Here is a 60,948-nt window from a genome sequence, read left to right as displayed (position 1 = left end):
ACTGCTATCTAGTATTCATACTCTAGAAAAAACAGGAGATACTGGAATTTTTTCTGACGAGTTATCTTCTCCCACCTCTTTCCTCCCTACCAGTAGATTACTTCTGAATACGAAAGCCACCAGGATGCCACTCTAATTATGTTTACATCAGTTTTATTTATCTCTGATATGGGGATTGCTTTTGCTAGTAACTTTTGCTCATGCTGTTATTGCTGAAAAGAAGGAAAAAAAAAAACCCTTGTGTGCTTACATTTCTCAGAAGGGGTCTTATATGTGAAATTTAAGTATAGAGAAGAGACTATGCCTTTTTATTGTTGGCAAGTACGTAGTATTGCTGGTTCTCCCAACACTACACAGATACCACAACCATTTCCTAGTCTACTTAAAACACCAATATTGAGACAGTTATTGAGGTATTACAGTTTTATTTAATTTCTTTGAAGCAGTATACTTTTATTAAGCATCAAAAATATTTCACACATACAAAACCAACTCCATACACTAAAACCAAAATATGGACTTTCAAAAAGGAGGTGCTGTGGTTCTGTTTGTTTTACCAGAAGATACAATCTATGCTTGATGAAATCAACTTCCATTATAAAGTTGCTAAAAAGTGATGAGCCATCACAATTTAATGGGAAATGAACTTGTTTTTAGAAAGCAGATTTTTTTTTAAAAAATATCTGCAGAGATAACCATACACAAGGCATAAATTTTACACAGTCATTCAAACGTTTTATAAAGAGATCTGAAAAAATACCTAAAATAGTAACTTTTATTCAGTATAAAATTTCAATAATAAAATATTGCTCATAATAAATATGTAATTTCATGAACACTATCCTCCTTGTAAAGCTCTCTTGGATATTGTTTGACCTGGCAGATTTACAGGCATCAGGTTGTTCTTTGTTATTAAACCCACATTTCAGTATCACTAAGACACGACACCTGCTTCAGGGGACATTACTCTAGAAGTAGTTTTTCCACACAACTGGCAAACAATAACCACCATCAGCAGATTTTAACATTTAAACACTTGCATTTGTTAAATGAAACAAATTGTACGTAACAGCTTTTGGATTCTATTTTGAAGGAAAAAAAAGTCACCATTTCCCCCAAAGCGTCTAGAAGTCTGCGTAGCTTCATTTGATTAAAGTTAATACTAATAAGATCCTCCTATTTATATGGAGACATGCGATTTCATTCCTGATCTTCCCACCTGTAAACATGGCAATTTGGAACAGTTCTTAAGCAGCTGCTCAATAGCTATGTGGCGGACGTTGAGTTCTGAGGCCAACGAATCTTTTTCTTGTACTTGTCGAGTCAGTTCCTCAAAAACATCTGCAAGAAGGTTAACATCAGCTTAACAGGTTAACATCAGCTTAAACAACAATTTAAAGGGACAGTCAGGTCTAGGAGCCAAGTTGCAAAAGCACAGTGTTAAACTTGGGTTTTGGTATGTGCGCATGTGAAGTTATCACACTGTATAATGGAGAGCATTCAAAGATTTATAGCTGCAAATACTCCTTGGTATTCAACCTCTTCTAGTGAGGGTAAGAGAATCCCATTTAACTGATCTATAATTTTATTTAAAGTTAAGATAGATGAGCTTGTTACTTCAAAATATAAGTTGGAACTCTTACACAAATACCTTACCAGCAAGTGAAGCAGCACATCCTTCAGGCACTGTAAGCTTTTGTCATCAATGAGTAAATACATTATAAATGTCAGCGTGTCTCCCCCTGCTCTGGGATTGAAGCTTACACAATGACATTTTCTGTACTATAGGAAAGTATTTAAAAGCGATCTCTCACCCTGGATTTGCTTGAGGAGTTTTTCATTCAGCCGCTCTACCTCTTCAAGAGTCATCATAGTCACTGCAACATAAAAACAGTTCCATCACTACAACCAGGTATAACAGAAAAGCTTCAACGAAGTTTCTCATTCCTCAAGAGTTTTTTGTACTCTCAAGGTTAATAGCTGTGTTAATGTTGATTAGCAGAAGTCTGTCAGTGTTTGGACTTTGTATTGTGATGAATGCACTAACACAAATGTATATTTTAATATTAAACTGTGTTGTGGTATGAAAGTTGAGGAGGTAAGTAAGTATTCAATGTTAGAAAGTGCTAGAATTAAAGCTGCAGGAGTGGATATGCAGTGTGACAGGATAACATTAGTCCCCCGCTACATCACCACTGAGAAAAATACATTGGGGCTTCCACAATTAGATGTCGATCTGCTCTTTGAATGACTGGCATAAATAGGAAGTGCTGTGAAGTCTGTGACCCTGCAGAAACTGCCTCTGGCCATCATGTCTGAAGGGCAGAAAGCTCCTGCCCTCTCTTAAGGGTAACGCACACAAATAGACCAAATGCACTTTTTCAAATCTTCAGGACCTCAGAACAAATCCAACTATTTTCTTTTGCCCCGATCCCACATGCACCAGCCCGCCCCTCTGAAGTGCCAAAAGATACTCCAGAAGAGTATTAGTTTCCTATTTTCTGTTCAGCTTCACGAAATTTTTTCCACATTTCTTCTCCTCTATGTAGCTTGGTTTCCTCCAGAGAGAGGGCATTAACAATAAGGGAAGAGTTTTCAAAAATCAGTGGCACCACACTCAGTTCCAACTGAAGTCAATGGAAGGAGAGTTAGGACAAAGCTTTATACTTTTTTGGGGGGGGGGGGGGGGGAATAGCCACTAACAAAAACACCCCCCACCTTCCCTCCAAATCTTGTGTTGTCACAAGTGTAGGACAGGTTAGATAGGGGCTGGTGCTGCTCAGATTTCCCAGGCAGCAGAGTACAAGTGACAATTCTGGTTATTAGCACAGATGCCCATAGTGTGCTGCACAGAAGCAGCACAAACGTGAACATTTTGGGAAGTTTCTAAGGTGCTGCAGGTTGGTATAGCTGAGCGGCGGCATAAGGAATCACTTAAAGTTGTGCCACCATGAGGCACCAATTTACAGTAAACCCTCGAGAAGCGCGATTCTGATTTACGCTTAACTCATGTTAACACAAGTTAAGTGAAAATTGAAACCGCACTCCCGCCACTCCAAGCCCCCGGCTCCCACAGCTCAGGAGCCCGGGGAGCACACAGTTGCTTGCTGCATGGTTTCTCACAGCGGGAAGAAGCTGAGGGGCTGCATGGCTGTCCCCCACCCGGTCCCCCAGCCAAGGGAAGCAGACAGCTGGAACAGGAGCTGCCCGATCCCCCAGCCAGGGGAATTCCAGGGATCTCCCCAATGCCCTCCCTCCCCATTTAGGTGAAATCTGATTTAGGCGGAAATCGAGGGATTACTGTGCACTGACTGCTTATTCAGAAGATTAAAAGAAATCTAGCACTTTTTGAAGTCAAAGTTAAAAATGACCCTAGGATGAATTTAAACCAACTTAAGAGGATGTTTTTCTTGCCCCATTTTTAGTTATTGGTATCAACTTTCTCTGGTTACAGCAGCAGCATGAAGTTGTAAGGAGTATCAGATGTGGCTATTTTATTATTCACAAAGATCATCATAAAATGGAAAGACAGGAGTATGGGAGCTTCACGTCTCTTCTCCAGCAGCCAGTGAAAAGGGAGATCGCATCTCAGGTCAGGAGCCTTTGGACAAGGGAGAAGATTCCTCTCCATTACTTACCGACAGTTTCAAACTCTAGTTCTGGGTCACAGCTCAAGTGCTGAATTAAGCTGCCCCAGCTACACAATAACTGATTGACAGGGAGGTAATGAAAAGCCATCAGAGGGCTTCCTTTTGACCACCAGAAGCTGATGTGGCACAAGAAATGGCAGCTGGCTCATTGGCCAAAGATGACAGCCATGAAAAAGGAGGGGGGGGGGGAGGGGGCAAAGGCTTGTCTTTCTCATAAGGGCCCTGTCTGCAGGGCCACGTGCAGGAGCACTAGATGTGGAAGGTACAGATAAAGCACAGCACATATGGTTAGCAGGAATCTGAATAGGATGGAAGGGTGTACGGACAAACAGAGACTGGATCAGATGTGTCCAAATAGGAGAGGCTAGCAGCTAAATAGGTGTTCATGTGGGAGACTTACCAACTCCTTAAATCCTATCTCCCCCACCCCCAAAAAACTCCATCCTGTTCTACATTTCTCCTCCCCGCCCCCATTTACTCTGAACAACCCCCAGGTTCATTCTCAAGCTGCTGCCCAGCAATCACTTCCTCTCCCTCAGCTCCTCTGTTATGCCTGACTTCCCCCAAGCCTTTGCATTGCTTGTGAGGGGTGCTGGAACTGGGTTTCTGTAGTCTAGATTAAACTAACTGTGTAATACGTCACAAATGAGTGCAGGGAAGTGGTTAAGCTCTTCCTGATGTAATGTGAGACAACGGGAGTGGAGTGACTTTTTTGAATTGAGAAAAAATGAAGTCTAAGGGGTCTTTGTCTGCTGGGAAGGCAGAGAGAAGATGGAAGAAGAAGGATGTCTCCCAGGCAACTGAAATGAATCCCATAAATATCCTGACTATCTCAAAGTCAGCCATAGAGGTGTAAGTAGAATGGAAATGAGCGTACAAGTGTGATCAGGTTATGGTTACTTTGAGTTTGGTTGGACTGGCTATGTTGTTGCTGCTGATTAATGACTTAAGCTGAATCCCACAGAAATATTTTCTGTGTTGCAAGCCCATGATTTATTTTCTCTTACTTACTGAATAAACTTCTCTTTTTTTTTTTTTTTTAAAGCTAATGATCTGATACCCATGTTTTGTGAAGGGTCTGTGTGTACCTGCCTTGTCAAGTTACAGCTTGCTTTGTTCTCAAGCCCGCTGTAGGGGAAGAATGAGTCTGGAGTTCACCCTGCAGGCAGATATTCCCCACTGTGTCTGCCTGGGTTAAAGGGAGTTCCCTAAGACTGGGGTAGTGGCAGCTACCCTCCAGGGGATTTGCGACCTTGAGAAGTTTTGAAGTAAAGCCTTTGTCCAGGCAAGGTGTTTAAGTTCTTGCAGGCCCCCACTTTGGTACTTGGAGTGCCAGAGTGGGCAAGGAGCCCTGACATATGCTAGTAAGAAATCTATTTGTCAAGAACAATTGGATTTTTTGTTGTGTATTGTTACTGACATACTTGCTGACAGGTATTTTAAAATAAATTATCAATGTAACTATTTTTGACAAGTATGCAGAAATTGAAAAAGTGCACAGAATTTTAGGCACAGAATTCCACCAGGAATAATTTTAAAAAACTTACTAACCAGATGCAGACAAAAGAATCCTTAAGCAGACCCAACCCCTCCTTCCCCATTTTTGGGTTTACCCTCTGCACTAGCTAGAATCCAATGGCTGAAAAGTTTTTATTGCCATAGTCAGATTTAAAAAAAACAGCCTAGTAATGCCCATAACAAAAATATATCACACTGCAGCAAAAAACAAACCACCTAGGAGAAAAAAGTTAGTTCAGAATGACAGTATTACAATTCAGTCCATATCTGAAATAACGGTTGCTTGGCCCCTATTTATGAATTCACAAAAAAAAAAATAGGACCAGTAGTAGGAGTGCAGACAGACTTCACTATATTGCTAGCAGGAGGGCTAGCCATGCTCTGAGACCAGTGCAATCTAATTTTGACAGATACAAGTACCCACTAAATTGGCACATGCAATTTCAGAACTGATTACTTACAAACCGACAGAAAATTGAGTATGAAAATTGTTTTTAGGACTTTTAGTTTTAACTTGCTTACAGTTTAAATGTTCTCTTAAGCCTCCTTCTGCCATAGCCATCAGGAAGTAATTCATTTTTTTAAAATACACCTTTGCTTCATTTCAGCAGTATGTGGATAGACATGTAAAAGTCAGAATGACTTCCTTCAGCCGGACGACAGGCCAGATCAAGCTGTACCTAATTCTTTATCTGCTGTCAGTCATACTTCGGCATTAAGTGAACCAGGAGTCCAAAACAAGTGGGACAAAGGTTATTTAATTATTTTAAATGTTACTTCAGTTTATATTGATGATGCCATAGCACAGCAATTAGGATTATATACTTGAACATATGTCTGAAATTCAGAACTTTATGAATATGGCAATTAATTTATTCTTATTTAACAGTGTGGAGAATACTTTCAGTTTTAAGAGGAAGTTTTTGTTTGGATATCTTGAGGAGCAGTAGTCCAAAGAAACTGGAGTCTTCCTTTATATCCATCTTTTGAAACGATGACATTTCTCTGTGCCCCCTCCTTCCACCTTGAATTCTTTCTACCTTTGTTCCTTCAGTTGTCTTTCACACACGCTGCTGTTCTCTTCTTTCCTCATACTGGCCCAGCATCTTCTGAAAAACCCTCCCCACTATTTAGGTGCATCTGGCATATCAGCTCCTACCAAGCATCCCCTTATAGATCCCTTCACAGCAGTCCTACTGGGCAATCCAAGCTTCTCACATACTGTAACCCTGAAGGGGTTTCCCGCTTCCAAAGCTGGAATAGAATCCTGCCACTGCCCCAGTCTCAGGGTCCTGGTACATCCTCAGGGCACAGACAAACTTGGTACCCACTTTGATTAGCAGAACCTGCTATCCAGCTGCCTAGCCCCTTTACACAGTCTGTTGGTTTAGAGGCCATCCCACAATCCATATAAAATGTGTGAAGATGCTGGCTTACAGTTCAGCTCTCAGGAGAAACGTCATGATTAGGAACGCTTAACACATACCAGATTGAACCTCTCTAATCCAGCACCTTCAGGACCTGACCAGTGCTTAATAGGGGAATTTGACACACCATGAGAGGTCAATGCTGGCAATGCTACAGCTAGACAACATGCCCACTGTTTACTGGGCTCTTAGACACGTGAAGGTAAATTACAGGTAAACCAACAACATCACAGAACACTGAGAGCCAGGCCTAGCAGCTGTAAACGAACTGTACAGGACCACAAAAAACTTGATCTCACAGATGAAAAGGGGACACTCAGCTAACTGAAGTCATGCTGGACCACGGATGCTGCCGAAGAGAGTGTGCTGGACCACAGAGGATCAGCCTGTACTAGTAGGTATGCTTGCACTGATTCTAGCATTCCTTGCTCTTAAGGAATATGGATCACTCCTACATGCAGTGTCCCTCACTAGCTCGCTCTTCTGTGAGGGGAAGGAGAAGGGTAATCAGCTATGTTGCATCAAGAAAGCAGGAGCCACCTGCCTTTGCAACAGCTTCCCCTCATGCTAACTCACAGTGGAAAGAAGGAGACCTAGCTATAGCTATGTACACATGCGCACACACTTTTACCATAACCTTAATCTCATGCTACAATTTCCTAAAATAATCTGCAATTCAGAAGTGGTACAGAACCAAGTACTGTTGCTTGTCCTCAATGAAAGCAGTACTTTGACTGGGAAATATTGCCCTGCACTACTACTTGGTAGTAGTACTCCTCCCTGCCCAGCCCCCAACATGTTCCGCTTAGACTGAAAAAGCAGGATCAATAGGTACCAGAGGGATCTGTATGCAGCCTTCCATGCAGAAGGGGCATATGAACTATCCCTTCCCTCTTTTTGTTTTCTGTATTTGTAATGTCTCCAGAGTCAGCTCAATAACCGATGGAAGCAGACAGGGGAATAATTCTCCATACAGCTTAATTTTAGGATTCAAATGACATGGGAAAAAGATCACAGAGTGAGTGAAAAATGACTCATTTTAGGAAGCAGAACTCCAAAGGACATTTTCTTCAGTTCCTTTCTTCCAAGGGTGCTTTCAGGTACTTCTGGTTGTTTAAATGGATGTGGAAAGGATAGCTTGCAGTAACAAGGGCTGGATGGCAGCAATGCTTTAAGGTTACACTTCAGTCATGGATATTTTTTTAGGAAAAGTCATGGACAGGTCATGAGCAATAAACAAAACCCATGGCCCATGACCTACGCACCTATGATTCACTCAGGGGTACTCTCAGTACCTTGGGGACAGGATGGGATGCTGATGGCGGCGACACAGCCTGGGCGGGGGGTGGGGAACAGCACCAAGTGCTGTTGCAGTCCAGCAATGGCTATTCTGGCCGCCCCCTGGGCTGCGGGCTTACCCACTGTTACTCTGGCTGTCCCTGTGACCACTGCTGGGGGATACTGAGCAGTGGCTGCTCCAACCACCCCAAAGCTGCTGTTCCAATGGTCCCAGGGTCACATGCTTGGGCATTTTATGGTTGGGTTAAGATTTGCAGGGATATAAAGTGAACACCTCACTCCAACTCACTTGGTTGTGTAGACTCCTAAAAGCTAGTTTTTATAGATGTAAATCAACTTTCAGCATATTAGATACCTAAGCTAATATGCACGAGAACTTAACTATTAGACCATAGATGGTTTTTCAGAGTAAACAGAGCATGAGACATAGAAGTGTACCCACCCAATACCCCTCTACTTACATTCTTCCCTGCTGTAACGGGGACATGGTCTTTGAACACTGACATCTGAATCACTTTTAGCTTTTTCCGTCTTTGGAGCTTGACTGCAACTAGACCACAAAACACTCTTGCAACAGAACGTAGTTCCTCTTTCTTGCAACATGTCAAGTCTGAAATCAGTTGATTCTCTTCGTTCCAAAATACTTTGCGAACAATCTGAAATACTCCCAGAACCTCCACCTATCCATTTTGCAGAGTACCTGGGTACTTGGGAGTCAAATTGTGGAAGCAATTTCCTATCTGTCTGATGTTTGAAGTCAAAGAGCTGGTGCTGAGAAGTTTTTGTGCTCTCAGAATCAGAATCCAAATCTTTGTTTTGCGCATACTGAATAATCCAGTTAATTTTTTTGCTCAAGATACTTTTTACTTCTGCATAGGTGCTTTTGGAGAGTTTTGAACGTGGGCAGTCCTGATTTGCTATTAGATGGAATTTTTCAAAGCAGTCTCTATGGCCTCTTAATGATCTTGTGTGCAGGAGATTGGACTTTGGTACTCCTGTAAAGATAGAAATGACAGTGACTTTGTAAACTGTTATTCCAGAATACCTTGTATACTTAGAAAGCAAATGTTTATACTTATATTTTAGAATTTAAATTTGTGGTTCATATACAGGGGACTCGCATGCAAAACGTGTTGGCAGTTTTTCATTTAAGGGGAGCTGAAGACAACCAAGGCTTCAATGACCACAAAAAGGCCACAGGTATATGCTGCATCAATACTTAAGTACCATACAATTATACTTGCTGGTTTTGTTTTGGAGAGACAAGGTGGATGACGTATCTGTTACTGGACCAACTTCTGCAGATGAGAGACAGGACTTCCATCTACACAAAACACTTCTATGAATAGTTTAAATGAGAAGGCAGGAGAAATCTTATTACCTGTTTGTCTTTGATGAATGGAAAGGCTGAGTGCTGTACATCAGTGTTGGTGAAACTATGTTCCACGGAACACTGGTGTTCCCTGAACAACCCACAGGTGTGCCACCAGCGCATGGAAAAATACACTGATGGTATATATTTTCTGTTATAACCAGATATACTCATCCCTCGCTATACAAGCACACTTGGTTCCCAACTTTCTGCTCGTAGGCAAAAACTCATAAGAGGGACATTAAATTACCATTAAAATGTGTAAAAGTGTCTGATTGGCTTCTAATGCTCCAAACGTGGGGAAGAAGTGGCAGCAGGTGGCACTGCTTCTGAAAGGTAAGTAAACCTTGGATGGGGGGGGTGCGCATTGGAGAAGGTTAAAGGCTGGGGTCAGTTTGGGGGCATGAACAGGAGGGAGGGTTAAAACTTGCAGGTGGCTCCAGTGGATGAGATGGTGGCTTGTTCTTCGGGGCTGCAGCAGAGGTACCTGGGGGAAGGTGCAGCGGGCTAGGTTGAGCAGGGAGCTGGGGGAATGTTGGGATTCGGCAGGGTGGGAGGGTTGCAACAGGAGGAGTGTTGGGATTGGGGCCAGGTGGGGCTGTGGATCTCCCCACACCCCAGCCAGGGACCCCACAGCTGGCTCAGCTCCAGCTGTGAGGCTGTGGGTCTCCCCTGTGCCCTGGCCAGGGACCTCGTGGCTGGCTTGTATGAGCAGGGGAAGTTCACTCGCGTAGTGAACAGCAGTAAGTATCTGCCTTCTCGTTTTAGCGAGTACTCATAAGTAAAGTACTCATTAAACAAGGGATGAGTGTACAATGTTACTACTTTATTGCTATGATACCTGATTAAATTGCTTCATTTTGTTTTTTGCTATATATGTTGCTGTTTGTTTTGTTTGGGTTTTTTTTGGTCTGACAACAATTTTTAATAAAAAATTCATAGGTTTCAAAAAGTTTAAGAAACACTGGTCTACCTGGATTTCTAAAGAACCTAACATTTTACTCACTAAGTTTCTTGCCCTACCAGTTGCAAAGATAACCTTCCAAACAAGGAAACCAGAGAACAATACAGTGGCTTCACTCTGAGTCCCTCTACAGCCTGCTGGAGATTCACAAGTTGCAGGAGAATTAAAATTAACACGACTCAGAGTGGTTTTATTTCTGATTTTAAATTCAGTGGACAGCACACAAAAATTCAGAGTAGTCACCCACTGGTTGATTGCGATCAAATGACTGATTCTGAAAAAGACTTTCCCAGATGATCATCTCCGGTGGTGCAGAGGGGCTACCTACCTGCTGCAGCCCCACTCTTCTCCCAGAAGCAGCCAGCATGCCCCCAGGATCTTAAGGGAGTAAGAAGGGTGCAAGAGGTCTCCACGCACTGCTCCTGCCTGCAAGCACTACCATCTGCACAGAGGGGCAAGTCACAGAGCCAGGTGCAGCTGGGGTTGCCCAAGGGAAGGGCCAGCCGCTTCAAGAGTCAGGTTCTTTGAATGGCTCTGCAGCATTAAGACAGAAGTAGCACAAGTACAATTGGCCCACCAGTGCTGTACAGTATTTCTCTTCCATCACTCTGTTCTCCTTCCCAAACCCCTTTCCCATCCCTGAGCTCCCTCCTACAGTCAGCAGCCTGTACACCCTCTCCTGTAAACCAACAGTCTGCCCCCGCCCAGAGCCTCCTACTGCACCCAAACTTCCTCTCATAGTTTGGGCCCCTCATCTACTCCTGCACCTGGACCAGCCTGCAGCCCCTCCCATAATGTGGAACCCTTTGCCCCACACCCACTCCCAAACCCTCTGGGGGGAGTGGGGGAAATCTATGATTAAAATAAAAGTATTTAAATTGGTTTTGACTTTTTTGAACCACCAATACTAAATGTCTCATTTAAAAATAAGTTACAATTAAATCCCACCACAGACATACTACACACACATACTTAGTCTCATAAATGAATGAATGGCTGTACTCTGTCCAACTTAACTACAACAGGTTGAACCTCTAAAAATCATGACTCTTTGGTCTGGCAACATCCATGATACGGCACACAACCATGGATACTCCTGGGCCAGAGAGCCCCAGTGGTCAGGATACAGCAAACAGGAGGCACTGGGGTCGGGAGCCCTGCTGGAATGGCAGCAACAGGGCGGCACAAGGCCTTCCCTCAATGGCAGGCCCAGTCCCCTTACTGGGCCTTGCAACAGCAGGTTGGGCAGCCTGAATGGGGCAGTGGCTGAGTCTGGCTGGAACAGAAAATGGAGCTACTTGGAGGCAGCAGCAGCCAGGGATGGGGCTCTGGCCACTAGGGCATGGAACAGATGGGCCTGGGGGACAGAACTGAGTGCCCTGGTCCAGAAACCTCCCTCAATTGGGGCCAGTCAGGTCCTCAGGGTGCCAGAAAGGGGGTATTCAAGCTGTAGCTCTTGCTTTTTGAAAGCTCTGGGCTTCCAATTTCTGTTTCTCAGCAGATTAAAAAGCAACATGTGCAAAGACAGACCAGCTGCACTGGACTGTTTTAGTATTATGTTTATGTGGTGGTGGATGTCGGCCAAGCTTGGCAGAGGAGTTAATTAAGACGTTCCATTAGACAGAAAAATTACACAAAAAGGACAAAGACAACACAGAAAGGAAGAGTGGGGAGGACTGGAAAGAAAAAGTGAAGACATTCAGCACACACATAACTTCCTATATTCCTCTATAACTTTGCCACAGAAAAACTGTCATGTCTTCTGGGCTTAATAGACCCTATCTGGGATTATTTGGAAGAAATTCAATTTCTGGGTAAAGAAAGGAAACATGTCAACATGTAATCAGTGCAAGAAGATACAGGGCCTGAAGAATAAAACAACATAAGGAAAGTTGCTTATTGGGGAGAAATTATGTGGATAAAAATGTGGACCGAGTTGAATGGATCAACTGGTTAGTAACCTGAAGAATGATGAAAGGTGAATTATTTAAGACTCTCTTTATGCCCTTGAGTGTTAAGCATGACTTGAAAAGTAAATTCCCAAGCTATGTGTTGTGTTGTATGTTACTAGAAGAAAAAGTTTATCTTAGCTACTCCTTAAGGGTCATTTAATTAGTTAACTAGGTTTAGAATCTCAAGTATACAATACAGAGAACTGCAGTAAAAGAAATCTGGGAGTTGCCAATGACCACTGAGTGTTATTTTCTTATTTTATATTACATAATAAGTCCCTTATTTTGGAACACTGTGGCCACAGATCATGACGGGGATGCCATAAGTTTATTCCCCATTAAACTTCAGCATAACTCAGTTTTTCCATGGGAACCCCCATTCTATACTTATTTTCTCAAAAAAACACCACAAAACACCACACAGTGCCAGTAAGTTCAATGGGGCTTACTCCAAAATTAAGTGCCTCTAAGCACAGTCTCAGTTTTAGCTTTTTGGTAACTTGATTTAAATAGCCTTGAATTAAATCAATCCACTCTGCCCCAAACCCTGCTGGGTGAAGTCTGTGAGGGTGGGATGGATGGACTGAATAGGGCAGAGTTTGGAGCAAAAGGGCAGGTCCGATCCTGGATAGCCCTTAAACTCAAAAACATGATCTTGGGCATAAAAAGGCTGGAGACCACTGCTGAAGAGTGTTGGTCCCATATTGTGCTTGAGCAAGCAGGTAGCACTGAAACTGTTTATGGGGAGAAAGGAACCAAAAAAAAAAATAGCAAACAAGGGAGGGGGGGAAAAAAAAAAAAAAAGCAAGGGAGATCTCTTTGTTCTCATTGCAGCAGCCAAGAGAATCCAGTGGAGGAGACAAAACTACTCACCTCCCAGGAGCTACCTCGGTTAAAAGATCTCATCAGCCACCTACTGATAGGAAATATATATAATTGGAGATACACATCTCCTAGAACTGGAAGGGACCTCTGCAGGTCATCTAGTCCAGTCCCCTGCACTCTCACCAAGCACCATCCCTGATATCTATTTGCCCCAATCCCTAAATGGCCTCCTCAAGGATGGAACTCACAACCCTGGGTTCAGCAGGCCAGTGCTCAAACCACTGACCTATCCCTCCCCCCAAGATGGACCTTCCAAGTAAGATCCAAGGACAGAAACCTACCCAGCAGTTACAGGTTTGCTTTCTCATCAACACACTGCCTTAACTCTGCACTTACATCTTTTCACCCTCCATGTTTCATATCTATAATTAGCTAGTATGTGACAAAGATTTCCCCACCGCCCCCCCACCTCCCAGAGCTCTGGCTTACCCACTCTATAGATTTCAAAGAGTACTTGCAAAAGGCTCTCAAAGCAAATGGTGAAGATAAATATATACACATTTCTAGTGCAAAGCAGAGAAAGGGAAAATCTTTTCTTTTCATGGCTTTCCAGTATAACTTAAATATAACAAATCTGCTTAACTCAAGCAGCAACAAGCCTTTGCCTCAAGCCATTAGATCTTTAAACCATCAGGGAATAAAAAGATCCATAAATCAGAGTTACGGTGAATACATTACTTAAAAGCCTTCACAGACTTGAGACTGACTCAATGCCATCTACCTCCCCCGCCTCTTTTCAGCATTAAATGAAATGCCACTGCTATCATTTTATGCTTATAAAAATCTTCAAGTCTCTCATATCTTTAAGTGAAAGAATTACACAAGCTACTGTATTATTATAAGACTTTATCCAACAGTGCTACACAGAAAAGAAGCTACTAATGGTTTAGATAGGAAGAACAATGCACAATAAAGACTGTTCCTTTTGTTGGCTGAACCAATAAAAAAAATAAAAATCAGTAAGAAGGATGCCCTCAAGATCACGTGGGGAAAAATGGGGGGGGGGGCAACAGAGTATTTTATCATTAAGTTAAGAATAAATGCAAATTTCTGTATTCAATGTTGCTAAATGACTTAAAATTTTTGCTTAGTGTCCATACATAGCAATTGTAATATGGAATGAACAGTATAAAGAGTTGTGCCAATACTTACACTACACATTTGTTTCCTCTCATGTAAAATGCGAAAGTCATTAGTTGACAGAGGATTAATTTGTTGCCCCACTCACATTTAGTTTCTTCACTATGACCTGGTCTATATTAGATCTGTGTGTCTATTTCACACCCCCCCCAACTGCAATAATTGCATGGCTGGAGTCTAAAATAGATTTGTTATTGTCCACACAGCAGGTGATCTATGGGAGAAACACTTGTCAACTTCCTTTAATCCTCATGTCTTCCAAGAGCACTGGGGTTGATTGTGGTGTCACAGCAGCTCAATTTAGCATGTCCCCTCTAGGGGTGCCAAATTTAACCCGGGAAGAGCAAGCACCAGTGCATCAGTCTCCCTGTAAGCGTAAACGTACCCTAAGATTACTCAGGGGCTCTCTGAAAAAAATCCATACAACATGCTCCATCAGTCAAAAAGGCAAACAGAATGTTAGGAATCATTAAAAAAAAAATGAGCTAGAGAATCTCTTATTGCCTCTATATAAATCCATGGTACGCCCATACCTTGAATTTTGTGTACAGATGAGGTAATCACATCTTAAGGAAGCTATACAAGAGACCCTCAACTTATGTGGAGGCTGCATTATTGTGCAACCTTACATAAGTCAAATTCTGGGTAACTTGGGGAGCCACGAAACTGACCAGCGCAGCAGTGCTGGTCAGCTTCCATGCTCCTGTCAGTGGCAGGCAGTGGAGAGCCTGGCTCTGGGCTGCCCACTGCTGACAGGAGAAGGGAAACAGACCAACACTATGCCCTAGACTGCCACCCTTGACAGGAGCTGAGAAACTGACTATGCGCTGGTCAGCATAGTCAGTTTCCTGGCTCCTGAGTGGCAGGCAGCCCAGAGCCAGGCACGAGTTCCCCACCACTCAGTCACGTTAACCTGAGATACATGCACCTCGAGTGTGCATATCTCAGGGTTCTACTGTATTGGCACTGGAAAAGGTTCAGAAAAGGGCAACAAAAATTAGGGATTTGGAATGGATACCACATGAATAAAGATTAAGACGACTGGGCTTTTTCAGCTTAGACTAAGAGGGGATGTAACAGAGGTATATAACATCATGACTGGTGTGGAAAAGTGAATAAAGAACTAGGGGTCACTTTACAGCCAACATTCATCAAAAAAAGAATATATTAAAATGTTGGCAGATCCACTAAAATTTCTTTGGCTATGTCTAGACAAGAGGGATTTGTCGGCAATCAACAAAACCCGCAGAGCCTCCAGATTCTCAAGGGCGTTCTGTCAACAGATAACAATGGCCACTATCACCAAACTTCAGCCGGAGTTCTATGCACATAACAATTGGCAGAATCTGTCAGAGAGCCAAAAGGTGCATCATAACTTTCTACTTATAAAACTGTGGTTGAGAATTATGCATCTTAACTCAGCGAACAGTGAACATAAACAGAGGAACAAAGAGAGGTTTAGTTTATTTTTGATTCAACTGACAGAGCAAGGATTTTTAAAATAAATCAACATTTTCTTTTTTGTAAGAAACACAGGGTCTGCAAAATAATGACAGAAAACGTACTGAGCAAAGTGAGTTTCAGTAAGATAACTTTTTTCAATATTCGACAGTTAATTGCAACAAATACTATTAAGACGCGATTCCGTACAATAGACGCTCACTGCCTCATTTCTTAAGTTGCCAACAAAACAGTAATACAACCCAGGGCAAAGTATTTTTATACATGCTCTGGGGTGACATTTTAAAATCCTAATCAGTAACTCATTCATAGACATGAAACCCAATAGTGTCAAATTCAGTTGTGAAACAGTTTGAAGGTATATCTATACTACAAGCAGTACAGCACCAGAAGGGTTATTTTCCATCACTGTAGTAAACATACCCCTCTGAGAACAGTAGCTAGGTCAATGGAACAATTCTTCCATCAACCTACTCGTGTCTAGTGCAGGGGTGGGGCTATGGACTTCAAAGCCCGAATCTGGCAACTTACCTATTCAATAAATGGGGGATGGAAAGGTGCCTTAGAATGGCACTTATAAAATTCAGTCCCCTAGCTGGATCCCCACTTAAATTAGCCAATGGGAAATCTCAAAGTAAGTCCATGCACTAAGCTTTCAGCCTATGTCCAGGCTACAGAGAGGTGTTTTCATTTGTTTCAAATTCTTAGCAGTGGACCCTCCTTTAGCATTAAGCTGTTTTTGTAAGAAGCTGAGGAAGAGTAGGAAGACTTCACTAATAAAAACCCTCACGAATATTGAGACCCTACTGTATTTTAAATACGCCAAAAATGGAGAGGGTAAAACCTAGGCAGTAACAGATCACATACCACAGTGATGATTAAGCCCACTAATATTCTAAACAAATAGAGCTCTCAGGCACATTTGCAGGCATTTCAATCAATTAATTGGAATGTCAGGGAGTAATTCAAAGTACTAAATCCATTCAACAGGTACAAATACCTAAACAGGGTGCTCTTGAGCACCAAAGCTATTTGACATGCCTATATGACAAAGTTTCAGCCATCAGCAGTTTGCTTTGCTCAGCTTCTGTTGCCTTTTATTTTGTCAGGTAGCTGTTCAGACATTTTGGTCTTTCCACTCTATCAATTTAAATTAGTGTAACAGAATAAACTACTGCTATTACCTTTAGATCCCAGCAAGCTTCTAATGTGACTTCCCAATTCTAATTGCATTTACAACTGTGATCATCATCAGTAACTGGAAAGGAGAGAACTTCAGTCATAAAACGTACTTTCCAGATATATGAACACTCTAAAGCTCACTAATCCTGCAAATGAAGGGCTGTATTATAGTGTTGCTTAATTAAAAATGTTTACTATAAGGCTTCTGTGTTTGGCACTTATCTCCACTGGAAAACTAAATTTACAGGTATAAATTAAAAATGGAAATCCAGTTAATCCCTTTAAGGATGTCCACACTTAAAACGCACTACTTTAATGGAATCTGTATGAAAATTTGTCAGTTAAACTAGTACAATTTAGCATGTAGTCCAGGTCTAAGATCTAAAGAGCAGGGAAAGGGAGTACAAGACTTTTTGCTATCAGAGTAACATGCTGGTGCCTGTCCTACCCCAAATTCCACTGGTTCAGGATTACAGGGTGGCCTTACTTATCCACACAAAAGCGTAAGACTGAACAAAACTGTTCTATGGTCTTCTGGATACACTGGGACAGTGCTGGGACATCTGTATTACCATCCTATTAATCCAATGCTTTGGAGCACCCGATCCTTGCTACCTGGACAATTAAATAACTGCAAGAGTTCCTGCGACTGTTTTTCTGTCCCATAGCTGCTGAGAAGTTTCAGTCATTTAGATGGTCTGCTTCCACCTTCCCTGGGAGATCTAGTCCTCGCTCTGCCGCCATGGCTTTCATAATATTAACCCTAAATCCTCCTCCAAAATGTACACAATTCTAGCATTACCCACTATTAGAAGCTATACATTATCCTGACCCTCATTTTTGTCTTGAGTAAGAAGGGGCAGGAAGAGAATGAGTGCAACTAAAAAAAAAAACCCACTATGTTCTCAGATCTCTCCTTGATAATGAAAATCCGGGGAGCTAACACTATGGAGCAGTTGTGTGTGTGCCAGTTTAACGGCTCTTTCAGTCAACCACCTTTGCGCAGCAGAACCTCAGAAATTCAAGCACCCTGGGAATGGAGGTTGTTCCTAACTCTGAATTTTTTCCTAATTCTTACAGAACATTATGGTTATTCTCTCAAAAGTTTACAACTTAATACTGACATACCACTTTGAAACTGAAGAAAAAGGGTATTTTTTTTTACCTTCTCTATTTAAATGAAAAACTGTTTAGCTTAATACTTTCCCTTTTCTTTTAATAGTTTACACATGCAACTGTACTGTACTCCCACTGCCTTTTTTCCTATCTTTGCTACAACCATCTGACTGCATACCTATAGTTCTAAACCAGGTATGTGGTTGACTGGTCAGTTTCTAACTCTGGTGTATAACTTGCATTCTATATCACTTTCCCAGAATACCGCTGCTCCAGCCACATAGTACAAGATCAGCAATTCAAAGGTCACAGTTGGAATTGTGGCAACTAGAGGTTGTCCTTAAAGGAGTCCCACTAACACATGTGAAACAACATGAAGCACAACATTTACAATTCTAAGAGAACAGTTAAGAATCTGTAGGTCTTCACTCCTTGACACTATTATCTTTAGTTTCACGAAAATACGAAAATTAAGCAGCATCAGTAGTGTATTTTACTACCCGTCCTACTTCATCCGAGCTGCTAGCATTAGAGCCAGAACACACAGCTGTAAGTCAAATTTGTATTCTGTTTAAGTTTTTGTCCCCCACAGAGTAATGGTAATCAAAATTGGCTGACATACTATAAACTTATTGCTCTGGCCAGCAGCACTGTAGCAAATTTGATGTACAGAAATAGAGTCATGGATTACTCTACAAGATTTTTCTATCTCAATGAGAGTCCAAGGGAGGAAAGAGATCTGTGATTTCACAGATTAATACTAATTATTCACAACTTTTGTGAAGAAAACATGTCAAACTGATGACACATTGTAACTTTGCAAAATTCTGAGGCTATATAACTATTTGCCTTTACACATACCTAGTTGAGGGTGGTCTATATAAGGCTAGTTGTTTGTATTCATATCCTGAAAAGTTACTGATGGTATGACCCAAATTAAGTTTATCAGCATGAAGCACTTAAAAAGCATATCAGAATTTACTAGCACCAACGAATGGCACATTTCTTCTGGATTGCTTGTAAAATCTATACCTTCAGTATTTTCAGTTTGCTATTTATAACCTCAGCAAACATATACAACCATCTCTGAAAAGTTTTTATTCATTCATTAAATAATGTTATACATGAGGTGTAAATACGAAAGTTTCAAGCATTAGTATCTTGCTTTTCATGCCTGTTTAACCAGCCTTCTATAAAACACTATGGTTATCTGTTTTTTGCAGTGTATTATGTGCTGATTGCCATCTTCTTTTGGCTACTACCTTTCCCTGACATTTTATTTAAGTGAGAGGTATAATTCCTCCATGGCATGTGAAATGATTTTCTTAACTGAGGCCTCAGAGCCCTGAAAGTTTGCTACCTCTAACTTCCTAAGAGGTATGGGGGTTATTTACTCCCCACACACGACAAAAAAGCCCTATGTGTATTTTCCACGTCTATGAAATAGCTTAAAGAAGCCTAAATGTATATGCCTGAAAGCCAGCCATTACTCACTCATTCTCTTGTATTCCTGGGCTGGTGGTAAAGTTGTATGCCTAAAAAAATTTTATGAACTGTACGTACAAGGAAGACAACATTCTGTGGTTAAGTAACGAATTTCAGTCTGAAACTGTCAGATTTTATATTTTATCATGTAACTTCATATAGCTTTTATTGTAAGAGGTTTCAGATGTTTAATAGACTTGTCACACATTCAAAAGTATACATTAACAGGATTTTAAACTAGTGTGTCTTGGAACTTGGACTATCAAGCAATTAAATATTAATCATAATTTACTGTGCTGTTAAACAGAATACCATTTATTAAAGTATTTTTGGAGGTTTTCTAAATTAAGGCTATGGTTTCTATTTCAGGATAGATCTGTATCCTGAAATAGGAACTCAGCAGCCAAACACTAGAACAGTATTTCATTCCTACTAAAATGATGAGGGGTAGTGAGAAGATTGAAATAGGCACTTATTTCAAGCTCCGGTGCCATGTAGGTTGCACTAAGCTTGAAATAAGTTCCCTCGAAATAACTTATGCAATTTGCATCATGCAAACTGCTTAAGTTATTTTGAGATATGGCTACATAGCCTCAGTGTATTATTTCAATTACAAAAGACATAAAACATTTAGTATTTTTATTACAAATTCTTGCAGTTATATTTCTTATGTTTTTACAGTGCACTACAGTAACTGTAGGAAGTCGATCTCTATCAGAAAAGGTGAATTTACAAATATAGTATGAAGGGGCATTCAAATGTTTAGTATACCTGACACGTAAATACCTTTTAATGCTGGCTATAAAAGTGCAGTGCGAATGCCTGTTCTCACTTTCAGTTTACATTGTAAAATAAGCAGACAGTATTATCTCCCATAAATGTAAACAAATTTACTGGTCTCAGTGTTTGGCTCAACAAGAAGTAGGAATGAGTGGACTTGTAGCTCAGTTTTACAATGTTATGTTTTTTCAGTGCAACTAAGTAATTTTTTTTAAAAAAATCTACTTTTGTTAAGTTACGTTTTCACAATAAACACTTGTCTGAGGTGAACTGAAAACACACCCTTACAATCATTTTTACAATGCAAACTACTCAAACTATGGAGGGAGAACTGTATACTTTCTATTGTTGTAATAAAATAAATATTTGAAAATGTAAAAAACCCCAAAGTATAATAAATTTCAACCAGTACTCTATTGTTTAAAAACAGTTGATTTTTTTTTAATTGTGTGAATTAACTGTGATTGGCAACCCTACTTGGAGCAGTTATTTTCCCTTCCACCAAAATATTTCAAATGATATGAACAGACAATGGACTACCTGGCTCGCAAGAAGTAAAAGCTTTCTGAGTTACACCAGAACCAATGAGTCTTAATTTTTTTTTTTAAAAACACAACAAAAAAAAAAAAAAAGGCATCCAACTCAGAGAAAAAACACTGAAGAATCCTTTACTCGCAAGCTTGAGCTCTTAATAAACACATGCACACATCTTAAACTTCTCATATTAGAAGGCTCCCACAAGCATGTACCAAAGAAGCACAGTAGAGCTCAATAGCATTTATCATAGGTGCGGCCAGGTTTTCCATGGTCCAATAAAGTTTGCTTACAGCCACCAGTCCTGGCTCTCTGTTCTGTGCTGTTCTTTAGCTATACTTTACACTTAAATACCTTCTAAGAGCCCAGTAAGCAGTGAAATGTTGGTAATGTTGCTACACAATGCTGGTTCAGCAAATTCTCTGATTCAGCACTGTTCAGATCCCGAGGGTGCCAGACTAGAGAGGTTTGACCTGTAAAGTAGAGGCTCCAAACTAGTTTATAGAAGATGCGTGTCTGGATGGGAGCAACTCAGATTATGCAAGGTTTCCAGCAAAATTCGAGATCTAAACTAATTAATGTGTAATATGGAAAACAGCTTAAATAAGCCAGGAAATCACATGGTGTACTTCAGTTCTACAAACTTCCCCAAGGAATTTTTGTTGGTTGTGGGGGTAGGGGAGGAAAGCTAGCTAAACTATCTACCCCTTTTGAATTAGAAACAGGAAATGCATTTAAGCTCACTCCAATCCACAAATCTTCTAATGTTTAATATAGTTGTGAAAAAGCACTTAACTTTTTGAACTGTAACTTACTAGGCATGTTGAACAATGTCTACAAAAACTAAGGTCATTTCTGTTCCCTGGGTATTGAAAGTCCTCTCCTGTATGCCTTCAAAAAGAAGAAGAAGAAAAAAAAAAAAAAAAAAAAAAAAACCACAAGAGCTCAGCCCCACACACCAAAGTTAACTTCTAATTTGACTAAATGTCAAACACAAAATTCAGAGTTTGCAAAAAGGTTTAATTAAAAATGCCTTATACATAGCTAAAACACACCTCCTTCCACCTCACCCCAGAAGTTTCCAATACAGTACAAAGATTCTCTTACAGTGCACATTCACATAGAAGAACTAGAAACTGAATCAGACTGCACAAACAGTAACCATCGATGAAATCCTGGTTCCACTGAAGTCATGGCAAAACTCCCCTTGTGTTCGTATGCATTTATATAGCACCTAGTCAATGGTCAGAGTCTGACTTGGTTCTTTGACAATTAAATGAATACAAATATACACCAATATTGTTTAGACAAAGCATGAATTTATATTTCACTCAAAGGCTAAATTCCTACTGATCCAAAGAATTTTTTAAAATGAGCAAAGTGCCAGTCAATATGAACAAGAACAGCAATAGAGCAGGGATTGGACGTGGAAGAATGTAATTTGTCTGCTCAGTCACAAAACATTGTAGAGGAAACATTTAAAATTTTAATTCAGATAGCCTTGTGGTTACATCCTGCCACCTGAGCTGAATGTCCAAACACGATAAGGAACATTTAACTCCTAAAAACAACCTCAGAGAAACAGAAATTGAAACACACAAACTGTAACACCGATCCAGGAAACAACCTAATAAGATATGACAGACGGGAATGTTCGCAAACTAAGAGCTAGACAAAACACCAAATTTTTTAATTCTATGTAACTGGCCCAAAGGATGCAATAATTACCCATACAAAATGGACTTCTACAGTTGTTTGCAATCTCACTGAAATTAGAGGTGGTCTGCATGAGCATAACCATCATCTATAATCATTCAATGGAAAGATCACAGCTTACAGTAACTAAAAAGTCAGATTACCTAACTGTACTTTCTGCAACATTTCTTCTACATGTCAGAAGTTCTACAATCTTTACTCTCAAAACAAAAGAGCAGTCCTGTAGCACTTTAAAGACTAACAAAATATCAGGTGATGAGCTTTCTTGGGACAAACCCACTTCTTCAGATCAAAGCCATACCAGTACAGACTCAATATTTAAGACACAGAACTAAAAATAGTAATCAAGGTTGACAAATCAGAAAAATATTATCAAGGTGAGCGAGTCAGAGAGCAGAGGGGCAGAAGTGGGGGGAGGGGGTGTCAATTAGATAAAGCAAAGTATGTAAAAAAAGCCCCTATAACGAGCTAGAAAATTGCCACCACAGTTCAAACCATGTGTTAATGTGTAATTTGAATATAAGAGAGTCCAGCAGCCTCTCTTTCCAAACTGCTGTGAAAATTCCTCTTCACTAAAAGCACAGCTCTCTTTCCGTTACTAATCTGTACTCTGGTTTTCACATTGTTTCAAATCTCATGCCAAAGATGTTTAGTTTTTGCTTAAGATGTCTGGAATTGACACACAGTTTTAGGAACACGCTGTCCAATACTTCCCAGGTAAGAAAACATTTCTGATCTTAAAGGAGAGCAAGTCAAGAGAGAAAGCTTGGGTCCTCTGTGGAAAAAAGGAAAACAAAAACATTTCCCAAGAGGGTTGCAGTGAAGCTAACCCAGTATTGGTGGACACTAGAAACGTTTATTACCTTGAGAAGATACTAAGCCTGATTACATATGAACAAATTATTCTACCTGAAAACAAAAAAGCCAGTTGTATTTTTAGATGTTTCAATACATGTAAAATGCTTAGCTAAAGATACTTTCGTATCTTAAGTTAAATCAAACACACACAATAGTTAAAACTGATAGCTTTGAAAGCTATTTGGTTTCTAAAGAACTATAAAAGTGGTTGCTTACTTCAAATGCCAGACTGCTAGCATTCACACACAGGAAAAAAAAAAAAACCTAATAAACTAGGCGTTTACAAAACTTCAGTGTTCTATGTCATCCAGCCGAAATAAAGAAAGAGCAGCTGGAAATTTGAGTCATGCCATTTGATGTACCGCATCTCAATTTATGATAATTCAGTGCAAAAAAATCAGCAATTACAAACAAGTGATTTCTTGTGCACTTGATGGATGACAGAATGATATGAATGTAAGCTTAGTAAAAAAAATTCCTGACGTATTTTGTTTTTACAAAAGTTTGTGGGTTACCGAATGCGTTCCGCTTCTTAAGTCTTGAGGAACCAAAGACCACTTCTATTTGTCTCTCCATGCCAAATAGTAAAGTGTTTTGTAAGTCATTGTTTTCAGACAGGACTGGGCAATAATTCTCAACAGGGCCACTCCATGAATTTTGGTGCTGGTCGCAGGCTGCCTATGGGCTCCTGGAAAGGGTAGAGCTGGGGGCTAGAGAGAGAGAGTAAGAGCATATGAAAGAGAAACTGCGTATGAGAAACACTGACAAAGACTGAGCGTGTGCTACAGTGTACGTGTGTTGCACGGACTGGGCGCGACAGTGACACAGAATGTGTGTGCTGGCTGCTGCTGGGTTTCTGAGAGAAGCCAGCCACTCTCTCTATGGGAAATCTGTCCTGCTCTGTTATCTTCTTTCCTGGCACTCCTGAGTCACTTACCATCAACGCTTTAGACTGGAGCAGCACCTTCTGTATGTTTCCCTTTCCCCAATCCCTGCTCTGCACAGATGGGGCTACAGGGGCAGGGAAACACCCTGACTTCAGCCCTTCCTTCTCACTTCCACCCCCGCTGCACAACTAGCAGGAGAATCCTAGGACAGCTCAGCTGCAGAAAGAACAAGTTGGCGGGAAGAACAGGTGAACACATGCAGCGGGCTTTAAGTGTGGCACTTTCTGCTAATCAGGCAGGCTGGAGAGAAATGCTTGGCAGGCTGGAGCCCACCACTGCTCTAAGACATGGTAATGGAAGTCACTTAATACATCAAAATTAAAGAGGTACTGGGCTGTGCCTCAGGATTATCAGCATTCATTTCCTGGCTCAGCAACAGAAACTTTCTACTTCATGTCTCAGTTTTCTATCTGTAAACAGGCAGAGCACTTCCCAAATTCATAGGTATATACGGAAAGCAAAAAGACAGTAGTTATTAAGTCCTCAGATTCTATGGTAATAAAGGCATCAATTAAAGAAATATTTCTGTATTATAAGTATATGACTCTAAACACAGCACATTTACTTTAAAAACAGCTTAAAGCAGCTATTTTCTTTAAGCTTGCCAAAAAACAAATATTAAAAATAAAGGCTATATAACAAAAGACTTTTGTGCCACAATTTTAATACTGCCAACGCTATGCATTTATTTTTAGTGATTTTGAATTCTGTTATAATTATTAAATCTGAGCATTTTTATAAAGCTGTATTTATGCTCTACTGTGTCAAACTCAGGCTCACCTGCTCAAAACAAAGCATGGAAACCCAAATACATACAGTAATCTCACAATAAAAAGGCAGAACTATTTTTATATCAAGGCTTTTGCCAGCAAGATGCAAGAGTCTGAATCTCAAAGCCATTTATGTTCAGAAGTCATGGAGAGCCACTTCACTAACAAAAACATTTAACTGCAAATAAAAACATAGTATTTTGTGGCTTTTGGTACCATAGGATTAGGTGTTTTTAATGCTAAAGTGTTAGCATTAAAATGTAACGGGAATAGAAATCTGAAAATCAGTTACTCAAAAACTACGTAAAATCAAATTTTAAAGTACACTTAATGGATCCCCTTAATTCAAAATAACTGTCCCATTTCACCATCAAAGATGAAGCTACAGTAGGAAACCCTTTCTATGCAAAAAGGGAAGGCAGATGGTGCAGTACTACTGAAATAACAAAACACAAATGCTTGACTACACATCTTAAACCTTTTTACTGAATGAGTGACAAAGTTAAAGATTATTTTAATTATTACAAAAATGAATTAGAAAGTCAGAATGTGCAAGTGACAGACTAACCATTTTCTGCCTTCAATGAAACAAGAGTACAACCACCACTCTTTAGTAGCATATACACATTACAACTTCAGTTAAAACTGGAAACAAAGTGCATATATATGTAATTACAAACAGCAAGCACTGACACCAGCTTCACTCTTTTGCTTTTTAATGAAGCTTGAGGAACAGCAAAGACACTGGAGATCTTTGTTTCAACTACAATTTTGCTTCCTGATCCTCCCCGAAAACCCTCTCGGCCTTTGGAAGCTTGGCCAAAAATTCAGCAGGATTTCTTTGCAATACAGAAATTTGTGAAGCAGCATCTGACTAATTTCAGGTAATGTTCTATGCAGACTAGAACCAGACTGATTTAGGGTAAACTGCAGGACCCACGAAGCTACTGCCAGATCTTAAAAAAAAACCTTCAAACACCTCAGCAACTGTCTGCAGATTTTAAAAAAAAAGAATTCCAAAACCCTAGCTGATGGAAGACAATGTCTTCCAACATAACAATACCCCATCTTGCTCAGTGTCCTAATAAGTTATTTGTAACATCAATGTGTTAAACTATCACCCAGATGGAAAGTGGAAGGAAGGCGAATGGCTGTATGGAAGTGCGTGCACAGTCCTTCATGAGTGGAGAATGGGAAATCAGGTACAGGAGAGCAGAAAGAGCTCCTCACGTGGAGAAAGGAAGAAAATGAGCATTTACTACACAGAACCCTTGCTATCTGGGGAAGAGGAAATAGGAACAAACCACCTGTCACAGTGGGAAGAAAGGAGAACACAGAACTTCTGGTGGGGGTAAGAGACTGGAGAGATGCAGGGAGTCCCTAAAAACAAGATCAGGAGTATCCTAGTCAGAATATGGGATTCTTCAGCGTATACAAGCTGTGATGTTTGTGACCCGTGACCCACTACCCCTCCTTCTTGTTAAAATGCCATCAGTTAATTCTTTCCTGTTATCAGGATAAATGCTAAAAGGAGAAGATGCTGCCACACACTACAGCCTCTGTACTCCAGGGCCGTGTCTACACTAGCCCCAAACTTCGAAATGACCATTTCAAAGTTTACTAATGAAGCGCTGAAACACATATTCAGCACTTCATTAGCATGCGGGTGGCCACAGCACTTCAAAATTGACACCTCGCCGCCGTGCGGCTCATCCCAACGGGGCTCCTTTTTGAAAGGACCCCGCCTACTTCGAAGTCCCCTTATTCCCATCTGCTCATAGGAATAAGGGGACTTCGAAGTAGGCAGGGTCTTTTCGAAAAGGAGCCCCATTGGACAAGACGCGCGGCAGCGAGGTATGTCAATTTCAAAGTGCCGCGGCCACCCGCATGGTAATGAGGCGCTGAATATGTTTTTCAGCACTTCATTAGTAAACTTCGAAATGGCCATTTGCATGGCCATTTTGAAGTTTGGGGCTCATGTAGACACGGCCCAGGTGTCCCTAATCCAAGAATGCTCATGGTCCAGACCCTGGCAGATGGAGGAGGAAACAGCTGTGTGTGTTGCTGCTGCCCCCACCCCCTCCCCAGCTGAGGGGGTGGTAGGGCAGCTATGTTCTTTCCTGGCGGCTTTTCAAGGAGTGCAGAGCTAGTGTGACCCCCAGGAGAAGGGTGCTAGGTAAGCACCCCATCCCCCTCACACTCAGACCCTGCAGCACCCTCCCTGGCCCAGCAAGTTCTTTAACTTGGGACACCTTATTTCCCAGGGTTGCCAGATTAATGAAGTTCAAGTATATTTTGAACACCAGGAAGACCACACCAATTTCATACACTGTACACTACAGAACTTGTTCCTTTTCAATTACTCATGGTTGATATAGGCCAGATGCACATTAGACTTCTACTGGCATAGGCGTATTGGTCATCAGTGAGGAGCACTGTGATCCCCAACACCACTGTGCCAGCAGAACCCCACACTGTAGAAACAGGTTTACCAGAAAAGCCTCACTTTTCCAGTCATAACATGTTTCACTCTTGGAAGATGTCAGTCATTATACAGGTACTAAGTGCACCTTTGCTAGTACAGCTGCGTCCACACCAAGAGCACTTTGCCAGTACTGAATACTGGTATTCATAAATGCTAAAGCACCAAATGTGGGCACAGCTCAGTGGGAGGGGGTGGGTGGGTGGGAAAGAGTGGTGTCACTCCTGCTAAACAAGTACATCTGGGATGGGTAGCTCTATCCGTCCATTACGTAATAAGACTGGATTACTTCTGTTGTCTGAATCTGGAATTTGTGCTACATCAAAGTGGAAGAATTCTAATCTGCCACATTCCCTTTTGGGGTGCAATTTAGTTCATACAAAAAGGAGTAAGAAAACAATAGTGACACTTTAAAGAATGGATGTTTAGTACCACAAAAAGATGCATATGGGTGGACCCTTGTAGCGGCAGATATTATTCCTGCTCCCAGTACTTATTCTGGATTATTCCTGTGAAAACTGGTACTTAGCACTGCACAGATGTTTTAACATTATCATCAGATTGTAAACTCTCAGGGGACTGGACAGACTTTCTGAAGACCAAAGATGTGCTGGGGAGATACAATGAACAACAAAGAACAGAAAGGCTTAAAAGAAGAACAGAGACATGAAGCCAGTACAAGATACCAAGTGGTGGAAAGCCTTCATTCATCCTAATCACTGCTAAACTGACAGGCAAGAATCAAAATTAAAAATCATGTCTAGCATAGGTGGCCACCTATCTGACTGAAAAACTCAGGGATTAACACAGTACAAATATATTTTCTCAAAATAAACAAACAAAGTAGACAATCTCCTTAAGCAATAACTGTTATATACTTGTAGCAATAAACAGTATCTAATCACAAGAAATGCCTTTTAAAATAAAAATCTATTACACAATTTCTCTTGTTGTGTTTATCAAAAAGCCAAACAAAGATGGGTTGTTTTTAAAGCTATAGCCGCCCCCCCATCCTAAGTGAAATATGAAAGACAAAGGCTAATAATGGAAGTCATCTACCCAGGAAGAAGGAACTACTGAAGTATTCAAGGATTTGAAGCTTGAGGAAAGAATGTCTATAGTCAATTATCACAGTTACCTAGAAATAGTACTAAAATTATGCATCACATCAGCACATTTTTATAAGAACTATTTATGCACCAAGGGTGTTTCACTAGCTTCAATCCACCATCACTCCCCTTTTTAAAATATTCTTTCAGACACTCTCTCTTTAATTCAAAGCAAGGCATGTGGGAACATTTAGAAGCATACTGTTGAGCCAAGAAGTGTTGATTTCTTACCTTCAATGTTAAGCTCAAAACAGACATGACAAAATGAAAGTGTTTCTTTGTCAGTTCCCAGTTTACACACACTGCAAACATTATCATCATTCAAGTCAATGTTAACAAACTGCTCTTCATTCATAGTGCCCCTAGGAGAAAGGCAAAGACGACAATGTTATTTTTAAAACTATATACCGTCCTTTCTGTTAAAGTGAAGAGGAAATGTGCCCTGCATTTCTTGAAACAACAACAAAACACAACATTAAGTTAATATATATCCACCTTTCCTGCAAAAGCAGACAATAGGTGAATTCATTGTTCCCGAAAGTAGTTTGAGTTCTGCACACCCCGCTGCACTAAGAAAAGCAAAGGCTCGTTTATGCAGCATTTTTATGTAATTCAGAGTTCTAAACAACTGCAGCAATGAGAGACCTCTCCCTTTTCGTATCTTGGGAGTTCACACAATTGGATCAACGTAAAAAAACCCCCGGCAGGACTCACCTATCAGAGGGGTAGCGATGTTAGTCTGTAGCCACAAAAGCCAGTGCGAACGCCTGAGGTGCCTTAAAGCTTTGGCACAAGCTTCCGTGGATAAAAGCCCACCCGGGCAGCCGCGACTGACGAAGCGGGCTTTGCCCCCGAAAGCTCAGACCCAAATAAATGGTAACAGAGAGGGAGCCGTGCTAGCCTACACACTATCAAAACAAAAAGCTGTCAAGTAGCACTTTAAAGACTAGCAAAATGGTTTATTAGGTGAGCTGTCGTGGGACAGAAGAAGTGGGTCTGTCCCACGACAGCTCACCTAATAAACCATTTTGCTAGTCTTTAAAGTGCTACTTGACTGCTTTTTGTCCAAATAAATGGGTCTGTCGTTAAGGGGCCGCAGGGCACCCGGCAGGATTAACGCGGCGTCCAGCGGCGCCGCTCACCCCACGGCACATGCCGGCGGCATTAGGAAACTTTGCCGCTCAGAAACCAAGGACCGCTGCAAACCGGGCCCCGCTACGCGCTCGGCCCCCGCGCGCGCGCACCGAGCAGGGCCGGACCGGGCAGCAGCCGAGCGGGCCGAGCAGCGACTCTCCCGCGCCGCCTCCCGGACATCCGCGCCTGGAAACTTTGCGGGGACTCTCCCCAAGCGGCGCCGCGCCGGGGAACTCGCGGCTGGTCTGGACAGTCACCGAGCGGGAGCGGCAGCGGCAGCCGCCGCCGCCCCCCAACGCGGTCAGCCGGACCAGGCACAACAGCTCCCGCATGGCCCGACCCAGCCCAGCTCTTCAGCGCCGCCGGCACCGCCCTCCCGCGCCGCCTCGCGCCCCTCACCGTGGCGTCGCTACCCGCGTCCCTCGGGCCGGCGGCTCCCCAGCCCCGCTTCCCTATTGTTAGCGGCGGCGGCCAGGCGGGCTCCCCCAGGCCCCTCCCGCGCGCTTCCGGACGAGACCATCATGCTACAGCGAAAGGGGGGAGGTACGAGGTTTGAGGTAAGCGGGCTGACAACGAGCTCTGGCAGTCCCGCCCCCGCCCCGAAGGTCCAATGTGGAATTACCCTCCTCCTCTGCCGCGGTTGGACTCGCTCAGCGCATTGTGACGCTGCTTCCCACACGCGGGGAGAAACCACGGGGAGGGGTGATCAAACCGTCTGGCTGTAGACTGCACCACTACGGTGGAGGGGGGGGGGGGAGGAACGGGACGGAGAGCGCTCCTCCGGCCCAGGGTAACTTTAACTCCGCCCACCAGTGCTGCCAGACCGCCCACTTATGGTGCGCGGGGGAGTGCGGGGGTGCAGGGTGCCGGGTGCCGGCTCAGGCGGAGTGACGCTTACCGCGGCTGGTGCCTGGGGTGGCACTGCAGTTCTCATAGAGGAGGGGTAATTGTAGCACTGGTCTTCTAAACCCAGCGTTGTGAGCTCAGCCCCTGAGGGGGCCGTGTGTGGATCTGGGGCAAATAGATAAAAAACAAAATCTGTCCAGGATGCATCTGACAAAGTGGGTCTTTGCCCACACAAGCTTATGCTCCAAAATAGTCTATAAGGTGCCACAAGGCTTCTTGTTTTACAGACTAACACTGCTACCTCTCTAGTAGGGTTGGTGATAGGTCCTGCTGTGAGTGCAGGGGATTAGACTGGATGACTTCTCAAGGCCCCCTCCAGCTCTATGAGATAGGTATGGATAGGTATATCTCCCACTTCCTGGGCCCTGCACTGTTCAGAGCATCCTCATGTCCAGCTGCGGCTGCTGGGGGGAGGAGGGGGTGCTGCTAGGGTGAGAGGTGGCTGTGCATGCTGCTTTCACTTGCAGGCACACTCTGTGCATCTCATTCACCGTGTTTCCTGTTCTCAGCCAAGGGGAGCTACAACGACAGCACCTGCCAGTGAGGGCAGCACACAGAGCTCTCCCCTTCCGCAGGCTGAAAGGAAGTGCCAGTGCTTCAAGGAGTGGCTTTCCTTAGTCCTGTTGCACCACCAGACTGGTCACCGCAAGGGCCAGATTAAACGAGTGCAGGCAGCCCCTGCTCTGCAGGACGGAATTACTTCTTATTCCCAGGGGAAGCAGCAGCATGCTCAGTGATCGGGTTGAATGATGACTCAAATGGGACAGAATCCGTACAATTTATGTCTCAAGTGGTGACTGACTCCATACATAATCGTCGTAGTCTAAGTCTGCATTTGGCTTGTGGAAATCACTGGTCTTATTCCCATGATACACCAGTGTAACTGACATCACATTTGGGACTGCACTGATTGGGCCAGAGGCTCTCAACTTTTCCAGATTACTGTGTGCTTTTCAGGAGTCTGATTTGTATTGCATACCCCAAAGTTTCGTCTCGCCTAAAATCTATTTGCTTACAAAATCAAACCTGAAAATACCAAAGTGTGATAGCACAGTGTTACTGGTCAATCGCTTACTTTCTCATATTACCATATAATTATAAAACAATTAGAATATAGATATTGTACTTACATTACAATGTATAGTATATAGAGCAGCAAGTCATTGTATGAAATTTTAGTTTGTAGTGACCTCATTATTGCTTTCATGTAGTCTGTTGTAAAAATGGACAAATATCTAGATGAGTTAATATACCCCAGAAGGAACTAGGGATTAAGCTGTGTAATAAATACAACAGTTGTATATAGGAAATGAGGCAGGGGACAATTTGTAGAACAGTGAGAAGAAAAATAAATGGAGTTCAGTCGTGGTACCTGTGTACTTTATGCATACATTTTTCCATTGGCTCCACTGAAGTCAATGGTATGGTCACTTAAAGCTACATATGTTTTTAAATGCTTTAACTTTGATTGATCAGGACCTGTGTGCCCTGATACTTGTGGAATGAAGCTTTCTGAGGGCAAAATTTGATCCTACAGCACCTCACAAAGCTAATGCTTTGTCTATATTGCAAAGATTAAAGTCCTGCAGTGTCAGCGTTTTAATGTGGCAGTGTGATCACAGCAAGAGCTCCCAATTAAGTAAGGTCTCCCAGTTGTCTAGGTCAATGGTTCCCAACCTTTTCAGTAACATGACACACTTCAGTGAGACAAACAATTCCACGGCGCACCCACTTTTTCCAGCTGAATCGATTGCTCATAAATGTCACCTTTACTTGTGTTTACTTACTTAGGTTACAGTCTTACTAGAGAGGTTTGCAATTTCCCCTCCCACCCATCTTTGCAGAGCGGGCAGGGAATTGACCACCCAGCACCAGCTGGAGGCTCAAACAACAAGGCTGCTTGGAATCAGGCAGCCTTGCTTCATGACCCCCCAGTCAGTCCAGGGTTGGTCAGTTTTCCTTTCCACCAGCTCTTGGCGGAGGGTGAGGGGAATTGATGACCCCATGCCAGCGGGGGGATTGACCATCAAGGCTGCCTGAGTCCCAGCTAGTTCAGGGTTGGTCAATTTCCCCTTGCAGAGGCTTTGCAAAGTGGCTGCAGGAGGGAAATTGAGGACCCCATCCCAGCTGAGACTCAGACAGCCTTGCTGCTTGAGCTCCCAGCTGGCACAGGGTCATCTAAGCATGCCGTGAAATTTCATCAGTTCCCCCACCTATCCCTTGGCTCTACAAAGTGCCAGGGGGAAGAAGAAATTGATGAAATTCCCATGGCATGCTTAGACATTTCTTGCAGCACACCGGTGTGCCGCAGCATACCAGTTGAAAACTACTGATCTAGTTAAACCACCTCCACGAGGGGAGTAGCTAACAGTGCTGGGAGTGCCATGCTGTAGCACCGTCCACGCTGGCATTTGACAGCATTGTAAGTTGCTGTGCTCGGGAGGATGGAAGATGGAGGGTTTTTTTCGCACCCTGAGTGAGAGTTACCGTGCAGTAACTCACCCATGTAGGCAAACTCTAAGGAAGAAAGGAAAGAAGACAGTTTCTATTAAAGCAGGGTAAAATGATGTTTATATGGAACATGAAGAAATGAGGCAGAGCAGTGAGAGAGGGCAGTAGGGTGGAGAAAGAGTAGGATGGGAGAGATAAGGGAAGAGTTTTGTGGAGGGGAAAGTGACAGGGTGGAAAATGGTAAACTTGGTCATGTGATCCAAACCGAAAGGAAAAGCAAGTCTGCTCCGTGCTTGTACTTAAGCTCAGTCATTTAAATTGTTAGCAGTAGATTATATCTTTCAAACGTTTCCACCGTTCAAAAAACAAAACAAAGGTATGCACGTCATAGTGCCTGTGTGTCAGAGGGGGATTTTGTCTACCCACGCTCATTACCAGGAAAGAGGCTTAATAATGCAGGAAGGTATTTGTTTCATCATACTTCCTCCTTAGAAACACTAGTTTCTACAGTATCTATTATTATGTTTATTATATTTATATTTGTAAGAATAAGATTAAGGAATAGTTGCTTATATTATATTTCTACAGTATGGTACTCTAGCAACTCCATGTTTTAGAGCAGACACATGAAATTTGGTGGGGAGTTCACACTGTTGTCAAAGACACACTTTTTGCTGTTCCTGTGAACGTTCAGTCCAATTTGGCCATATTAGAAACTCTGAAATATTAGTTCATAGCTGCTAGATTTGTTAAAGGATTGCAGTCTGGGATGGAGGTTGGGTGCAGAAGGGAGCCCTGGGATAGGGATTGGGGTGCAGAGTCTGGGAGGGAATATGGGTGCAGGAGAGGATTCTGACCTGGAGAATGTGTGTAAGAGGGGTGCAGGGTCTTGGAGGAGGTTGTGACTTAGGGCAAGGATAAGGAGAGGAGGAAAAGGATTGGGTGCCATGCCAGGTGCAGGCTCTGGCCAGGGGTGCTTACCATAGGGCTACATCTACACTAGAGAGTTTTGTCAAGAAAACCGGGGGTTTGTCAACACAACTTGTGGAGTGTCTACACACAAAACGTGTTTTGCCCCCAGACTGTTGACAAAACTCAGCACTTCCATGGTCAGCGTTCGGCCTCCCCGCTATGAGGAATAATGCCTTTGTTGACTGTTTCTGTCAACAAAAAAGCTGTAGATATTCTGGGGGGGCCCTCTGTCAGCAGGCATCATTGTCCAGCTACTCTCTGGCGATGGAATGGATTGCTCTTTCGATCCTCTTATGTGCGTGGATGTGATCTATTGACTGAAGTTTTTCCAGAAGATCCCTTCCGAAGGTAACTTCTGTCGACAAACACAACAAGAAGTCTTGTGGCACTTTATAGACTAGCAGATATTTTGGAGCATAAGCTTTCATGGGCAAAAACCTGCTTCATCAGATGCAGGGGGGGTGGTTTCAGAGGGGTATTTAATGTAGTGTAGACGTAGCTTAGGTGTCTCCCAGTGAGCAGCTCAGCAGGACTCTCAGGCAGGCTCCCTTCCTGCCAAGCCTTGCTCCTGCACCCCACTCAAAGCGACTGGATGCTGGGGCCAGCACGTGCTTCTTTCTGTGTGGGGGTTAGGGCCTTCACACACTACTTGTGCTGCAAGTATGGCCTAGGCTTCAGTCAATGGGAGCTGTGAGAGTGTGCTGAGGGTGGGGGACAGTGTGCAAAGATCCCACCCACCCACCAGGGGCATACAGAGATTCACATGGGCCCAGCAGCCATCCATTTTGAGTCTGCCTGAGGGTTCTGCTGTGCCACAGAACAATACTGGGCTGGATCTGGCCTGCAGGCTAGATTTTGCTTGCCCCTGCTCTAACCTCCTAGTGCCTGGTCCAGCCTAGGGCTGTACTAAGCAAGCAGGACTTTTCCTAGAATTGCTTTGCCTAGCTGGTAGGGGCTGCAGCGTTGGCAGGCACTGGAACAGAGGAGGGAGTTGCTCTCCTTTGCTTTCAGTGCTTTGTTTGTTGGCTCCATTAGAGAGTGGTAGTGGAGGAAGAATTGAGACAGATTTATGAGCCCAGGGTGGTTGGTAATAGGGCTGAGGAGCAGGCTGGGAGAAAGGGGCAGAAGGGGTCCATGATGGGGTGGCCAACTTTTTTTTGTTGGGGGCCACATGGCAATTCTTTACGTGTTCTGGGGACTGAAGACAAAATAGCGCCAAACTGCCCCTCGTCTCCAGCCTGAACCCCTCTCAGGCCCAAACAGCTCCCCATACCTACCTCACACAGGAGCTCCATGCAGTGCCACTGCTGTCCCCTGCAGCACCTTCACTGGGCTGCAACCACCTTCTCAGTGTGGCTGTGTAACTCCCCCCCCAGCCCTCCTACTCTCTTCTCCCATATGTAGTGTGCGCGGCTCCCTGCCCTGCTGCTCTGGAACTCAATTTAATTGGTTTAACGGCTAGATCCTTCCTGCCGGCCATTGAACCAATTAAATTGAGTTCCATTATTTCAGTGTGGCAGGGCAGGGAGCTGAAGGAGTCAGCGGCAGCAGCATCCAGAGCTGCAAATACTCCTGAAAGAGCCACATGTGGCTCTGGAGCTCTAGGTTGCTGACCACTTGTCCCACAGCTGGCATTCAAAATGGCACCACTGCCGGCTCCTCAGTCCAGATGAAAAGGCTCAGCAAGGCGGTTTCTGGCCCACAGGCCACATGTTAATCACTCCAGCTCTATGCGTACTAGCACGCTCCCCTTCAGAACCTGAACTAGGGCCTGAGGTTCCAGAGTCTCAACAGTCCATGGACATAGTGTCGCAGATGTGAAGCCTATTGGCAAAATAAATTTCTCTTCTGCTGCTAGTGGCTGGCCCCAGTAGAGGACAAACGTCTATTCCTGCAACCAGCTGTTCACTTAGTTCAAACAGCAGGTATGTCTCTGCTGTTGTTATGCTTTAAACAAAGCACACGAGATCTTTTATAGGGGAAACGGCTGTACGCCACATTTACTGAGAATAGAACAGTGGCATATGCTTTTCAGTCACACACACACACACACACATACATTGTCAGTCGCAATCCAATGCTTTCCTGGAATTGGTGGCAAAACGAACCCCAAGTCCCATGGCAAAGAACCCTGCTTTTATAATCCTTTCCTCCACTGAAGTTTGCTGTATCAGTCTCTGACTGGTGTGTTATCGTTTGATACCAGTCATTCTCAAAACATCTCCAAAAGGCTCATCCTGTAATCAGTTGTATTTGGGGGTGCCTACTCCATGCTTTAGAGTTGTCAATCTGCCAATCCAATCACTTCTTGACTGGGGGTACACACTGATGGTCCTTCTCTGACGCCATTAAGTCTGTCTTCACCCACACTTTGCCCCTCCTTCCTTGGCCATCTGGCTCTGGGTATAACCTTTGCACCTTTATCTCAACATAGACATACCACTTTCACAGGTAAACAATTCTTACAAGGACTCTTGGAGAAAAGCACAGCAAAGGCGTTGTAAATCAAACAATTAAGGCTTCAGCTTTCAACATCATCCTGTAATCTTAACACAGACATAATACCAAAACAGTCTCTTACTAAATTCACTAAACTCGAAAACGGGACATATGTTCAATTAAAGAACTTAATAAAATCAATAAATGTTACATGTATATGTAACCTTACATTGTTGCTACCTTGTTAAGCTTAAAATTCAAAATTTAAAAGAGAATAAAAGAGAGTAAAACTTTCAACTCCAACACTGTGACTTTAAAGGTCCACATCATGCTGATGATCCATAGTGGTGGTGGTGGTGAGGGATCACTATGGTTGTACACAAGGGATTTTTTTTTTTTGGTTTGAGTTATAAAAATAGAAAATTAAATTAAAAAAAACTATTAGAAGGGCAAGATGGTTGAGGTAGTATTTCTTATTGGACCAACTTCTGTTGGTGAGAGAGAGACAAGCTTTCAAGGCAGTGCTCTTTTTTGGGTCTGGGAAAGGTAGCCACGGTGTCACAGCTAAATGCAAGGGGAGTAGATCCTTTAGCCTAGGTAGTTGGCACATAGTAAGACCACTGGAGGTAGAATGGCCCATTAACACCTCTGCAGCTACAGGAAAAAAAGAAGGAGTGAATGTCATGGCCTCCCTTGCCTTATTTAAATTGGCTGATGAATATGCATAACTTGAAGATGCTTTAGGCAAAATACCTCATGTAACATATCGGTTTTGAAGTTACAAGCTGCTGAATGCATAGTCACAGAGAGATATCTGTGTTAGTCCAGTCTTAACAAAACAAAAAAGAAGTCCTGTAGCACTTTTAAGACTAATGAAATTATGTATTAGGTGATGAGCTTTCATGGGGTAGACCTACTTCTTCAGATATGGAGATAGTGCTGTACTGGAAATAATGCTGAAAGTGAATCAGGGCTATTTCCAGTACAGCACTGTCTCCAGATCTGAAGACGTGGGTCTGCCCCATGAAAGCTCATCACCTAATAAATTATTTTTTAATCTTTAAAGTGCTACATGACTGCTTGTTTGTTTGGTTAAGCTGCTGACTGTGTATATTCTATTTTTGTATTTGCATCATTCTTGTTACATGAAGTTAGAAATATGAAATGTGCATCTGTTTATATTTCTAAAGATGCTAATAAAGGGCCTTTATTGATCACCAATACATTATGTTTCTGAGATATCAGACAAATGACATGTGAATAGCCTTGTTTGTCCTGGGAGCCCAAACTGTGTTTAATCTACATCTACACTTATCAGGTAAAATTAGTAAGGTTTGATCTTCTGGGGTACCAGTTCACGCATGCATGAAACGGCGCATTCCAGAGTCAGTGTCAACCCCTTAACTCCTTGAGACCCGCAATCATTAAGGAATGTTGGCGGGAGGAGCACTCGTGTTGAAATGCAGCAGCGAGGACAGAGACCTATGCTGAGAGCTGCAAAAATCGATTCTAGGCATGCAATTATTTTGTTAGTCTTTAAGGTGCTACTGGACTGCTTTTTTTGTTTTGTCAACTTACTGGTAAGTGTAGATGTAGCCTAAGAAAGATGTGGTCAGGCCACCTGATGTTGAAACCCATTGTGGATCTTGTATGTTTCCACACAAGCTAATGAAAATTTGAACTGAGAACAAAGAATTCCTGCCTGAGGCAAAAGGGATGTAAGGCGGGGAGGGGAGGGACTAAATAGGGGAAGTCACCAGATGCCAGGAGACACTCTATCACCCACAATTTACCAGGTAAGATGTCTTCTGAAAGCATCTAAGGCAGTGGTTCCCAAACTTTTCAGCATCATGCCCCCTTTTGATTTTTGAGAAACCCTCATGCCCCCCACCTCTTCTTTGCCATCATCCAACCCTCCTTTTAACAAAATATTCAATTCGTAATTGATATATCCGTCAAGCTTTTATCTATACCAAACAGGTACACCATTGTACCTAAACTGACATAAAAATTAGTTTAAGAAATCTTTGTTGCAACACTTTAGCTATTGCTTAAGTTACAGATGAAAAATGAAGCAATTTAAGCAAGGGTTGCACTTGCTAAATACATCAACACGACATGTTTACACTCATTTACCCCAACATATTTTTTAAAAAATCTTGTATTCAACAGGTGCAACTTTTTTGTAGGGGCAACACCAAAGCCTGAGAAAATTATACCAAGTTTAAAAATGGCTATATTTCTGAAAAATGTTAGAAATTCTGGTTTGTGTTGCATGAAGCATAGAGGGCACTGCAGACAGGGGAATTTCAGGAGGGAGAGAAAGAGATCCTGTCGCTGAAGAGGCTGCCCAGTGAGCAAACTAGCATTCGGTGAGAGTGAGTTTGCTTGGCTGTTTGAATTTTGAATTCTGGTTGCAGGTGATTTCAGTTTCAGTGGCAGGTGGGATTGTGTGCCTGAGAGGGTTGGAACCATGTCTGATCCCTTTTTCCCTTGATTGCAATTGTTCAGCCTCAGGATGAGCCTTCCCCTGTGTGACTAATGAGGGGAAGGCCTGACCTAGGTCTGCATGCTTGAGAAAGCTGGAGAGAGTGACCACTGAGCTGCACACAGGAGAGTTTTAAGAGGGAGTTTGATAGAGGGGATCCATGATGGGCAGGAAAACCCACACCACCTCTGCCAGCACTGCTCCTGTCTCCTCTACCTGTGCCTGTAGTCAGACAGACCTACTGAGCGGGGATGCCTCTACTCAGACCCTGGTGTGGTTTTGCAGGGACTGTGACTTGCAACTCCCACCTACTGAAGTCCAGGCTGGGGAGACCATCCAGTGTGGAAGGTGTCTTCTGATGGAATCTCTCAGGAAGCAGGTGGTAGAGCTACAAGGTGAGGTAGCTAGGCTTAGGAGTATTTGAATCAATGAGCAGTTCCGGGACAGTATTCATGTGGAGACAGCTGAGGTTAAGATAGCTGTCCCACTAGAAAAGACTGACATACTATCAGAGAAGGTGAAGATGGTTCAGGGGGACACTAGCAGCTGATCACTTCCAGCAACAGCCTGATGAAATGATAGCTCAGTGATTTGAGTACAGGCCTGCTAAACATGGGGTTGTGAGCTCAATCCTCAAGGAGGCCATTTAGGGGTCTGGGGCAAATAGATTAAAAATATGTACCAGGGAAGGTGCTTGGCCTTGCTGAGGGGACTGGACTCAGTGACCTCTGCTGTCTCTTCCTGCTCTATGAGATGTGTATCACCATGTATTTTAACCTCTCACCATAGCACTGGGAAACGGTTATGCCATTCTGGATTCATGAGATAAGGAATCGCCATGTACAGCAGAAGCAAAAAAGCCTTGTACCCCCCAGGCTGGGAGGTCTGCCACCACCACTATGAGAAAGAAATGTAGAGTAGTGATGGTTGGCGACTCTCTTCTTAGGGGATGGAGGCACCTATCTGTCACCCTGACATGTCATCCCGGGAGGTATGCTGCCTACCAGAAGCCCGTATCCAGACGTTATGGAGGCGTTGTCGAGGATTACCGGGCCTACTGACTACTACCCCATGCAATTCCTCCATGTCAAAATGAATGACACTGCAAAGTGTAAGCTTGAGCAGATCAAGCATGACTACAGGGCTTTGGGAATACGGGTGAAGGATTTGGGACTGCAGGTGGTGTTCTCAATCCTTCCTGTCAAAGGTAGGGGCCTAGGCAGAGACAGGTGCATCCTGGAGGTGAATACCTGGCTGCGAGGATGGTGTCACCAGGAGCACTTTGCCTTCCTCGATTGTGGGATGCTATTCCAGGAAAGACTGCTAAGCAGGGATGGAATTCATCTCTTGAGGAATGGGAAGGATGTATTTGGATCGAGACTGGCTAACCTAGTGAGGAGCGCTTTAAACTAGGTTTGACTGGGACAGGTGAGCAAAGCCCACAGGTAAGTGAAAAACCTGGAGACCTGGGTTGGAAATGAGAGGGATCATGGGCTATAATAGCAGAGAAAAAAGAGGGACTAGGCAGAAATGCGAGGCAAAAGCAAATCCATATCTTAGATGCCCATATACAAATGAAAGAAGTATGGGTAATAAGCCAGAAGAACTTGAAATCCTAATAAATAAACACATCTATGACATAATTGGTATCACAGAAACTTGGTGGGATAATACACATGATTGAAAAATTGGTATAGAAGGGTACAACTTACCAAGGAAGGATAGGCAGGGTAAACAGGGAGGAGGTGTTGCCTTATGTATTAAAAATGTGCACACCTGAACTGAGGTGGAGATGGATGCAGGAGACAGACATGTTGAGAGTCTCTGGGTTAGGTTAACTACAGACCATCTAGCCAGGTAGAAGAGATGGATGAGGCTTTTTTCAAACAACTAATAAAATCATCCAAAACACAGGATTTGGTAGTGATGGGGGACTTCACCTATCCCGGCATATGTTGGGAAACTAACACAGAGAGGCACAGACTATCCAGAAAGTTCTTGGACAGCACTGATGACAATTTCTTTATTTCGAAAGTTGGAAAAAGCTACTGGGGGGGGAAGTAGTTCTCGATTTGATTTTAACAAATAGGGAGGAATGTGTTGATGTAAACTTGATATAAAATTGTTATTTAAAATTAAAATAAGCACAAATAGCTTTTCTTGGCCCCTTGTGGGTGCCTGGTATGGCCCCAGCTCGCCAGCTGCCTGAGCCCCATGCCTGCTGCTAGAGACGCCAGTGCCAGCTGCCCGCCTGCCTGAGACCTGCACTGCCGGAGCCACCTGCCCAAGCCCCACACTGCTGCGGTCAGCTGCCTACTGCCCACCCGCCTGCCAGCCATCTGAGCTCCGGGCTGCTGGGACCAGCCCCCGCCCATCAGCCATGGGCCAATTGCCCAAACCGCCCACCCAAGCCCCATGCTGTCCACGCCAGCTGCCCGCCTGCCAGCCCAAACTACTTGAACCCCACGTTGCCAGGGCCAGCTGCCTGCCCACCAGCCCAAGCTGCCTGAGCCCTGTGATGCTGGGGCCAGTCACCTCAGCCCCACAAGCTGCGCACCCGAGCCCCTCCCCTCCCAAAAAGCCAGGTACCACCAGCCCCCCACTCTTACCCCATCCCTCTCACCTGAGCCAGGCACCGCCAGCCCCTCATCTAACCCCACCCTGATCCTCTTCCCCATCCCAACCCACATTCACTCACCTTTGCATGTGGGTCTTCACCAGCTGCCTGCTTGTTATAGAGGCTGTGACAGGTCACCCATGTAAAATGGCAGGGGCTGAGAGCTGGAAGCAAAAGCCAGCTCTTTTTCTCAGGTGGGGGGAATGATAGAGAGGCTGTGTCGCCTCGCAGCCCCCCTGGAATTTCTTCATGGCCTCCCGGGGGCATGCCCCCCCAGTTTGGGAAACCATGATCTAAGGGCTTGTCTACACTGGGTTGTTGTTGTTGGGGGCTTTCTTTGTTTGTTTTGAAAACCTCTTTTTTTCCGGGGAAAAAAGGCCTTGTGTCCACACTGCAAAGCTTATTATTCTGAAATAATGAGGCATTTAAGTCAAAATGGTAACTCCACCAAAACAGACAACTTCCTCTGACCCTCCCAACTCCTTTCCATTTTAGTGGCTGTCTTTCTCCCCGACTTCCCCCAGCTGGGAGAAGCTGCACCAGGCAGACAGCTGCAGAGTGGCTTTTCCCAGCTGGGGGAAGCCAGGGAGAAGTCACGTCACCACGACTGCCTGCCCAGCTTCCCCTGGTCTTTTTGTGGGGGTTGGTTTCCTGGGTGCCGAGCCCTTATAGCTGTGCCCTCCCAGAACTGAACTGGTTCAGCATCTATGTTGCTCTGCAAGAGGGTGGTAAGCCCAGTTTTGTGTTCTGGCTGGGGGATACTAGAGTTTCTGACCAAGTGGGATAGGGTGATGGGGAGCCCAAAGGGTAGGGCAGTGGGCATCAGTGGCTTTATTAGCACATTGGATGCAACCCCAAGGGGATTTGTGTGATCCAGCCTGCCAGAGTGAGAGGATTACAGATGGTTTTGCTACGCAAAATCCAGGATTTCTATTCAGTTCTTGATTGTTAGAGTCAAGCAGAACTATGAATTTAAGCTCCAGCGTTCATCTTTTGAAAGTATTGTGTATTTGCTTTCAGGGTGAGGACTTTTAGGTTAGATATAGATTGATCACTTCATGAAGAATCTTCACTTTTTCTTTCCCCATCTGAGGAAGAGCTCTGTGTGCCTCAAAAGTTTGTCCTTGTTACCAACAGAAGTTGCTCCAATCAAAGATATTACCTCACCCACTTTTTCTCTCTAACATTCTGTGACTAACACAGCTACAATTATCAAAACAAAAAAGCAGTCAAGTAGCACTTTAAAATAATTATTTTGTTAGTCTTTAAAGTGCTACTTGACTGCTTTTTTGTTTTGATAGTATATAGACTAGCACGGCTCCCTCTCTGTTAGCTACAATTATATTACACTAAAACTTAGTTAAAATAAAATTAAAGTTACAAAGTCGCACACAAGTCAGGAAATGCCAGAATTAAAGTGGGCCACACAAATTTAATTTGGCTTCCTTGTAGCAGATGCATTATAAGGTAGTCTTTATTGACAGGAGCACATACTGTTATTTACCAAAGGGCCCCGCTTCATTCCACACACTGTATTCTGTCTGCCATATTCATTTCACTCAAGCTGAATACTAACACTAATAAATGAATGACTTTGACTATGAACAGGAGGCGGCCAGGTAACTCACCAATACCACATTCTACAGGCCCCTTTCCACTGATCCCACTGAGAAGTACCAAAAGAAGCTGCACAATCTGCTCAAGAGATTCCTTGCTTCAGCTTGGGACCAAATCCACACAGTCACACCCTCAGAGGCCAGGTGTACACCAGGAAAAAAAAATTTCCGGTAGGGAAGCCAATAGAAGCCACAGTTGTGGCCCTTTGCAGCAGTGTGTTTCAGATGCCCAGGGCAGTCAGCAGAGAGGCAATCACTCTGAGGCACGTGGAAGGACTGGGGAAGACTTGGGTAGTGGCTCCTTCCCTACACCAGGAGAGGATAGGACTTCCTCATTCCCTACATGGCATCTGGGGCAGAATAAGACTCACCCCCAAATTCCTCCCCTGGCTGCAGGAAGCTTTGCAAATTCCCTGTCCCTGCTGCTTCCTGCACCCATTGCTTGTCAGGTATATGGGGAGGGATCCCTGTACTGAAAAGTCAGCTCCCATCTGACCAACCCTCTTGCATCTGTCCTCCTGCATATCTCAGTCCTCCTGCCAAATCTCCCCACTCCTTGCACTCAGGACCACCCTGATGAGCCTCTATCCCTCTGCACCTGGACCATCCTAAAAAGCCACCCACGTATGGATCTCCACCCCACCGAGCCCCACACCCCCAGCATATGGACCTCCCACAAAGCCCCTGTAATATTACTGGGGTTCTGGGCATAGCTAAGGGAACCAACCCAGGGTATATTGCTTACAAGTAGGCCACTTAGGCTACGTCTACACGTGCAGCCAACATCGAAATAGTCTATTTCGATGAATAACGTCTACACGTCCTCCAGGGCCGGCAACGTCGATGTTCAACTTCGACGTTGCTCAGCCCAACATCAAAATAGGCGCAGCGAGGGAACGTCTACACGTCAAAGTAGCACACATCGAAATAGGGATGCCATGCACAGCTGCAGACAGGGTCACAGGGCGGACTCAACAGCAAGCCGCTCCCTTAAAGGGCCCCTCCCAGACACAGTTGCACTAAACAACACAAGATACACAGAGCTGACAACTGGTTGCAGACCCTGTGCCTGCAGCATAGATCCCCAGCTGCCACAGAAGCAGCCAGAAGCCCTGGGCTAAGGGCTGCTGCCCACAGTGACCATAGAGCCCCGCAGGGGCTGGAGAGAGAGCATCTCTCAACCCCTCAGCTGATGGCCGCCATGGATGACCCAGCAATTTCGACGTTGCGGGACACGGATCGTCTACACGGTCCCTACTTCGACGTTGAACGTCGAAGTAGGGCGCTATTCCTATCTCCTCATGAGGTTAGCGACTTCGACGTCTCGCCGCCTAACGTCGAAGTTAACTTCGAAATAGCGCCCGACGCGTGTAGACGCGACGGGCGCTATTTCGAAGTTGGTGCCGCTACTTCGAAGTAGCGTGCACGTGTAGACGCAGCTTTACAGCCCAGGCTGAGATTTGCTTCTCACTATGGCAAATCAAACCAGCCACAAAAGTACCTCTGCCAGCCTCAATGGCCAGCTGGAAGCCACACAAGCAAACCAACAGATTCTTTAGCTGCTTCAAAGGCTTAGAGCAGCAGCCCCCTTTACTCAGGTAAGAGGTTGTTAAAACCTGTATCACCCAATCCACACATTCTTCCAGGCCCCAAAGAGTCCAGCCACATCCTCAGATCAAAAACAACAAGAAGTCCTGTGGCACCTTATAGGCTAACAGATATCGTGGAGCATAAGCTTTCGTGGGCAAAGACCAGCTTCGTCAGATTCATGCAGATGCAGATGCATGCATCTGATGAAGTGGGTCTTTGCCCATGAAAACTTATGCTCCAAAATATCTGTTAGTCTATAAGGTGCCACAGGACTTCTTGTTGTTTTTGAAGATACAGACTAACATGGCTACCTCTCTGATACTTATTCCCAGATTAATATATACTTGAATCTTACCCAATCCTTTAGTCTAAAATCTAAACTCTCGGAGGGGTAGCTGTGTTAGTCTGGATCTGTAACGGCAACGAAGGGTCCTGTGGCACCTTCTGTTAGTTTATAAGGTGCCACAGGACCCTTCATTGCTGTTAAAATCTAAAGGTTTATTAATAAAGAGACACCCAGTTGTGAAAAAAAAATTATTAAAGTGATACCTTACATACATCAATTACAGTTATTGATGCAGGCCAACAATATTATATGCTGATTTCTTGAGAGTCTCTGAAAGCACACCCAAGGAGGGGTGGGATCCCACTTCACTTAGGCTTACTTCCTGGAGGCTGGAGAAATGAACGCCAAATGGTGAGTCAGTGACCTCTTTATATCCTTGCCCATTTGGAGGGACATTCCTTTTTAATTCCATATGCCATGGAGTATCTCCCGACCAGGTGGGTTATTGTGGCAAACTGCCATTGGTCACCAGTTTCGCCAGCATGTCCCAGTCTGTTTACATGGCATGTGGAATGGATGTCTGGGTATCTGATCTCAAACCCATTGCTCAGCCCAGGTCACCTGATCATGTGGGCTCCTGTGGCACTTTGCCATTGGCTGCATTCCAGATGACAAGTCCCAAATTCCTGAGATGTGTATTCGACGTCTGAGGCTTTGCTTAGTCCGTCACCTTGGCTGGGGTGGGGAACACACCTCCTATGGTGAATCTTAGCACTAAAATATTTTAGCTATAGAGCCAATAGCTATAACTTTGCATACAAACATGGCACAGACATACAAATAGCATAAACAGATTCAGAGTGTTACCAGCTTTCACTAGACACCTCGCTGGGGCCACCTGGCACAAGGTTTGGTGCCAATTACATACAATGGTGACAGAAATGGCTGTCACATGTAATCAAAAAATCCAATAATGTCATACTCCCCACCCCCAGAGCCCCCCATGCTGAGCTCTGTGCCTCCCACGCTCATACCCCCCCCACACTGAGCCCCAACCACTTTCATTTGGACTCCCCACAGAGTCCTATTACCACTGCACATAGAAGCCCCCAATAAGTCCCTGTGCATCCAGATTCCCTCCGCACCTATATCCTCCACTGAGCTGCCCACACACAGATTGGCCCACACATAATCTTCTCAACCCATTTCTGGATCCTGCTATACTGTGCCCCTCACACTTGAATCCTGCTTGTTGAGCCTGCATGGCCCACAGAGGGGCAGGGCCCTGGGGCGTTTCTTGGGCAGGCCCATTCCTTGAGCTGGGTCAGCCCTAAATTTGTGTCCCTGGTGAGGGGGGCAGCTACTTCATGTACCCTGTGGCCTGTGCTACCTACTGCCATGTTGGAGCCTCCACATTTGACAAATAAATTTTTCAGGTTTTTAATATACTGTGCACTGAATTTATTTATTTATTTATTTATCGGTGCAGAGTGCCCTCAGGAGTATGTAGCGATGTTTTTGCCAGTTCATGCATTGGCTGAAATCTCAAGTCCTCATTAAACTAACGTCTTTTCCTTACCTTTAGGTCAGTCTTATTCAGTGACCATCAACAAAGATACATCTGCTCTTCTATTCAGGTCATTGCTAGGTTCCGTGATGAACTGGAGGGACATTACAAAGGAAAAAGTAGCAGTTAACTTCAATGCTATTGACTTTATTGACAGTGTCATCATCTTGCTATTAGATACAAAAATGTAGGAGCAGAGAGCGTGGAATGCTAGGGTTTGCTTGTTTTTTAGGATTCCATCTGAATTTCAACATCCAGCTAGATTTTTTTTAAGTGTGTGGTAGCCTGGAAACAAATATTCTGAGGTAAAATGGGAATGCATCAGCTCATACATCCAGTGGATCACAGAAGCGAGGGAACTAAACCAGCCCGCTCTGAGTCATATAGGACTAGGGTGGAGCAGGAGCAGCTACTCCATTGCGTCACAGTACTGAAGGGGTGGCAAGCAACAAGCTGCAGCTATTACAGTGGATTACAGACACGATGAAGCAAAAGTGGAATTACGGCTGTTTCCGCAGCTGCGGATGTGAGGCAGAGGAGTGGAATGATTCTACTTCCTTCCCAGTTCTGGCAAAATGTTCTTCCAAGAACTTAACTAAAAAAATCCCCTCAGCAGTCTCAGTATTTACTAGTTTACCCTAATTCTCTCTTTTCCAGGACAGACTTTGAAAATTGACTCCCATGAAAAAGGTCCCAGTTTCTAATAAAAGTGATAAAAAGAGTCTTGGATCTTAAGCAATGCTTCTGCTACATTCTTCATCCTGGGATCCTAACACCCTTTATAAAGCCAGTGTCTCTTTTGTGACTATACCATTTCCTTTTCCCTCCAGATAAGTTGGACTTGTGGTCTACAACTGCTGCTTTGAGTTTCTCATTTCCAGCTCCCTTCTTAGCCCCCAACAATCTAGTTTTCACTCTGTCTGAACTAATGAAACTACTTTCAGTAATGTCTAATAACCTTCTCCTAACCCCATTCCAGGGCCTCTGTTCTATTCTCTTCCTCTTTGATCTTTCAGTGGCTCTTTACACCAAAAGTCACCATTTCTTAAAACTGTGTCCTCAATACTGGTTTTTGTGCCTGTGCTCTCCTGATTCACTTCTTGCCTCTGTCTGCTTCAGCATGTGGTTCAGTGGGCACTCCACATCTTCACTCTCTTTTTCAGGGTGCATCTCCTCAAAACTCTCTACTTAGCCTTGCATCTCAATCTGCCTCCTATCTCTGGGTCAGGGTGGGGAACGTGCAGCCCATAGGCTAGATCCGTCCCAATGCTTCATTTCATCCAGCCTGCAGCAAGTCTCTGTACTATGCACTGGAAGCCCCAAGCATTGGTATACCCCCTGTGCAGCTGAAGCTGCCAGCACTGGCTCACTGGCAGGTCCCTGACACCGCTGCACAACCAGGAACTGTGGCCAATGGGAGCTGTGGGGGCGGTGCATATGGGGGGAGCAGTGCATATGGCTATCTGGCCCCTTTACTTAGGAGCAGGACATGTCAGCCGCTTCTTGGTGCTGTCTAGAGCCAGGACAGGCAGGAAGCCTGTCTTAACTCTGATGTGCTGCTGACTGGGAGCCACCTGAGATGAGTGCTGCCTGGCTGAAGCCCACACACTGAACCACCTTTGTACCCCAGCCCACTGCCACAATTGGAACCTCCTCCATCACCCTGAACCCCTAATTTTTGGCTCTACCCTGTAGCTTAGGGAAAGCAATGTGCTGCTTTCAGTGGGCCAATGGCCGCTGATAGAAAAAGGAGTGGAGGTGGGGAACCAAGGTGCTCTTGTCCATAAACTTGCAACTGACTATTTTCTTTAGTCCAGTAACTCACAAATTTATCTCTCTACAGTTGATTTATTTCCCTTCATCCAATCCAGCACTTCAGCCTGTCCTTCTGACGACTCCTAGTTGCCCATGCAAATTTAGCATTGCCTAGACAGAGCTCTGGATCTTTTCCCTGGTAGCCTTTCCTTCTCCCTGTTTTCTCTATCACTGTGGACACTACATCATCCTTCCCATGGGTACCACCCCTTGCAGCTCCCATTGGCCATAGTTCCTGGTTGCCTAGGGGCTGCAGGGACCTGCAAGTGAGCCAGTGCATGTGACTCCAGGTGCACGAGGATATACTGAGGCTTGGGGCCTCCAGCCAATGCCACAGAGACTTGCTGCAGGCTGGATGAAGTGAAGCAGGGGGCCGGATCCAATATGAGGACACTGTTTTAAGGCTTGTCATCTGGGCATGCTCTTCATCTTGGCTCTCTCTAGATCAACACATTCAGGCTGTACCTAGATTCAGCTGGATCTTTGTACATTTCAAAGATCCGGTCTTCGCTGATTACCTAGACTGCCAAAGCTTCTGTTCAGGTCCTATTTCATGCCTAAATGACTGGGAGCTCCCCTCTTTAGCCATGACTGTCACAATTCTTCTAACAGTCATGAAAAATGCTGCTGATAGTATCATCTTCCTAGCTTGTCATTTTGATCGTGTCATTCCCTGTTGGTCTTCATTTTTGTGGCTTTTCTCCAGTGCATCAAACTCAAGCTTCTTGTCTTCATTTGAGCATACCTTACCAATCAGCTTTATTGTTTTAGCAAGCCATCAGCTCCCATTGTCTATCTGCCAGTATGTTGATGTTTACTCCTTTACACTACTTCTTCCACAGTCAGTGTTATGCTTTTTACCAGTCTGCTCCTTCCTTATGGGAAAAATCATAAAGCCATTTTTTGTCCTCTTTAAATCCCACTCAGTCTTAAATCTGTCACGCTGCCTACAGAACACTGTCAGAGGACAAATGGGCTATAACGAACTGAGACACTGCTTAGTACCATATGCTAATTTTATGCAAACCTTGATCTCCCACATACCCATTTCATATGTACATCTTATTGTAAATCGGTGTTGTAAATACGGGTCTTTTTATCACTTGTGTATTCAGTAATTAGCACAATGGAGCCCTGATCTCCAGTCGGGAGCCCCTAAGTGCTATTGTAACATAAATAAAATAATAGCAGCAACAACATGGTAGGGCTAAATTAAAAGATGCATAACCTTTCATTTATAGCATTACAAAACTGCAGTGGCCTTGCAGAGATCAGAAAGACCTGTGTTAACCAAATGCAAATCCCTTCACTTCATCTTCAAAATGAAAAGCTAGACTGATATCCATTTTAATGAGAAGGAAGGTTTAATGACATATCAGTGCCTTTCCACGATGCAAGTCTAAAAGACTTTCCCCCACCCCAACTCTTATGTGCAGAATTCCCATGAAACCACCTGCAAGTCTGAAAGAGCATTCAGACAGGTGTGCCACTTCTGAAGTAGGTGAGTGCCTATGCTTGTCTCAAATGCTGTACACATACCTAGAAAAGTGATTACACAAACTACATCCTCAGAATATGAAGTAGACTGTGCCTCTCTTTGTAGTACTGCCTTACGTGGCAAGCTTCGAAGCTTTAATGTAGTCCTGCACCTTGTGTGAGGCTCTGCACATTGCCTTGGTATCAGCAAGGGCTGATCTGTTCCACTGTAATCATTTAATCTTTTCCTAAAGAAAAAAAAACAAATCAGAGAAGTCAACGCTCCAAAAAATCTTAACTCTCACTAAAATGTTTTAATTTATTTACCCTGTAAAAAGAGAGTATCACATTGTCCATACACCTTTATTTGAACTAGTGATACTCTACACCCTTGACATCGCTCCTATAGTTAACTTCTTCTGATCTTCCAGTGCATCTCATATTCAAGGGAAGGAAGTTACTGTGAAGCTTGTGTTGGCATCATGGTATATGTGGATGAGTCAAAGAGCACTGATGATATTAGTTCTGACTGCTAGCATCAAGGCATATTGCTCATATATGCCCAAGGCAGTGTGGGGCACCACAGGTCAGCACTTGTGCCACGTCACAGTGAGACAGACTGGCAAACCTTTTGGAATTAAGATAACTTGATTCAGTTACATTAAACCTGATTGAATTAGGCTTAAGAACATTTTTAATACAATGGACTGCCAAACGTAGGTGTGTATTAAGGACTAATATATATGGAGGAGAGGGAGGCTAATGTACTTCCTCCATTGCCAGTCATTTGAAAACATCCCTTGGACAGGTGCTCATGTTTTGGTTCAGACTGGATTCTCCAGGAACCAACAAATAATGGAGTCTGGAATAAATAGCTGGGCTTTGAACTGGCTCAGGGCCTTCTTCCTGATCTAGCAAATGGACAAGACTTGGTTACCAGAGGGCCAGATCCTGAGGGAAGGAATGGAACATCTAAGCCTAGTGAGACCCCATAAGTTTGTGTGTTTTTTCTGAGCTGGAGCTGTGAGAAGGAAATCCTGTCGGTGGGGTATTGAAGGATTTCTCCTGCCAGAGTCCATGTTAGAGATGGAATCGTGTCTGGTAAGCTTATTAGCATCCTTGCATTGTTTTTAATATGCTTTCTTTGTAGTGCTTTTCCCTAAGAATAAAATAGGCTTGCATGGCAAGACCTGTGTGGTAGTAACTTGTAACTGTTGACAATTACTTTGTAGTCAGCCTCTGAAGAGATACAAGCAGGTGTGCTTAAGGAGCCTGTATCTCCTACAAGTTTCACAATGAAGCCAGGGAACTCCGCAGCCTGGAAATATTCTGGTTAGAAAGGAGAGTGATGAGGGCCTGCACTGAAGAAAGGCATCAGCTATAGAGCTGGAAGCTGAAGAGTAAGTATCTTTGCTGCATCACTAGGGGGAAATGCAGGGGTAGTTGCCCTGAACTGACATACAGTATTACCAGACACTACTATGAAGGTGAGCGAGAGATACCTTATGAAGGTGTCCAGTTCCTTTCAAATATGTTGGTGTTAATCATGCAAACCCTAAGGGGCAGAGAGGTGATCTGTATGAATATGTACTGCAACATTTTTAAACACAAAGCTGCTAGATTTCTAGCCATCCTCACATATAATCAAGATTTCATTATATAAAAGCTGCAGAACATGCCATGGTCAACTGTCAATTACACATTTTCTATATGGAACTAAATGAAAAGTAAAGACTGCATTTAGCTCTCCTTTTTACTTAAAGCTAAAATGATGAATCGATTTATGAGCAGGCTGAGCCTTCATCTTTAAAGACTGTAACAAGAATTAGGCTTATTGTTGATAACAGCCTAGTTTCCATTGATGGATTCTTTAAAAAATTTCCTTACTTTGCTGACCAAGAAAGTACTGACAGACATTCCTGAATGACATCTAGAAAGAGCCCCTCTGTTGTGTTAATCCATTTTGGGTACTTGAAAACAACTCAGCAGGATAAGGAACTAATCCCGTTTCATTTCAAATGCCTGCAGGTTCCATTTAATGAGCATCATGTCTGGTTCTTTTTAAATCCAAAACTAAGTGAACCCTTTAAAATATTTTGAGTCACCTTTTTGGAAAGTGAAAGTCTGGCATCTGGAGATACTTAGGGCCTGAATGTTGCCTCCATTTGGATTAGTGGAAGGCTCCCATGGAAGTGCAAATAGGATGTGTGGTGGGAGGTGAGAAGCAAATGGTCTCTTCTCCACATCCTGTGGAAGCTCTGATGCAGATAAAATGCAGGACTCCAACACCCCAGTGTGTGGGCTGTGACCGGGTGAGGTGTAGCAGGGGGTGACTGCTCGTCTTAACATTAGCAACGTCATAGCAAAGAAGAATTTGCCCAGTGAGATAATTCTGACGGACGTGCTGCTTACACCTTTGCACATCGGAAAGCTCCCAGCTGAGAGCAGGAAGCTACAGTAGTTATTGATGTGGAACCCATCTCCTGAGGGACCCACTGTCTAACAAATAATATCATGGTGCTATGCACATGGTTGTGAGGTCTCCCTTTGACATTAAGCCAGTTACTGGATCACCTACAACAGATAAAGGTGTTAAAAGGGTGAAAATACTTCTTTACTTGCTGGGTCCCAGATCTTTTAGTATGACAGTTGGGTTCAGCAGCCCAGGATCCAAGATTCTTCAGCAGCTGAGCAACCTAGTCAGCCTCCAGCATGAGTCTGAAAGCTTATCCCCACTTCCAGGCAACATGAGAGAAAGAGGGAGACAGAGAGGGTGAAGCAGCAAGTCGCCTGTGGGCAAGAGGGGAAACAGAGAGACCCCTCCCAGCAGGCAGGAGGGACCGAGAGGGCCAGGGAGAAGGTGAAAACTGTGCAGACCTCAGTTTTGCTCCTGGTCCGCTGTCTCTGTTTGCCATAGCCTGACAGCCCCAGGGTCTTGCTGTAAGTGACTGCCCTGCAAGGGCTGGAGACAGGCAGCCCAAATGTGCCTATCTAGAGTGGCTACTGCTTCAGAACTGGTTGGACACCACAGTCCTAAGCATGGGTATTCCTGAATGTTACATGGGTCACTGCATAAAGATACTACCAATAACCACAATTAACACCCATTCACGGATAATTATCTTACAGCCCTTTATGCAACAGGGACATAGACCATTTAGAAGTGCAAATTTTGCAAAAAATCACAAGAACTAAGAGAAGCAGAACGTTTATATTTCACACATATCACATTACCTCTATCATATTATTATTCAGAACAAACAACTGGAAGTTCAGACAGTAAATAAGTAGAGCGCTCCCTTTCTGATAATCAAGCCAAAACATTCAACATAATAACTGCCCTCATCACTAACATATGTACTATGTAGCATTTTGAAAAAAAATAATCCAAAGCCTGCAAACACTGAAATGCCATTTATGAAAACTATTTTCTTAAGTGCAGAGTGGACACAAAGGGAAGAAACCCAGAACTCTAGGGCTACGGTTACACTACAGCAATCTGTCAACAGAAATCACTGTTGGAAGAGATTTCCTGATAGGACTTCTGTTGACAGGGTGCAGCCACCCACAAAAGCCAACTGGAAGAGCACTCCACTCTGTCGACAGAGCGGCTGGACTGCCCAGCCATTCCCTCGACAAAACAGGCTCCTGGAAGCATAGCAGACAGGGCTGCCCATTGTTCTGGACGCCGTCTGTCAAGAGAAGCCTTTCCTGCCCTCCCCCACTCCCCAAGCATCCACACAGGGTTTTGTTGACAGACTCTGGCAGCAGCATTATGCCTCATTGCTGAGAGGCAGAATGCTGCTGCACAAGTACTGAATTTTGTCGACAAAACATATTTTGTATGTGGACGTTCCACCAGTTTTGTCAACAAAACTGGGTTTTGTCGGCAAAACTCGCCAGTGTAACCATAGCCTAGTAGATAACAATCTGCTATGGAGGAAGCTAACAGTAATTTTTACTTTATCTTTCAGGAAAAAAAATGAATTTAGTTGTAAAAGGTTTGTGTTTTTAAGTTAAAATGTGAGGTACTTCCCTAATCAATATGTAATGTGAGAAACAAAATAAAAAGTGACCATATACACAGTGTTTTTGCAATTCAATTGTCATAGAACATTAAATTTAACTCCCTCCTGTGAGACCATCTTTTAAAAAATACAGAATAATGCTGTGACAAATGCTGCTATGTAATCATGGAATATTCAGTCTATTATATTAACTGTACAAATGTAATATGTATTTCTAAGTGCTAGCATTCTTGGCTAAATGGGCAAGATAAACAACATTTCCCAGAGGAACTAAATATGATGCTAAATAATGGATAATGAATGCCTGTCCTCAATAATGCAACAAGACTTTTTAAGCTCCCCCTCTCTTCCTAATACAGAGAATGCTTTGGTCTCTTTCAAAAGGAGCATAAAATGACAGCCTGGAGCTGTGAGAAACACCATCTAAGAGTGCATAGGTCTGGTTGGCCAAACTGTGCCTTGAGAATCACGCATGGCTCTTTTACCATTAAAGTGCTGCTTGCAAGCTCCCCCGTTCTCCTATTCTCCACCTTCCAGACTGGGGGTGGATTTTGGAACCTCTTCCTTGAAGTTAAGTAGACAAATAGAGGCTTCTGTCCAGCAAGGAGAAGGGAATACAAACCCTGCTCCTAGCAGTTGTGCTGCAGCTCAAACATATGAAGATTGTCATATGTAGCTTGAAAGGCCAGTAAGTTTAGCCATTCCTAGTATTGGCACTAAACAGCGACTAACAGAAACAGAAGTTCATGTAGAAGGACTTAAATACTTTAGATCTGCCAGGGCCTTGATGTAGAAGATGGGTGACCACCTTGGTAAGCTGGACATGCATATGAATTATTGTTTTAAGACATGTTTCTCTGCAAAGCATATTTCCTCCTGGCATAAGGCAAAAGAACAGTGATATCAGATTATTCTGTATTTTCAGATGTCCTTCAGACTTTTGGGACATTTGGATCTTCATCTAGATCTGAGACTGTGGCTAGTCTCTGAACTTCAGGTTATAACTGAGGCTTCGGTCCAGGGCTGGATTAACTCTTTTGGGGGGGCTCAGGCTTGTGCCTTGTGAGGCCCCTAGGCTCTGGGGAAGATAAAAATTAGGGGTTCAGCGTGCAGGAGGTGGCTGCTGGGGAATGCAGTAGGGGTGCAGGGTCTTGGCAAGAGGTAGGATGCAGGAGAAGGCTGGGGGCATGGAGCAGGTCTGGGAGGGACAGGGGATTGGGGCACTTACCTGGCACAGCTCTGGGGGTGGTGAAGAAGTAGCTGTGTAGCCCCACGCCTGCAAGCATCATCTGCCCGCCCCACTGCTCTCATTGGCTGTAATGCTTGACAAGCAAGTGCTTCAGCCAATGCGGGGAGAGAAGGAACTGCAGTACGTTTCTCCCTACACCTCTGCCTAATAGAACCACAGCACTCAGGGGCTTTAGTGGCTGCAACCCTTAAAGCCTCTTTCATGATCCTGCCCTGCTTGGGCCTATCTCATCTCATGTTTGGGCTTTAACAGCAAATATGTATGAAAACTGCATTTTCTACAGCCTGTCAGTGAACTTGATGTAATCTAAACACAAAGTTCAGCAAATGTTGCGTTAACGTAAAGTAGAGGTGGAATTACTTGAATACTGAATGTTGATGAAGCCATGAGTTGTGTCATATTATTCTCATTTCCTTCCCATATGTTTACTCTCATTCCCCACTCAGAAGCCACCTCTCCACATTTCATCTTCATTTGTATAACCCAGATGCAGCCATCTTAATTACCAATTATAACTGTACTCATTTAGAAGCTAAATCAACTGGAAACAATTCCACAAAGTGTCTCCCTTGATGAGAACTAAAGACTTTGTGTTAATTTTCTTCACATACTTTAACTAGTATAAAGCACTGTGTAGCTTAGAAGTTAATCTCTTCAAACGGTGTTAATTTTAAATCAAGGTGACACACTCATCCTTCTGGGAAGGAAGTCAGATTAACACTAAAGCCTCCTTCTCCCTCACCCCTGACTGGACATGAAAAAAACATTCTCCACAGAAGACTGACAAAGCAGCACTATTGTGACCTGCTCAGCAGGCAGCCTTTTATTTATTTCCACCATTTCATGGCTTATTTCTTTCCTGCCTGACCTTTGTTATTTCTTTTAGTTTATTCTCTACAAACAGGCTTGTTGGTTACCCTAAGTGCAATTTCTCCTTCTCCTGTGAAATAAGAGCTCCATCAAATTCATAGAAAGCATATTACCTTTTGGGTTTGATATGTTTTTGACCCACAGGCAAAGCATTTTTGCAGCAGTGTAAGTGAATTTAATAAAACCTATCTACTTCTGGATCATTTTACAGTGAGCCATTCATAGTGAAGTTCTCCATTACTACAATAAGTGCCAAAGCAAATATGAGGCACTGAACAACAGTCTGGACAGCTGCCATTATTTGTGATTTTCCTGTAATACTCCTGATTTTTTAACTCTTGGGCCTGGCAGCGCTTTTTTGGTGAGTTTATATTTAAAAATAAAGGTCTGGAAGAGTGTCTCTGAGCAACAGCTCTGAGATTTGGCTCGGAGGAGAGCACCGCTGTGGCAGCTCCCAGGCACACCGAGCCCTAGGAAGGCACATTGTGTCTGGCAGCACTGTGGGCGAAATGTATGCACATGAACGGTCCGTACAGGGGCTGTGCACCACATATGTTCCATGTAAGCATTCCTGTAAGCATATGTGCCGTGTAAACATTTGGAATGTTTCACTGACCTTGTTCTGGCCTTCTATATCAGCCTGAATTTACAGCAGAGGGACCTGCAGAACAGAGGCACTTCTACCAGGCAGAGTGTGTACTCTCTCTGTACTTCCCAAGACATGGCCCCTCTCTTATTTGGAGCTCTCCACTGGCATGGGCCAGGGATCGCTCCTGCAATGAACTCAGCATTCTTTCAGGTGCTAATCAACCTCCCCTTGCTTCAATGTGATTTGCATTCTTAGCATCTTGGGCGGTCACGTCTTGGAAGCACAATGGTTGGAATGGTGCTCAAGCTGTGCATAAGGGATGGACGGGGTGGGAGGAGTTTCTTGTCCCTGCACCTGGCCTTGTGCACCACCCATGATTTAAGACACAGTAGTCTGAGGCTATGTCTACACTAGGCAAAGTAAATCAACTGCAGATATGCATTTCTAGCTATGGCAATTGCATAGTTAGAATTGACCTATCTGTGCTCGGTTTCCTTGGCTGTCCCTACTGAGTTTCTCCCGTCAACCTCCCTTACTCCTCACATCTTTCAAGGTGAGCAGGGGTTAAGGTCGATTTTGTGTGTCCCTACTAGATGTGCAAAATCAAACCCCAGAAAACTGAACCTGAGCAGGTCGATCTTCTGGGCTAGTGTAGACATAGCGTCAGTGAATGTAGCTAACTTTCCTCATTTTCCTGTGCAATGAGGCTGGTCTATACTACAGTTCAGATCATCGTAAAAACATTGCTCAGCACTAACATGGTGCTACATGATTGCAAGGTGCTATAGGACTGCTTGTCTTTTGTGAAGTACAATATAACATGGCTATGCCCTGACACTATTTGCTCAGGACAGTAAATGTTTTCACAGTCTCTGCAACGCAACCAATCTAAGTCCCAGTAAGTGCATAGCGCTAGATCCATGGAAGAATTCTTCTCTTAACCTCGCTTCCACCTCTCAGAGAAGTGGATTTATGACGGCAACAGAAGAATTCTTTCCATTGTTGTAGTGTCTACAGTACAGTGCTACAATGGTACAGTTGCAGCTGTACTGTTGTAGTACTTCTAATACAGTCATTGCCTAGATTGGTTCTTAGCCAGGGGTATGTGTAGTCCTGGAGGTACACAGAGCTCTTCTAGAGGGCACAGTAACTCAGTGTTTCTCAATTTTTTTATGAATGAAAAAGTGGACTTATTTTATGTTCATCTAATTTTTTTTTTATTTCTCCATTTTGCACAGTCATAAGAACAATGGCAAGTTTATTGCCTATAGGCAAATTCTTCCAACCAACCAGTTGTAATCAAGTTGTTTAAACAACTGTGTGGCAGTGGTAGAAAAATTGTGTGTCTGAAAATTGTAGGTACTGGGGCTCTTATATATATATTTTCTTTAAAGGATGCACTTTGTAAAAATATGGTTGAGAAACACTGGCCGATATCTTCCACCAAATACTGCAGGACACAGGGACATAACGAACATTCTTTATAGACTTGGCCTCCTTGGAATAATGAAAAGTTAGTTGCCTCAGAAATGCCACATTTGATTAGCACAAAAAGCTCGTTAAAACAACCTTCACTTCAGACTTCAGAATGCAAGGAAATTCAGAGCAGAAGTTTAATTCTCCTAGAACAATTCATTTAATCAATCTTAATCTTGCTTTTGCCACAAAGGATAAATTCATGCTAAATGGAACAGAGGCAAAGAGTTCCAGTAAAACAGATCTGCTGCTTGCTGTAATTCGGGATCACTCATTAATTTACAGTTCATGAGCACTCATCATACAACAAATTACAGAAGCATCTGGTATTTTCCCCCTACACACATTTTTTCTTCTAAAAGGGGAGTGTGGTCGAGTGCATTGGTGGTGGGGTGGCCATGCAGTGAGCAGGTTTCAGGATTAGATCCAGCATTAAACTCACTATGGCCTAGGCCAGAAAGCCAAAACCCCACTATATGGGACTGAAGCCCAGTGCCCTGCCACCCAAAGCTGAAGCCGAAGCCTATGCAATGTAGCTTCATAATGGTCCCTGGAAATTTCCCTGCTTGCTACCCCTTAGCACAGGCCCTGGCTTTTATCACTGATTTTATGGATATAGTGGCACAGGTGGACCATGGCATTTTTCTGGTTTGTTATGGGGTCCTCAGAAAGGAAAATGCTGAGACTCTCTGGTTTGGTTGACAAGGGCTGGGATTTAGGACCTTGGGCCTCATCTGACTTACTGTGTGACCTTCAGAAAGACATCAAACCACTCTCCACTTCACCTTCTCCATCTCTAAAACAGGGATTTTTGGGCCCTGGAATCAGAGAATAACTAAAGTACGAAGGACTCCGTGTGTGTGTGTTAGACGCATAGTAATTCTGCTTTCAACATAGCAGGCTGAGAGTAGGAGTAGGGCATTTTAGAACTCTTATGCCAGTCCAAAAGAGGCAAGAAAGGCCCTCTGTGTGGAGGATGTTTGCATGGGAGCTGTTTCCTTCTCCTTTGAGGTCCCTTTACACGGCCACAGCAGCATGAAGAAGCTTGAACTTAACCGAAAAAAAAGTCAGACCTATTGTTTCTAGCTGTCTGTTTGCAAAGGAGGGAGAATCAAGACTAAATCTGTTAATGTTTGGTTACAGGTGTGTCCAACCCGCGGCCCACAGGCTGCATGCGGCACTGGACAGCTAGTAATGTGGCCCCACAAGATCGTAAACTTTTAACATTATGTGATTTATATACATTAACTATATTATATATTTTATATGCGGCCCAAGACAATTCCTCTTCACTCAATGCAGCCCAGGCAAGCCAAAAGGTTGGACACCCATGGGTTAGATGAAAGCTGAGAGACTGAATCATGATTCTGCAGCATGGAGCGAAGACAGGCAGCAACTCCCCTGCTGCTAAATTGTAGGAAACAGGGGGCCCTATCGTTTTAAAGAAAGGCTTAATTCATTTTCCCCTCTTCCTCCCCCATGGCAACATAACATTTACATTTCAACAGATAATCAGCTAGACCGCCCCCCAGCTGACCCTCCTGATAGAGATGCATTCTCCTAGCTTCCTGTTATTATTCCTTCCATCTGCTCAATGTAAGAGCTTGGGTAAGCTATTCTTTGTGTCTTATGCAGATAACCCTTTCTTGAAAGCAAAGGCACTTTTCATATTCTTTTTCCAATAAGAACGGTCTTATTAGGTACACCTGTCATATCTTCTTGACTAGTGATATTACTGCTGCTTTTAATAGGCAGTTGAATAGTTTCCAAAAAATCATGGTCCTAACAATTGTCATAGCATGAAGCTAGCCCGTTTGGAATATAATGTAGTATCAGAACAGGTTAATCACATTTCACTAAAGGCCCTTAAAACTACTGTTTTGGATAGCTAGTAAATTAGATTTTTTTTAAAATGACTGTGTAGCTATGTTAACAGTGATGTTTATTTCCCATTCCTCAGCCTGTAAATACACTCCTGGTAGAGCATGAAATAAGACATCTAAGAAATATTCTTTATTCTCCCTCTTCCCAGTCCCCAGAGTGCTCCCCTAACTCAATCCCCCAGACTCCCAGCCACATGAAGAGTTTGAACAACAGTCAAACTCTGTAAAATGTTGGGAGGACATCTTTAATAAGGGCTATAATGGTTCTCCACTTCACTTGTAGAAACAGAGTGGGTAAGAAATCAATGGATTATAATTGTGTTGCCTGTTCAGAGGTCTTTCTTAGGGCCTGAGGAGTCACAAGCAGGAAGGACCCCCGAAAAATAAGTAATGAGGAAGGTGCAGTGATCCTTCATGCTTTGCCAAAGTTTTATCACCATGGCTCACTGCTCTCTGTTATTACAGAAGGCACTCCTTTTCTGGCACAAGCTAACATTTCACTCCACCTACACTAGCCTAAACTCACTTCTGTCATTATAAATTACTTTCTTAAAAATGCAGCATCATAGACCTGTGATTCTAGAAAGTGTGATTCATGCAAAAGACATTGACTTCCCCCTCCCTTTAATTTTATAGGAACTTAAAGGGACTGCATGCTTTATGCAGCTAGTGAGCCTAATCATAAATCCAATCATGTTAAAAGGGTAGGTCCATTGACTATAGTGGGCTTAGAAACAGGTCCTTTACAGGCACAAGATCGAAGTTCAACACCACAAGATAGTTTTTCTGTGTACAATACCTACTGCATAGATCTGTATTTTCATTAAGGACAGAACTCCATTGAAATCA

General features: G+C 43.5%; 1 protein-coding gene across 2 annotated transcripts; it reads right to left on the bottom strand.

The window, feature by feature from the left end:
• Window positions 1–414: 414 nt before the first annotated feature.
• C1H21orf91 (chromosome 1 C21orf91 homolog) lies at window positions 415–30,270 on the bottom strand. Of its 2 annotated transcripts, none has more exons than XM_074983465.1 (5): window positions 30,181–30,270; window positions 28,879–29,009; window positions 8,356–8,889; window positions 1,815–1,877; window positions 415–1,341 (listed from the first exon to the last, which is right to left on the bottom strand). In XM_074983465.1, the coding sequence occupies exons 2-5, from the start codon at window positions 29,000–29,002 to the stop codon at window positions 1,181–1,183; spliced, it is 882 nt and encodes a 293-aa protein (XP_074839566.1). In that variant the 5' UTR covers window positions 29,003–29,009; window positions 30,181–30,270; the 3' UTR covers window positions 415–1,180. The 2 variants fall into 2 exon arrangements, with proteins under 2 accessions (XP_074839566.1, XP_074839567.1); XM_074983466.1 differs by lacking the exon at window positions 30,181–30,270 and adding an exon at window positions 29,362–29,479.
• Window positions 30,271–60,948: the final 30,678 nt, after the last annotated feature.

Source organism: Carettochelys insculpta, chromosome 1 (assembly GCF_033958435.1).
Source record: "Carettochelys insculpta isolate YL-2023 chromosome 1, ASM3395843v1, whole genome shotgun sequence".
In the NCBI taxonomy this organism is placed as follows: Eukaryota; Metazoa; Chordata; order Testudines; family Carettochelyidae; genus Carettochelys; species Carettochelys insculpta.
This window is presented reverse-complemented; position numbering and strand designations above follow the sequence as displayed.

Excerpts from the sequence above, each read along its gene's own strand:
- C1H21orf91 (XM_074983465.1), bottom strand. The coding sequence starts at position 29,002 with ATGAATGAAGAGCAGTTTGTTAACATTGACTTGAATGATGATAATGTT. Across the intron at positions 1,878-8,355 it reads CCGTTACAGCAGGGAAGAAT|TGACTATGATGACTCTTGAA; the intron begins GTAAGTAGAGGG and ends TTTATGTTGCAG. Across the intron at positions 1,342-1,814 it reads ACTCCTCAAGCAAATCCAGG|ATGTTTTTGAGGAACTGACT; the intron begins GTGAGAGATCGC and ends ACCTTCTTGCAG.